The sequence below is a fragment of the Eumetopias jubatus genome, unplaced genomic scaffold (assembly GCF_037043125.1).
Source record: "Eumetopias jubatus isolate StellerSeaLion01/CBP00866 unplaced genomic scaffold, mEumJub1_p1.0 scaffold_2, whole genome shotgun sequence".
Taxonomy (NCBI): Eukaryota; Metazoa; Chordata; class Mammalia; order Carnivora; family Otariidae; genus Eumetopias; species Eumetopias jubatus.
This window is the reverse complement of record NW_028274808.1, coordinates 182,845,116-182,917,204: the sequence shown is the minus strand read 5'-3', so window position 1 is coordinate 182,917,204 and position 72,089 is coordinate 182,845,116. Positions and strand designations below refer to the sequence as shown.

Genomic DNA, 72,089 nt, shown 5'->3' with positions numbered 1-72,089 from the left:
ATTCCTTCTGCAGGCTCTAGCGGAGAACCTGTTTCCTTGCCTCCTCTAGCTTCTAGAAGCCGCCCACCTCCCCGAATAGATGTGAAGTCACACAGCTATGCAAGTGGCAGAAACCAGGGCCTAAAGAATGACTCCATATGTCCCACCCTTTCACCACTGCACCCTAATGCCCTCACGGAGACCGAAGGGCCCAGATAACCCTTTATTTGAAAAGCGCCTTCACTTCCCCAAGCCCTGAGCCATGTTGCCCAGTGGAATATTTTACGGGAGAAGCAGACTGAGTACAGCTGGGGGCATCGTTATGGAGGCGTGCTTAGATAGCCTAGCGTTTTCATTCCCAAAGTGCTTATCTTGTCCTCATAAAGGTCCCCAACCCATTCCCACTGGCTCTTTTAAAGAATGCTATCTGGCATAACTCAACTGACATTTACAGGGGAGTCAGCATGGAAAGACAAGAAAACTAGCTCTGAAAGAGGGAAACCGGATCCTAGACCTAGACATGAGAACTTGGACTAGTTGCTTCTCAAACTTCGTCAAGGTTGGGTTTGCTTCACTGCAAATGGAGACCTTTCCCGCTCTATTTGATACAGAGTTCCTAGTCATTTACAAATAAACCACAGTAATAATCTTTTGGGTACCTGATCAATAGCTAGGGGCTATGTTCTTTTCAATACATTACATACTTTTATACTTAATACACATGTATGAAGTAGATGCTAATACTACCCCATTTTAGATGACAAAACAAAAAGGGTAAGCAATTTCCTCAGTGGACCCAGGATTGAATGCAAGTCAGTCTGACCAACAAGAGCCCATGAAGTTAGGTTACCGGAAATAGGGCCATGACTGAAACATTTCCTTGAAGGATCTTGGATCTGTCTTTTTCCATTACAAGTTCAAAAGATTTCATTTTATGCTTTTTAAAATTTTTTTTTCAAGTAGGCTTCATGCCCATGGGGCTCAACCTCATGACTCCAAGATCAAGAGTTACATGCTCTACCAACTGAGCCAGCCTGTAGTCCCTAAAAGATTTCATGTTAAATACAACTCCCAACTGTGCCTTTACCATAGGCCTTGGTGGGTTTAGGTCTATAGATCAGAAAGCACAAGACCCAGGAAGACCTGTGCCTGTGCACCTCAGTCAGGATAGGCTAAGGGACACTCTAAGGACACACAGTCCCCAAACCTCAAGAGGCTTCTAAACGTTTATTTCTTGTTCATCTCCAGCCGAGGTCATGTGGGAACTGCTCTGTGTCACCTCGCTCTGGAAAGTTGCTATGGCCAAGGGAGAGAGAGCGTGGAAAATGCACAGTGACTGTGCTGCAACAGCCTCCACTCAGATGTGCCCTCCCCCGGCACTTCACTTCATCCCACCAGCTGAAGCAAGTCACATGACCATACCTCACTTCAAAGGTGGAAATGGACCACAGGCCTGGAACCAAAAATATGTGGAGGACTGCACTTATATCACCGCAGGGATCTTACAGTTTACAAAGCATCTGTCACAATGACTACCCAACTTAATTCTCACAATATCCAAGATAGCAATTAGTTAAATGTGATAATTTAATTGTAAGGCACCAACAAAACACCAAAAACAAGACAAAACCAGAAGGAAGGCAGTATCAACAGTTTGGACAACTCTGCCCACTATTCTAAATGAGAGTGCCTTGAGTCAATGGAATAGGAAGTGTCAATCTACCATTTGCTTATCTCAAGAGCTGCCTGCCTCTTGAAGTGTGTGTGTGTCTTCTATAATGAGTTGGATTCTCCCTTGATATTTTTTTTTGTAAATGGCCTCTGAATGAAGGCCAATTTTATCAATTCTCAGCTTAAAAATTGTGATCTTCCAATATTGAAGGGAAAAATGGCTATTTCTCGCCCCCCCCCCTTAAAATAGCCCAGCATGCTCCTCTTCTTGAGGAGATTTAATTTGATTTTAGCCTTAAGGACTGTCTATATTTAGAGTCCGACCCAGGGTGAAAGATGAGACTCCACGCTATCCCTCTCTAACAGATGAGGGAATGAACAGAGGCCTGACAATCAAGTAACAAGGACAATGAGCAAAGAAGTGGCTCAGGATCCCCACCTCCTCAAGGCAAGTCCCTGTGAAGGGATAAGTTGGATGAATCTCAAGAACTGGGTGGCCCTCCTGGTCTGGCCCCGGCTCAGAATTTCAGCTACTGCCTCCACAGTGGAGATTAAAAGTATGAGGCAGGAGGCTAAGAACAGTCTCCGTTTTTCTTAGTTAACCCCGAAAATAAGTGTTTTGGTTTCAAAGCTTGACAGCCGGGTGTCAGGCTTCAGGGGGAAGGAAAATAAGTAGAGATGGTTTATCAACCCCACTTTATTATGCCAATATAACTCAAGTGAGATTTGCTAAAGGACAGAAAATCGGCTGGCCCTAGTATGCTAATATGTCAGGGAGAGTTTACTAAACTTTCACTCATCTGATTACATCAATTAATATTTATCTTTTCTACATCTGTACAAATAATTCATTCGGCAGCACAATGATGGGACGGACCTCAATCCCTTCTCTTCATTAAAGATTAAGTGGTCAACTTCCATATCCAACAATTCTAGAGACAGGTAACCTGAAAGCTTCCTACAACAAAACACCTGGAAATGCAGAAAATAAATATAACAAGGTATTATAATTTATTTTATTTTAAGTAGGCTCCACGCCCAGCATGGAGCCCAATATGGGGCTTGAACTCAAAGACCCCGAGATCAAGACCTGAGCTGAGATCAGGAGCTGGACCTGAGATGAATAGGTGGACACCCGACTGACTGGGCACCCCCAAACAAGATATTTTAAAAAGCACAGCTGGGCATATCAGGAAATAGGGGAAATGCCTGGGGTGGGGATAGGAAGAAGGACCGAAAATGCCAATGATGATGTGGCTGGGTGTACTCTGACATTTGCCAAACTTGGCAAGACAGGGCCATGAGGGATGGGAGGAACGGTGGAGTAAAACTTCAATTTCTATGTAAAGCCTGGGCCTTCAAGAGACCATGGCCGAAGTGGCACAGAGATATGACAATGAAGGTCCGCTTCGCACTGGCTTGGAGTGGTGAGGTGGGTTATGGGGAGAACACGGCTGGAAGAGGTAAGTTAATGGGGCTTTGGGGTCTGCTCTTCCCACCCTCCACCTCCATTACCAAAGTTTAAAACCCAGCTCTCACTAGTCCTAGACCTTGGGCAGGTTACATAACCCCACAGGGCCTCATTTTCCTAGTCTGGGCTGTTGTGAAAAATAGATTTAAATTCAATGCACTTTAAGTGCTTAATTAGCACAAGACCTGTACATGAAAGTAGTGTTTAAAACATGGCAGGGCAAATCAAAATGCGTTTAAAATGTGTTTTTCTTCCAGAGATCAACAGATTTTTCTTTAAGAAAGTCAAGAAATGGTATGCATTGCCCAAAAGTTTAATGAAAAATAAACAAACTTGATCTTTAGTTATAAAGGGCCAAGATTTTACAGCCATTATCAGATCCAAATCATATAATTAGAAAAAAAAACTGTCTGAAAAAAAATTTTAAACTTACTCCATGGTTAAATCACTAAAATAATGCACACACCCAAGTTTTGCTCACTATTATCCACATTCTCTTAATGCCACTGGCATATTTCAAAAGCCACTTTTGTTTATTTGGGGAAAGCAGGAATCATGTGCAATTAAAAGCCACCATGTCTATAACTGCCATATGGGGGGGGGGGGGGAGTCATGACTTGGAATGAGGTGACAAAGTAACAAACTGAATGACCCCGAAGAGAATCTGGTTATCTCAAGGCCTTGGTTTTCTTTGAAAATGAGGGTTTAAAATCAAGGACTTCTGAGGTCCCTTCCACCACTTTCTTTGATTTTATGACAGCTACTGCAACAGAAACTAACCATCCATGTGGCCCTCCCATTCCACAGAAACAAAACACACAGTATCATTTTAAGAGTCAAAGAGTCAAATTCTTGTTTTGAATTTTAAAGTGCCACATGTCTGCTAAGGTTAAAACTCCTCTTTCAAAAATCGAAAAGGCTGAATCATCAGAGGATAAAACCCAACACCAATGCAAACCAAAGTGGATTTTCAACCTAGTAGAAAATTTGAATTGACAAAGCATGCAAAAATTAGCTCAAATAGCTGCAGCCTTCCTCTATGAGTATCCAGGCAAATGCTTAGTGGTTTAAGTGTTTATTGTTTATGCTGCACGAAGCAATGAGGCTGGAAGCGTGAATGTGATATGCCCAGAAACCAGAATCTTCACTCAACAGGAAAGCGGTCTTCTTCAAGGAAAAATAACACAACTAAAAAATTACAAATTCTTAATCAGAATTGTTTAATTGTTTCCACAGGATTTGGGGAGCGGGCAGGGAAGGGCTGAAGCATGGGGGTAAATCACCAACTGTCACAAAGTTCGCACATTTCCAATTTCTTACAGTCACTGGATTTATATACATTTGTTGGTGATGTTTCTTTCTCCATGTACACAGTGAAAGACATTGTCCAAAATAAATTTTGATATAAAGTGGAACTTAGAAAGAAAAATCACTTAAGAAATCAAATCTTATATAATGGAAATACTTTAAACCGTAGCTGAATTCATACATTTGACTGTGGATCCCAAATGCTTATCTAAACAGAGGCAACGCAATTAAACTGCCTTCACTCAAAATGGTGTCAGAAGGCAACTACCCTATTTACTAGCCACTGATAAGTTATGACAACACTATTTCATAGCCTGTCACTGCATTGCTTTTAACCCCCCGGCTCTAGAATTCAGGATTTCCTCAACACTAAGGACTTATCTCAAATATTTTAGTGCCGAACAGTAAAAAAAAAAAAAAAAATCAAGGTGGAAATGCCATATTCAAAAACTGGGTAATGACTTGGAAATAAAAGAGGGATGGGCCCTGGGAAGTGATGAACTGCCACTTATCTGTTTCCCTAAGCTTTCTATTTTTTTAAATAAAGAGCGAAACTTTGAACACTAACTTAAAAAGATAAATCTAGCGGGCCTAGAAATTCTGTGGGAAATCTGATGGCCATGGAAAACTTTTAGGTCACTAGTAGTCTTTGTATTGTTCAGATATAACTTAGTAATAATATGAACATATGATCGATGGTGTTTATTTTTGCTAACAAGTTCAGCAAAAACACCTAATATTCCTTTTCATAAAGTAAATGAATTTTGAAAAAATTCTCTACATCTACCCACATGAAAGCTATCAGTATTACTTTTTAATATGAAATACGTAACAAACTAATTTCCTTACGCCGTTTAAGTTTTATTTTTCCCTTCTTCCTTTATGAGACTGAAAAAAATGCTACAGAAGAAAAATAATTGTTTACGCCAAATAGTTCAAAAACTCTTCTGTTAAGTCTGAACACCAGCTCCCCTGCCTGCCTAGTGGTGCCAAAACCTTTGTCGTGAGACTAAAAAGGAAGGCCAAAATGAGTAAAGCCTTCCCCTGGAAACTGAAAACTAGGTGTTTAGAGAGTGCATGATGCCGAGAGTTCACCTTGTAGACCAATACTTCGGTCATTTATTTGTAATCAAATAATGACTTCAAGAGATTAAAGCACATTTATCTTATAAACACTGTCACAGATGCTACACTCTGTCAATTCATAAATACAATGTGGATTATCCATAAAAAGCTCATGATTCCTTTCAATACCTCCTTTCTGGATACTTCCCTGCAAGCATCCTGTAGCATGTAATCAAGCAGGGAAAGCATTCAGGTTACTCAGATCTGCTTGACTTGCTCACAGCAGTATCGATGTTTATACGGGGAAATCTCTTTCCAAGTGACTTTGAAAGAATCCTAAGAGTCAGGGAATAAGCAAGACAGATCTCTGGAAAGAGGTCACAATAATTATTTCAAGTTCTATATAAAGAATGGAGCTCTACTAAGGTCCCACAAAATACCTATTTATAATCGTATTTTTGACAGTGGAACAGGAAATGCTGTCAATTATGGGCATCCACTGGACCAGATGTTATTTATCATTTCATTTAGTGAACCAAACCATTTGAAGGGCAAAGTATTATAACCAAGCCTCCCCTTACAAATGAGGAGGCAGCTTAGGTAAGTCACAAATCCATAATCTCACTGCCTGATAAGGGCAGAGATGGGTTTTAAAACCTGACTAGAAAAAAAATAATAAATAAAAATAAAATCTGATGCTCTGTTTACAAAAGTTTATTACATCACATTCTTGCCCCATTCCATTGCATACCCTTGAACAATCTGGTTTTTAGCCTAATGGGTAAAAAACAGTAGGGAGTCTTAAGTTCTACCACTACCAGTAAGAAGGGAACAATGATATAAAAAACCAAACACATGAAAGCCACAGCAGTTGTATTTTTAAAATATCTGCCGAAAAGCTACTGCATACCAGGCCTAGGGTTAGGTACCAGGGACAGAGAGACATGCGACACAGCCCCAGCTCTTCAGGAACTCACAGCCCAACAGAGTAGAACAGCCTCAAATACTGACTCAAAGTACAGAAGTGGGAAGGATGACCTATCCTCACCATGGCTCCAAGTCATGCGGAAAGCAGTTTAGCGTGAATGAAAGCAGGAGGAAATAAACGTGATTCACTTTGGCTTGGAAATATTTCTAATCCCAAAACTGAACAAGTGACTTCTGGATTGTTTACTTCAGGCTTCACTTCAGATTATGTTCACTGAGCCATTCTAAAAACACAACCAAGAAAGGGCTGCACTGAAAATCCACACAATAATAAACATGGAGGTCACCAATTAAAACAGGTGTCCTCCTCAGATCCCCCCCCTTTTCAAGATTTTACTTATTTGAGAGAGAAAGAGCATCAACAAGGGGAGAGGCAAAGGGAGAAGCAGACTCCCCACTGAGCAGGGAACCCGATGTGGGGCTCAACCCCAGGACCCTGGGATCAAAACCTTGAGCCGAAGGCAGACGCTTAGCAGACTGCGCCACCCAGGCGCCCCATCCTCCTCAGACCCGTAGAGTACCACCTAAGAAAGAGGAGGACCAGGGATACAGTCAAGTTCCCTTTCCATTTTCTTATGGATTAAACCAAAATGGAAAACGTCTAGTTTTCTACCTTGGTCACAAATGTGCCTAACAGGTAATGTGGGAAATGTTCTGAACTTATGGTAAGCACCACAATCTAAGGACCATGCAACGGATCAAGGACTCCAAACAGGCTTTATATATCCCAGCTCCCTGCTATACAGGCTCAGGGAAAACACATTTAGTACAGGAGGCCCTCAAGCAAAATGAGGAATAGCCAGTTTTGCTGGTAAGTGGCCACATGACCTTGGACCTCAGTTCTCCTTAAAAAAAATTAATTAATTAAAAAAATGGAAATAACACAATATACCACAGAGTTATAAGGTTTAAGTTCAGATAAAGGACTCTTAAGAGTTCCTCTCCTATAAACTACTTTAGAAGTTGCTATTGATTGCTTTCTCTTTTCCTCCACCGTGCCGGATCATTTCTACTGCCTTCAGTCTACCTTACTGTTTTTTAGTGAAAACATGACAACTATCCAAGAGCCATCAATTCGTGTCAAAGTCCTCTAAACTAAAAGATACCCAATATTACATTTCTCCATACTAATAAAACAAAAATGGGGAAATGTGCTCTTACCCATCAAACAAAATATCTTGTACCAAAACTGACATGAGGAGGTCCTGATCATAGTAACGCTACTTTAAGAGGACAACTCTAAAGCAGTCAGCCACAAGGTCCTCTGTTTCTCTAAGGTAATTAAATCTTCCAGAAGGTAAGTCAAGTGCAGACATTCAAAGCCTAAAAAATACCTTTAACATCAGTCCAGCCCCTCTTAAATGTAAAAAGGTAAATAATAAAGCATACACTATATTACATTACAAAAACATTTTCATTAATATAATTAATTTTGGGAAGAAATGATTACACAGAACAGCCAAGTACAGAGCTTTAACAATTTTTAAGTTATTTTACAAAATAGTCCTGTATGTTTTTGTACCAAGGAGAACTGAGACTGTACAACTAAGAGCAAATATACTAAAGCAATGTCTACATACACTATCACAATTCAGAGATGAAATTCCAATCACTTCTGTTACAATTTACTGCATGAGTTTATTATTCCTTAAAAATTAAAATGTTTCCCTTTTAAAGAATGTTCGCACTGGTAGGTAAATCCTCCCTGTGAATCAAAGACTAGGTTCTTTGTCAAGACACTGAACAGAACTAGTGCCATAAAGCTGAAATATTCCCCACCATCTAACCTTAGTAATTCCACTTCTTTATATAATCTAAAATAAAACAACACACACCTCTGTAAGCATTAAAATCAATTCCCATTCATTAAGGGCTTTAAAATAAGTCACTCCCTAAAATTGAGAGCATGTCTCATTTCACTCTGATCATGTCTCAAATTTGGCTAAGACAAAATTTCGACTGCCTAACAATTCATATGAAAAACAAATATATGAGCTGAAATGAAGATACTTCTCAGCAAAGACATCACAACTAGTACTGTGTATACAATGTTCACCAATGCTACTAACCAAACATCACGGAAGCGCAAGGCATGAGGAAAACTCAGGGATACTAGATGAGTTTATAGGGACAGCTAGCAGTGATTCTTTTTATTCTTTTTAAAAGATTTATTTATCTGAGAGAGTGCACGCACACAGCGCACACAGAACTCTGAGGGACAGAGAGAGCGGAAGAATTCCAAGCAGATGCCGTGTGCCGCACAAAGATCGACAGGGGGCTCAATCTCACAACCCTAAGACCATGACCTGAGTCAAAACCAGGAATTGGGACACTTAACCAACTGGGCCACCCAGACGCCCCTCAATGGTTCTTTTTAATGACAAGATCTTAAAGACTTTACCACTTTTTTCCATGCCTTCATTAGACATACTCAAGCTGGGCAGCCTTCTCCCTGTTCATCACTCCCGAGCTATAGACCACAGGAGAGGAACCTGTTAAATTCACACAGTACTCCTCTCCCTCAAGCCTCAACTTGATTCCCTGGCACTCTCCGTAAGACGCCATTTGAATTGAGGTCCCGTAACTGTCCTAATCTAAGGAAATTTTTGCCCTTATCTAAGGAAATTTTCTCATTTCCAAGGCTAACATCACCAAGCTTGGCCTCAACCCCAGTCTCTTCTAAGACATTGGGTGAAATTTTGCCTAAAAACATGTTAAGGTGGTCCCCTTCTTTACAAAAGTATCCCTTCTCCTCCTTGATCTCCATCCTAACCGTGTAACTTCTTGTAAAAAGTAGCCTTTGCAAGTTTTTTCCACTTCAAAACCCTTTCACTCAACAACAAAAAACTAAGGTATTTAAATGTGGTTTTCCCAAGTTCATGACGTGAGTTCTGCACTGGGCTCCATTTACTGCAACCTACTATAATTACAAATGAAGACTCTACATGAAATAGCGTATTTTAAAACAGAATAAAAGAGGCCCACATATTAACAACAAAAATCTAAGAAACGTGCCAAATCTCACCAACTCCCAAGCTGGGCTACACTCAGCACACCACTTCTAACAGAGGTGGCTGCAGAAAACTGCTTTTGCCAAGTTAGGCTCAAATACCCCCGAAATGAGAAATTACCAAGTCCAAGCCAGAGAATTCAGTTAAGCAAAACAGGAAAGTTACCATCATCTAGCCAGTGTATACCAACAGAAGTAATTAGAAGTCACCGCAGCAACAAGTTCTCAATAAACACCTTAGTCTTGGCAATGCAAGATACCATCTGACCACCTGTGCAACAGTGTGTCTACAGGGCCATTTTGTCCATAGGTCCGGTACTAGCTAGGGCACCACTGAAACTGCCTGGGAACACCATTCCTCCCAGACTTTCTCTAACATAAAAAGAAACTGTAAAATTCAAATCACTGTGTAAATATGTACATACCAAATCTACTTTACTTTTAAATTCAATACTGATAAGAACTGCATCTGAAACAACGTGTAGGTTAGTTTCACACTACAAGAATTCTAGAACTATTAGAAAACATGTATTTGAGATATTCCTATCCCAATTACCTAGGAAGCAATTGTTCTTATGTAATTTTTTAAATGTTACTTAATGAGTGATATAGAGATGCATTTAAAAGCGCGGGGTGAGGTCTCTAGAGATGTACACTGTCCACGGTCTGCGAGGGTTTTTCCCCAGCCCTGAGCCACATCCAAAACTATCACATAATAATTGGACGCCTTAAATTTATGCTAAGATTAACATGAGCCAAAAGTACGCTGTGGTTGTCTGAAAGGTTAATGTAATCATAAGCTGCATTAACAGAAGTGATGGCGTGTCTGGTCCCGAGAGATACAAGTTCCACCACGCTCCGCCCAGTTTAGACCGCAGCACTGACTACAATCCAGAGAATATCTAGCAGAGGTTAATCAGGGATGTTCAGGGTATCTAGAAACTGTATCGAAGAGAAGGGTGAGGGGAAAACAGGCTATTCAGCCTAAATCAGAGTAAAGGAAGAGGACAGTTAAGTATCTAAATAGCATCGTGCAGTAAAACAAACATCTTTATTTAACTAACTTTGCTCTAGAAGCAAGAATTAGAAACAATTAGAAATTTTAGCTCAGCATTTCTAGCAGAACTATTAGGATGTCTTTGAAAGTAATGGTTTTCTTTAAAGTATCTGAGCCATTAAAATTATTCAGAAGAGAATCTCAAGGTGTTTGTGTTACCTTCTAAACCTGAAATTCTAGGACTAAGTCATACGCTTTTTGTTCTGTGCGACCGTGGCTTAGTGGCTTGACTGTAGGGTATATTCTACCCTGCCCTAGTCCCCCAAGGTGTGTTCATTTCCTCAACCTGTAGTCAAAGGCTTTTCTTTCTTATGCTACGTTCACAACAAAAAAGCAGCTCTATTTTGAGAGGTGAGGAGACCTCCTCAGAAAAATCTTCAAATAAGATTTTCTGAATATTATGGAAAAAATTGTAATATAATTTTCTCGTTCCACAGTACCACTGAGGATTCATCTGCTAGTTTTACCCACCTATGTAAACAAGGGAAACTGTGACCACTTTTTTATTCTGCTGCCGAACCTATAATGAAGGGGTTAGAGGGCACAAATTTTAAAAGCCATACCTTTGCCAGTAACATCAATGCTTAGGATTCAAAGCTTTGGTCAGATATGGCCAGCCTTGCAAAACTGAAGGTGGCGGGGGGCGGGGGAAGGGGACGTAATGAGAGGGAATGAAAGAGCTCAGCTCGCTCCACTGTTTCCATGGCCACTCCCAGTGCACACTCATCACTTACAAGATGGAAAGAGTACTCACTGTTCCTAGAAACTCTGCCAAATGCCAAACTTCCTTCTTTACAGCAGAGTTCTGCAACTTAAGTTTCTCCTTAAGAAAACCTAATGGTCTAATTTAGAATTTTAAAAAGCACCAGATTAAACAACACATATACTACACCGAGATCTATTTAAAACTAGAAAGATGGTCAGATTATAAAAATATGCAACTGTAAAAAAAATGCAACATAATACTTTGGCAAAAGCTGCCTGCTTAGGGGAAATAGTCTGACCAAGTGCCTAGACGTTCTTAACAATAATCTAAAAAAATTCTAACAGATAATTTGCCAATACTTAAAAGTAGGATAAATTTTAACCAATTTAAATTCAACCTAAAATATTATTTCACCATGTAAATTATTAGGGGAATTAGGCACTTAGAGAACTCTATTAACTCTTAAGCCACCAGCATCATTTAGTAACAGCTACCTATATACTAAAAAAGCATACAGCCTGAAAAACTCTTAATTTGCCCAACTAACTCCCTTAAACCACGTAAGATATATGCTACAAAATATATTTAAATTCCAAGTGAACACACCTCTAAATTTCCTTTAACATTTAAATATTTGCAGGGGGAGGGGGAGAGAGTAGAAGAAGGGAGTCCAGAAATTAAACAGTATTTACTCTTTTAAGTGAAAGAAACTGATTACAGGCCCCTTGAGGGGTCATACCAAACACCTCATCTGCTGTTAAAAAGGGGTTTTTAACTTGTCTACTACCTGTTACAGGAAACGGAAAGTCAAGTTCACATTTTAACACACTTTGCTAATCACTCTGTACACTGCATAAAATATCCAAAAATCTAAAATTTTAGTAAAACCAATACCTACAATATAACATCATTCCCTACTATTTATTTAATACAAATAAACATTTGTTTCAGAAGTATATAGGGTGTTTAGAAGGTTTCTCTAAGTATAATAAAAAGATGTGGTAACAAATCAGACTTATGAAATGAATTTAAGACAAAGAGAAAGCTATTCTTTCATTATTCTGGCCTTGGAGATCCAATTTTGAATGAAAACTATATACTTTTATCCCATTAGATCACACCCTGATTAACCTAACGAAGTGCCATGCTATCTTCTTAAAAATACTGCTTTAATGACTATTTTATCTAAGGAGTAGTAGCCTTTGTGGAAAGATGCAATCATAGTATACTTACATTAAAAAAAAAAAAAAAAAAGCCCCACACTTGAGAAGAGAAGAAGCCATACTGAGACTAGAACAAAGATATCAAAGTGCTTTGGCTGAAATTAGTATAAATAGACTTTATTGAAGTCAGTGCCTCTGTACTGAGACAGAAGATTGTGTCTACATAAGCACAAGTTGTAACATTTCACAACTTCTAAAAGGAATGTCAACAATTACAACGATCATGCATACCATGGTCGATAATCACATTTTAGAAGCATTTTCAACCATTTCTAAAGAAATGCTTATAACATTGTTATATATAGAACTACTTTCAATAAACTGCAAAACATTGATCGACTTTTCCAGTATGAGCTACAGTGTCAACACAAAAGGGAGGCATAAATGTTTAATTTATGAAATCAGAATGGAATATTTACTGTAAAGAAAAATTAAAAAGCTTTCAAATAAAGGCCATTATTGAACCAACGTGAAGAGCACAACTTGAACTTTTGAGTTCATTCATCTTTTAAAGCTGTCCTCTGAATAACTTCAGTTCTAAGCACTGAATTCAGTACTGTGAATATTCCTTGGATTGAAGTTTGGCAATGATGCGGTCCAACTGTCTCTTTGCTTCACACTGTGGGAAATTGCTCATGTCATAATATTGAGGGGCAATTTTCACCAACCTGTCCAGAAGGGGGGGGAAAAATTACCAAATTAACATTTAATTAAAGACTGGAGTTGCTAATAGGATAGGAATTACTCATTAATATACTGATGAACAAAGGCAAATCTACAAATCCATATCAACGTTACAATTGCAAACACCTACTCCATACAAACACGACTTTTAGAAGTGCATTACTTTCGTTACGCTGTAAATTTTCTGATGTTGGACTTTCCATAACTTAAAAAAAAAAAAAAACTCAAGACAAATCCTTTTAAAAACACTTTTTTACATTAATAGAAAGATATTAAAGTAAGGTTATTAATTTTTTCACTCTAGAACACTATTTTGACCAACCTCTCCAAGGTTATAGTAATACAGGTTCTATATGAGAAATATCTTTGTATTCAAATGATTGTATCTTCTCATTTTCGAAGTTTAGTAACCATAAATATAGATCTAAACCCGAAAGAATTCACTTGACTGAATCTTTAATGTTTAGCCATACAATTTTTTCTCAATAAAGCATTTAAGATAAAATGGTAATGTCCTACACCAGTGTCGAAAGTCATAAATTTGTGTAGGAAAGAAGCCTCACAATATCTAGCAAGTGACATCAACCAAAGTAAGTGCTTTCAGTCCTACCATCCTTGGCTGACGTCTCCTATCCTAAGTTACAGAATGGATTCTGGCAGGCCAGCCAGCCAACCAACCAACCAACACAAAAAAAACCAGACATACAAAAGGGGAGGGATGGTAATTTTGCCTAAAATAACAATCATTTCCAACAACAATTTGTAAATCAAATATGCTAAGGTCCAACAAGATGTGTAGTTTTTATGTTTGCTTAACTCCTTCTAAAGCATCAACATATAAACAGTTCAGAGCTAATGATAAAAGACTGTTTCTAGTACAGTACTAGGAGACTTGAGTTGATCACAACAAGAGAACAGCTCCAAAGACACTCCTGATGCTAGTCAACTCTAATTTTATATTTGGCTTCAAATCCTGCCCAGGCCCATACCAACAATCCCACCGTCCTCTTAGCAAAGCAAAGATTCTAAGAGACCAACCATACCATCAGGTCAAAGCCCTATACCTAAACAGGGCAGCACATATCCTGAGCTGATGAGAAAGAACATTAAGTTCCAGGACAGGACTAGCGCAACAAAGTCAGATTCCACTCGGAACGAAAATGTTAACAAAATCTGTTAGAACGAAGGGTGGTGCTTACCATTCTGGCTTGATATCTGTACACGTCCGGATGTAATTCTTCGTCGTAAGAACAAACTCATTATAAAGCACCCATTCAGGCTTGTGGTCCAGAACAGTAGAGGGGTGCAGCTGAACCACCTGGTTATCTTTCACAGTTAAGTAATGCCCTGTCCGTTCTAAATGCGCCACCTGAAATTGAAACCCAGTCAATTAATACAATGCTTGTGATGTGCTCATTATAAAGCACAAGTGGTGTAAAGCTACCTATATAATTAGAACGGGCAGACCTCAGCTTTTGCTTTTTATCCGATGGCCTCACTTATTTATCACTGCCTGATAAAAGCAAGGATCAGCAAACTACTGCAGGCCAAATCCAACTCACTGCCTGCATCGGTTAAGGCCTGTTGGCCTAAAGTGGTCCATACATCTCTAAAGAATGGGGGTGGGGGTGGGGGGAGAGACCAAAAAAAAAAGTTTGGTGACAAGTAAAACTCATGTAATTCAAATTTCAGGGTCCATAAGTCAAGTTTCACTGAACACAGAGCTGCACATTTGCACTGCGTGGGCAGGCAGAGCTAAGCAGTTTCAACAGTGACATAAGGGGCCCATAAAACATGTATATACACTATCTGGTCCTTTCTGCCTTAAAACTATCTAGAGTGGGTTCTTTAGTGCCAGGTGGCAACCGTGTATCAGATGAACAATTACTAGAACATTCATGATTAAGATGGAAAAATAAAGCAAAAGGTAGTCAGTCTACAGGGAAAAGAGAACAAGAACAAGAACGGAGCGGACAAAGGTGCACGTGCTTCTTGCCTCCATTTCTTCTATGTATAATCAAACACATCAACTGGTGGAACTTACCTAATATGTAATTAGCAAACACTGAAACAGATGATGATATGCCTTTTCCAATTCTAGAACTACAGTAATATGAAGAATGTGTATGAATGATAGAAATGAATAATTATTAATAAATAACAGAAAATGAGCTCAATTTCCTTCAGTAATACTAAGCACCTACTAGGTGCCAGGTACTTACTGCATGCCCTGTTTCTAACAAAGTTTAATCTTCAGAGAAGCAGAAATCTATAATGTTTGAATATGGCTTTGTCAATCTTTTTTGAATTACAAGCAAATTTAAGAATATGTCAAAAAGAAGCCACTGTGTACTAGTACATATTAAACAAATATTAAGAATACAAGTGTCTACAGAATGAATTTTCATACCTTGCTCTATTATTTTCCTAACTCTAATGAGCATGGGAGCTTATAGAAGATGTCACAATAAAAATTCTTACTGTTAGTATGATTTCAACTACAGACTATGCACCCATCAATTCTTATTTTGATTTTGTGCATTTGGGTCAATTCTATTTATTTAGCTCATTTGGCCTTAAGGCAGGCCACATCTTGCTTAATAGACAGAGCCAAAATAGAGAATGAAAAAACAAGCAGGCGACAGAAGAGATCATTAAAATCAATCCAATCCCAAGTAATGGATTGATCTGTTTTCAATTTTACCACCAGAGAATGAGTTTTTGAACATAGTTTAAAATCCCTTAAAATAAATGTTCACTACGTTTATCTGACAAGCTATACATCAGTTAGTATAGTCCCCACCATAACACACTTAAAACTAAATGAAACATTTTAAATTACTTTCCATCATTATCACTTAAAAGACATTTTTGGCTTTTGCAGCACCTAAGTTTCTTAGTTACAAGTATCACTGATCACTCTACAGCACTGTGAATGAAATACAGGGGTCTGAATATTTGATCTTGGAGTCTTTAGTTTCCACATAAAGAGAAATGTGAACTGCACTTCTGGATCCACCCAGGCAACTGCCTTGCTTCAGCACAGTTTATAATTATACATCTTCCACTCACAATCTAGATTCACAGACTTTTCAATACATTTATCAAAAGCCAAGAACTGATATTTACATGGAAGAAATAGCTGTTAATCCCACCTGAAAATGGCCAACATATCATCTGGTATAAAAAAGACTCTATTAATTAAGAGTTAATTCCAAATTGATTTCTACATAACTGGATTACTAACTTTGTCATTTAATGAGTTAATCTGTTACTCATTAGACAGATAAAATTTCTTAGAATATTAGTTCATTCGAGAATCTGGACATAACATTTAAAATCAATATTCAGAGGCATTCTTTAACTTGTTTAAGTAGATTCAAAGGGCTGTTACAGAAAGCAAACAATATTATGTAAACATCTAATTATACATGCATTATCCACATACCTGCATAAAATACCCAGTAACCAAAGCTTTTCTTATATTAATATAATAGTCCCTGCTTGTAAAGTCAGTACTTCGACGAGGCAAATTAAATCTGTCCATAATTCGTGATAGCTGCTGGCGTACATTATCTGCTGACATCAGGGACCTGTAGTTAATGAAGTTGTCATAACACCACTGAACCGATTCATGATCTACAAAGTTGGAGGGAGGGGAAAAAAAGAGGGGACATGAATCATCTACATAGGTCTATTATCTAATTAAAAACGAAAATCATTATTAAGAATAAACTAAGTAATCCAGAAAGGAGAATTACCCACATCGGTGTTATAAAATCACAATGTTATCAACTTTCCTAAAAATCTACAGTAAAGTTCAAAATCAGAAATAGCACTTAGGTTTCTGGTTACCAGATTCTGTGATTTTTAAATAAACTACTTTTAACGAACTGAAGTTAGGTTACCCATGAACATCCACCTGGTTGTTTCTAATATAGTCCAACAGACAGGGGTGGGTTGAGGGAATGTGATAAAATGCCATGTCCTCCTCATTTTCAAAGAAAGGACAGCCTTAGATTAAGATTACCAAATACAATTTAAAAGTTATAAAACAGAACTCAAATGACTCCTGCGTAATTTTTATTTAACTACTCCTGAGCTAGACCACCAAACCTAGAGCTAAGCGTTTTAAAAGTTTCACTGCAACCCCTTTGCCTCTTAACGGTGGCAGACAGGATTTAACATACAAGTGGTAAGTGCACTCCTTAATCCCACCACCTGGTTTTCCAAGCCCTCCTCTACCACCTCCCCCAGGGCCACCACCTGCTCCCTCCAGGGTTTGTCCCTATCTTATTTTTTCCCTTTGTTTTGTTCCGTCCTTGCCGTTGCAAATAGCAAGCTTTCCTTCTTTTTTATGGCTGAGTAATATTCCATCATATACATACACACCCCACCTCATCTTTATCCATTTATCAATCGATGAACACTGGGGCTGCTTCCACGTATGGTCTATTGTAAAATACTGCTGCTATAAACACAGGGATGCGGGTATCCCCTTGAACAGTGATGAGAACTACTATACTCAACATCTGAAACTAATATAACACTGTATGTCAACTAACTGGAATTAAAATAAAAACTGGGGTTAAAAAACTAAAGAGCTAGACTATAAAAGGAAAAAAATAAAAAAATAATACAAGTGATATAGTTTATAAGGATGTCTGGAATTCCCACTCATGTTTAATAAACAAGTCTTACCATTATTAATAAACAAAACACTTCAAATAATTTCACTGCATGTATTTATTATCCAAAGGGATATTTCTCCACTGATGAATCCTTGACAAGCTTCCAACCAACCCACTGTTTGCTCATTTAAGCAAAGAGCTCATACTGCAGCATAAAATATTATACAGTGACGTTTTTATGTCCCGGAGAATCACAATGGAAAACTTGATCATTTACTTCATAGGCCTTTTGATAAATAAACCTAAGAGGGTTATTGTGAAATGGGGGGTGGGGGGGGGGGTCTTTAAATCAGAACTATATTGGTCCTTCTGCAGTTTCTGTAACATACACTAATCTTTGGCATCTTCGTTCTAGGATTCTACCAATTATAACATACAACATTTTCTTAACTGCTTTTCAAAGGACCAACAAATATATTAATAAAGGTTTGCCCATTACAAAATGCAGCCACATTTCAGAAAGGGTGGGTGGGTAGGTGAGGTAGTAAAATGGATCTTTAAATTAAAGAACTGATGTGTTCAAGTCCATTAATTAACCCATCTAGAATGAGAAGAAGTATCCATCTGCACTTACTGACATTTAAAACAAAGCACCAAATATCTTCCGGAGATAACACAAAGAGAAGTTATGCTTTAGAGGCATCCTCGCTTATGCTGGTGCAATGTACGGAGCTGAAAGGCAATGGAAATGTCCACACTGAGACAGTAAGAAAGGGGGCCCTTTGAAAAGGGCAGCTGATTTGCAGACTCTGATCTGAAGTATAGCTTTTCTGAAGTTCTAAATTTCAGAATTCATACCCTACAGAGTAACAAAATGGCAATTTTAAGATGTCAAGATAAACACTATCTGGTAGTACTACCGTATTTTCTAAATTTGTGAGAAATAATTTGATAAATGGGAGAAATAAAACCTAAAAATGGAAATATTTTCTTAAAATGCTAGCTATAAATTTCTTAACCAATACAGTAAACCTACTTTTAAGATCTAAAGTAAAACCATTTCAGAGTGAAATCAGACCTACACACAAAGAAATCAAGGTGTTGCAAATAACGTAAATCCAGTGTTTCTCAAAAGTGTTATTTCAGGGACGCCTGGGTGGCTCAGCTGGTTAAACAAGTGATTCTCGATTTTCAGTTCAGGTCTTCATCTCAGGGTCCTGAGATGGAGCCCCATGATGGGCTCCGAGCTCACCAGGGAGCGTGCTTAAGATTCTCCCTCTCCCTCTACCTCTCTCCTTCCTCTGCTCATGTGCACGCACGAGTGCGCTCTCTCTCTCTAAAATAAACAAAACTTTTTTTAAGACTATTATTTCAACATACAATATCAAGATGAATTTTAGCTTTTCTATGTAATCAACCATTGTTCTAATCAAATAGTTCCTCCTGACCAGTATCTGAAACACAGTTGCTATTTTTCAAACATACTTAATGTTTCAATTAATAACATAACTTAGCATCATTTAAAAATCATTAGTGAAAACATTCCAAATTCAATAAAGGGATATGAGAAATATCCAAATAGTACGTAGAGATCTGGAAGTCTGATGCTTTTTGAATAGCTCCCTTTATTTGGAAAGATGACAGGCAGTAATTAATAGGCTAAATCCTTTGACTAATGGGGACACTTCCATCAAACGATTCTGTTTGCTTTGACCTTATTTATCACATGTATACAGAGTAAAAGGTCTAAAACCACCCAACAGCTTACCATCCCTATGGCAGTGAGAAACATGCAGTAGACAAGAAACAAGCATCTAGAGAATGGATGCTACCACTCTAACACATGACACTCCTGCTAATCCTATTAAGAAGCGGTAGGATAAAACTTTTATAGATACCTACTGCTCAATATTTTCATAGAAAGCTCCCAACTACCAAAATGTACATAAAGAATAAGCATTTAATTTTATCATGTGAAACAGTAAACTCCTCGAATTTCAAAGACTGAATTGTTACATTCACACTTAAAATCCAAATACACAATTCTATCAAACCTAAACTTTATTCTCGAAGCAACATACGAAATCTATATACAGACCGCTGTAGCAATTATCAGAACTTAAATAACAAAATAACACAATCTCCTAATTTAAAAGAACATTAAAATAGCTTGTGAGACATACATGGTAAAAATCCATGCTGCTCCTCTAGAAATCTTTTAATTTCCACTTAAAACAGTACTTTAATGATAATCAAAGGATTTTGAGAACCAAGATGGACATGAATCTCTCCTTCTCAAGACCTTCCCCTTTGTAGCCAGTTCTCAATGTCAGTTAATAGGTTATGTGTCTGGTGGTCACCCAGTCCACCACCACGACAGTTTCGCACACACAGGAATATAGTGTATTTCTTGGACTGACCTAACCCATCGAGAATAGGCTTTAACATTATGCATTATCAATACATTGGACACAAGAGGGATAAAATAAATGTTCTGAAGTAAACTGTGTACTGGCCTTCATTTTTTATTTTAAACTGGTATTTATCAATTCTCTTCAACTCACAGCAAAGTTCAAGTGTAAGACACAGACGTGCCGCACTTTGGCAGCTATGCTCTTTGTTCCACTTACTGGCTCTGCAGCACTTTTGGACTCTTGAGATAAATAAACTCACCCCCACCCCAAAAGAGATGAGCCAAAATGAACAGATTATTTAAGGAGTGTAAATAGATTTTTAGGAGATAACAAAAATGAGTTACAAATAAACCAAGAGGTGAAAACTTTGAATTTGAGCCCCCGCATTTCCCTGTTCTCAAATGGAAAATGTAAATATTCTCTGAAAACATGATTTAAAGCTAGAACAGGGCGCCTGGGTGGCTCAGTCGGTTAAGTGTCCGCCTTCGGCTCAGGTCATGATCCCGGGGTCCTGTGAAGGAGCCCCACACTGGGTTCCCTGCTCGGCAGGGAGTCTGCTTCTCCCTCTCCCCGCCCCCCAATTCGTGCTCTGTCTCACTCTCTCAAATAAATAAAATAAAATAAAAGCTAGAACAGTATTTCATCATGTGGCCAAAGCATACATAAATCACTGAACCATCTTTTTATTGGTGGGCATTAAGGTAGTTTCCCCCTACCCCCCCTTTTTTTACTATATGTAATTCTGGGATGAAATCTTTAATGATATTTGTGTCCACAGGATACTGAAAGATAATTTCATAGATTATTTCTGGGTCAAAGGGTATGAAACTTCTTAAGGTCTCAGTGACATAAAATCTACTACTTTTCATAAAGACCACATCAATTTATATTTCCACCTCTGGTGTAGGATTATTTCACTAAACCCACTTCTATGGAGCTAAGAACTATTTTTCTATAACCTTTGCCAGTTTTATAGGTGAGAAAATGGAACCTCACAATAACAATGCTCTTGAACTACAGGCAGAGTTGACTTTCCTCATGTTTATGGACCACTTGTAACCTGAAAATGGTCATTCACATCTGCAGTCCATTTTTCTATTTTGTTAGTTTTATATTTATATGAGCTATTTATTAGTAAAATTATTAAGCAGTAAAGAGTCTATAAATGATAAAAAACTATTCACATAAAATGAATGAAAATAAACAGGAAAAGAAAGTATATAAAAATGTGTAGGTTAGTGGTAAATATAGTACGAGTATTTTATTTTTATTGCTCTGTATTTTCGAGCTTTCTATAATCGGTATTTTCCCCGATTATAAAAGTAAACAACTTTGGAAAAAACAGACAATTTCTATTTTAAATGCTAGTCAGGAGTTTTTTCTAAAGTACCTCTGGGTTTCTAATGTAAAGTTGTCACAGATAATAAATGAAAGTGAGATGAAGAAACATCTTATATGCTGCAAGTGACATTTAGACAAAAGAGTGCCTTCAATCTAATTTACACTTACTTTGTTTAAAAGCGTGGTAGACATTCAGCAGTGTCAGATGATCTCCATCTATGTGGGCAAATCTCATCTTGGCTTCATCTGCGGCTTTCTTGGCCTCCGTGGGGCGAACAAAACACTGTGGGACTAAACAAGGTTGGTATGGGCCCAACACAAACGCCCATATCGATGAGTCACGCATTCACAGATAGAGGAACAAGGCCTAGCTAGGTCAGTTCACAGAGCATAGGGCAGGGCAGGATGGCCTCCAACTGCATCTTGGACTGTTTACTACCTTGATTTGGTACATCAACACCTAACCACATCTGTAAGACAAGAGGGTTTCAAAGCTACAGAGTACCTGATTATTTTAACTAGATCTAAAAGTAGGCATCAAACAGCTATTCTGAAGGCCATCAAGATACTAGAAATAGGAAGCTCAACTTATTTCAAAAACCAGTGCCGATAGCTCTACCAATAACCATAATTATGGTGTCAATAGCCTTTAAGCTAAATATAATTTTTCAAAAGGCCATCCACTGAATTCACTGAATGGCTATGGAAGTTATGAAGCCATATTTGCCCACTGCAGGGCTAAAAACTTTCTAACCAGTCTATTGCCACATTTCTACTGTAATTTTTTTCCCTAGTGCTATGGCTATTACCAACTGGTGGGTATCACTATTAGCACCGGTGAGCAGAAGCATATGTAAACATAAAAAATATCATGAAATCTTGGGTTTTGATGATAGCAGTAGTGGTGGAAGGTTAAACCGCCTTTGAATTAAGAAAATTCAAAAAGGCTGGGGATATTCAGCCTAGTTTTCCAGCATTTTAATAAAAAGATTAGAAAATGACGTCCCAAGTTTAAAAAAAAACTGTTATTTGAATCAAAACCTCAATATAAAAAGCAAAATCCAATATTTAAAAAGTTGACAATTAGTCTGAAACAGTCATTATTTCAAGAGTCACCAAAATATGTAACTACAGTAATTTGTTTAGAGCCTCAATGTTAATTCACATAAAACTTTAAGTTGTTACAAAGCGTGCACTACATTTTTAAAATACAACTTTCCTTAATTCACTTTAGCAATTCCATAGTCATAAAAGCAGTATGAAAGTAAAAATACTTAACAGCTTGGGACTTTGTCAACACATTTTTAAAGCTCTTAAAACCTTGTCAATATAAAAAAGTATAAATGATCAGTCCAGATAGAAGATAATGGGAATAATCAACAACAAGATCAAATACAGTATCAAATTACTTTCCCATACAGTTTCCCCTTTAAAAAGATACCAAAGAAGCCAAATAGAGACAATGACACATGATCACAATAAATATTAATTAAATGTCTTGCTTAAATGTAACTGAAGCAAGGTAATTCATAGAAGTACAGAAACCTCTCAAAGATGTGAAAGTGAATGTGAACTAGCTCCCAGAATTAACAATGGGAATAAGTAGCACTCTAGAAGGCCCTTGATTTGCACTATTTATATCAGGACCTGAAAACTTCAAAAACTATTTAAATGAAAAACAAAGCAGTATAAGCTCAGCAAACTGTTGTTGTTCCATGACTTCTTCCTCACCTTTTAACATTTCCCCCCCACAAGTGCCATGCTTAATAACCACTACACATAAATGTCCATTGTCTTGATGTGCTAATAAACCCGTGTTGTGCAGAGCTCCTTATTACAAGTAAGAGATATAGTTGGAAGATTTCAACTGCGTCACAATGACCAGTTTTTTAAAGAGCTAGTAATCTAGACTCAAACGATGGTAATTATATAGTATGCCTGATAAGAGAAACAGGAAGAATAAAAACTGAGCAGATAACAAATAAATACACAAACAATCTGTTAATTCTTGCCGCACACTTTCTCTGCAAACTAAAATCTTGGGTAAATACCAACTGGGAGCATCTAACAAAAACATGTAAGAAAGGCAGACAACAACCTACCACCACCTCCGCAAGTGAGACTACAATTTTATTAAAATGATTCGATACTGCCCTGCCCATCTGCTCTGAGTCTGATCAGTCATAACTCTGCAAAAAAACATTTTTAGCTAGTTCTTAAATAAAAAATTCAAACCATTAAAACATACCATACATCTAAACTAAGCCAAAATTTTATATTTAGAAAATTTTTCAATTTATCCTTTAATTCCAAATAAGATTTTCAATTATTTGAGGCATGAAGTTATAATTAAGACTAATAAACCACTCTGAAACTGAAGTCATTCTCCCCAGTACTGGAACTAGTAGTATAAAGTACTTTGATCATCAGTAAAAACATGAAATGTCTTCTATTTTTAGCTGTTAGAATCAGTGTATGGTTGTAAATCTTATTTCTTCTTTTTGGAAAATCTAATTTCCAAGTTACAATTCATTTGTGGATTACGCTTTACTGCTATACTAAAAACAGCATGATTTGTTCAGCTTAATGCTCCAATTTCCAAAATTAGCAATATTAGGTATATTTCTTTTATCAAGTGTTTTCTGCCATTGTAAAAAATTATCATCTGGTTAGATTTTAAGCCTAAAAGTACACATTACTACTTCTATTTATTTGATACTAAGTTTGAAATTCAGGTTTGCTTGACTGCCACTAGAATACGTATTTATACATATAGGAAAACTCAATTTAAATGATAGTTTGGGTTTGTCCCAGGCTCACTTAATAGTGCCAAGTACTAGAACAAAGTTCTTCTTGTACTTTGAGTAATAAACCGCAAAACTGATGAACCTACCAAAGAACTCAGTTACAATTGTGTTCAGACTTATTCTTTTTCTTATTGCAATTTTTATTCGCACTCAAGAGAGCCAATGTTTTAACTATATTTTGTGCACAATTACTTTACTTTTGTAAATATTATGTCTTTATAAATCTATTTACAAGATATTTAGGAAACAAAATGAGTTCCTTGAAAAAAACCATCTATAAAATCCACTATCATACTAAATATTAAAAAACAAAACCAAATGTGAAGTCCACCCAAACTGTGAAGAGCTGGGCTTTTTTTAGTTCCTTTCCCTCTATTACCTGACAACATAGCAGTAATAGATAGGACCTCATTAGAACAGTTGTAGTCACAACTTGCAATAACCATTTTAGCGAGCTGTGGATCTAGAGGAAACTCTGCCATCATGGATCCCAATTCAGTCAGATCTCCATCATCATTTAAAGCAGCCAGGTAATTCAAAAGTTCTAAGGCTCTCATCAGAGTTTCAGGAGCTGGGGGAAAAGGCAATCTATTAGACAAACTGCTTTAATAAGCAAAAATGTGATAAAGTACAAACTATTAGAAGCAATCTCATTTTTCATTCTACAGTGAACCAAACTCAAAATGCAAACTGTCATCAAATTCAGTTAGAGATCTAGCAAACAATGAATCACATAAACTTGCAAAATTTTCCTGCACAGTAGTTAAAAACTGTCATTTTCCTACATAAATTAAGTAACTGCTAACAAAAAAAAAAAAAAAAAACAGAAATTTCTAATTTTCCTGCCCAGTCAGTAATTCCCAGAATAATTTATTCTGAGGAAACAAATTAAAAAGAACTTTCTCAGATAGTTGTCACGCTTTTAGTTTTAATGCTAACATATGAGACTTTTCTTGATGCATACCAGAAGAAAAAAATAAGGGGTGTGTAATGAATAAGATGCAGAGACGGTGAATTCTGGTTAAAAGGTTTGCTAAAATATGCTTTGAGAATTCATACCTGGTGGATCCATAAAGTCAAAATGCACCAAATCATCAATACCAAGCTTCTTCAATTGTAACACAACTGATCCTAAATTAGAACGCAAAATCTCAGGATAGGTGTTATCCTAGCAAAAAAACAAAAATGTTTATTCTGTTAAACATGCCTTAATCCTCTTCCTCCAGAAAACAAAACTTATCTGTTCTCTGCCTCTTTAGCTATTTACCTTGGCATTACTTCTAAACCACCAATCTACATGAGAAAAATACTGGTGGAATATACCAGAAAGGAATCAGACACTCTGTGTGAACTATCTTTATAGGGCTCAAAGTGTTACTGCCACTGTTCATTTCAACTTAGAAGGGTAACAGAGAGCTGTACTGGTAGATTACACCATAAATCTCACTCGGGGAAAAACTAAGGAGCTTATGGTGCCAAAAGGCAAGATGAAGTAAATAAAGCAATTTTCTTGTAACAAATTCAACTTAACCTTCCAAACACATAGGAAAGAGACGGCAAAATCCCTTACCTGCATTTCTGTTTTATAAGCTTTCTCTGTATAAAGTCTGAAGCATTTCCCAGGTCTGGTACGTCCAGCTCGACCAGCCCTCTGTTGAGCTGAAGCTTTACTAATGGCTGTCACCAAAAGAGACTCAACTCTGATTCGAGGATTGTACACCTATTGGAATGAAAGTAATTTAAGAATTTTCTCTTCAGTTAACCACAAAACTATAACAGAAGTACATAAAGTCCATAGTTAATCTCAAAATAAAGTAGTACTGATGAAGGCTGTAAATCACAGAGACAGAAACTGAGAACTGATCATCTTATGCCTTAACTTTCTTTCAGATATTCTGACTATCATTCTGAAGACTCAAGCTAACATGGAAAGGTTCTTACCTATTACACACAAAGCTTCTAAAACCTTTACTCTTCCTAACTGAAAATAATTTCAGTTCTACCAATTTTACTTTGCTTTCATAGAGTGGACAGTTTTGAAGGCTTTCGCCTGAGAAGAACCTGTCAATTTCAACACCCAATGTTCAGAGTGAACATCAAGAAAAATATTTTGAACTTAGTCCAGAAGTCAGTTACACACTGCCAGTTTAAAGAGAAAAATTTCCATCAGAAACATGAATACCACATGCAAAATATTCTCCCAATTACACAAAATGTAACCAAATGTAATGAAAGATCTGTGAATTATACAACATCCCCAGGATTTCCTGAGTAGTCACTTACTCTGACCAAACTGCTTGGTATTCAGCACTATTCAACTAGAGGTTAACGTTAACATCTTTTCAGGCACTATACCCAACACATAACAAACTCTAAATTTCCTTGTGTAAGTGACCAATCTACAGCAATGACAATTCTATCGCTCTTATTACTACCCCCTTACTCCTTAAATGAACACAGAAACCAAAACACTTGCCACTGCTACAGAGAAACAAACAAAAAAACCCAACAACAAAAACCAATTAACCTTAAGAGGGGGGGAAAAAAAAAAAGCCTAGGATTAAACATCATGCATGGGCTTAATACATGAGAGCCAGCTAAGAATAGAAAGGGTTCCTATCACCAAAGTCTGACAACAAAACACAAGACAACAGAAAAATAATTCTAAAAGTAAACTGCAGTCACTAAATGAATAGGCAGTAAGTACTCTTAAGCTAACACCAACTTAATAAAGTATACAAACTAAAGTACTAAAGCATATACCTTTTGTTTTGCAAATCCAGGATCGATCACAAATACCACACCATCTATTGTCAAAGATGTCTCTGCAATGTTAGTTGACACAACTACCTGTTAAGAAATAAACAGTATATAAATATTATAAATCAAGTAAAATTGAAAACAGTAAAAGTAGCCATGAACTTTCAAAAATGAATTTCAATCCTGTAAGTAAACTAAAAATAAGGTTTTATCCTCAATGGCCAATGCAATATAAATTAATATTTAAGATCTTAAATCAAAATTTCATTTAGTCTATCATAGCAAATTCCTTTTTCAAAGAAAGCTATTACTCCAGGTTATCACTCAATCACGTTTTGATTACTTAAATATAAGGACAGCATCAAAAGAAAAATATCAATGAAACAGTGTAAGCTTAACTTACAGAATATCTCCCTGACAGAACACTACTTTGGTTATTACCCCCAAAGTCTACACAACATGTGTATCTTTCAATATTTTCTGGCAATGTTTAAAAAGGAAACTTTGTATCACCAAAACTCAACATTTTAAACAAAATGGCCCAGGAGGGCATGGGCAGAGAAAATCTCAAGTTATAATCCAAGAACTGGCAGATCATCAGAATCGAATGCAGATATTTTAGAAAGTGTACGGTCTCAAAGATGTCATGATATACAAAGCAACTGTTAATCATTTGAATCTTTTACGGCTAGTGAAAAAATGTTTACAGCATTTACATACTAATACAACTGCTGGTTTATGTTAAGTGTACGATATTATTTTAGATTTTAGGAAACTGGTTGGGGTTTGAGAATGACATGTCACATAATTTTTCTTATTAAACAATAAGAAAAGGGGATTCTCATTAGTATATTTTCCCCTGAACATCTGATTTTCAGGAACAGAAAACTGCCATTAAGTGAAAATGCCTGTATATGCAAGCAGATGACACAGAAAATGAATCAGATACAGGGCCTACTCTTACAGCATGTAAAGGAAAATCAGACATGGACAGTGTAAATGACACCAAAGACTCACTCTGAGACTTAAAAAGGGCTTACTTCCACAACAAAGACCAAGGAAACTTACCGAAAAAAAAGGCACTCAAATGAGTTGGCAAGGGTAAGGTGGGATCTCCCACGAGAGAGAAGGGTTAAGAACACTAACAGCAGAAGGTTCCACTTAAACTGGGGCATGTAAGCAAAAATGCGCACAGGCACATCTAAGAAATGAAAAGGACATATACTGCCAAAACTTACTAGAGAGCCACTGACACGGTAATATTTCAGAATCATTCACATATCTAAAACCAAAATCCTTCCTTTTTGTATTGGGCAGTTGCAAAGACTGCGGACTAGCAAATGGTAAGAAACAGATCGTTTGATGTTACTGAAATACATGTTTCAGTACATTTAGATGACACGCACATGGTTCAATAATTAGAACCAATGCAAACATAAACAAGGCATGTAAGGTTGACAGTTGAATTTGAATAAATATCCTGAGTTTAATATTCTTCTACAAAGCAAGTGTGCTGTGCTGGAGGGAGCAATGAATTCAGGAGTAGGGGAGAGCCAGGAAGCAAACCTAAGTAGCTAAGTTATAGTGGAAAGGTTTTAAGACTCCCAAACCTCAATTTCCTTTTATAACTCCTGCATATTAATCTAGCAAGGACAAAGCTGTTAATAAATAAAATTAGACAATAAATGTAGAAAGTCCTTATAAACCTATTACAGAGCCAGCTACACGCTTATGATTATATAAGAAGTCTTACGGTTTTCTGGAATTCTGGGGTAAAACTGTTACAGTTCTGGATATATATTTAGAGCAGTGGAGGAAATAAATACATTTCACATGTTTCTTCTAGAACAGAATACAATTAGTGTGATAAAAATTTCTTGATGTGATCAATTCTTTAGAGTTATTTAAAAATCACTTTACAAAATAATTTCACTTGGTATGCATGCGTCTTTGGGTGTGTGTGTGACAAATTATGTAACACTTAAAAGGAAGTGTGGATTTGTGATTCCACAAGTGTTTAAGAATCACCGGATTATGCCAACCTGGCAAACCCCATGTCATTATCAAACTCTAAAACAGTAGTGTTAAAAAAAGACCTTAGAGAAGTATGACTTTCAAGCTTTATTCCAAAATTAAAAGTAAATTGGTTAAAAAGCACTAAGGTAATAAAAACTTTTCTGAATAGGACTTGTCTACCATACTGATTTAACAATTATTAGAGTGTCTATGAGAAAAAGGGCAGGGTTCCGAAACCATGGGAGGTAAGGTTTGGGGACAAAAAAGGGAAAAACTCATGTAACAAACTGTATGACTTTCAGGGTGCTTCTTCAAATGACTCTATTACTAGAGCTGGAGAACTAGCTAAGGCTAAAGAAAACACACATACATAATGCACAAGAACTTAAATAAATGAGATGATAAAAGTTACCTAGCTCCCTTGGAACCTCAGATAAGTATGTTCTAGATGTTAAGTGTCACATGATCTAATTAGGAAATGGTGAGAACACAAAGTGATCCTGACTTTGTCAAGGGACCTCATATGACCAATGGGAATATACATATAAATGGTACAAGCTTTCTAGACTGTAACATGGCAATAAGTGTTCAAAGGGCCTTAAAAGTGTTCAAACCTCATTGACGAAGCAATTATTTCAGGTAAATAAACCCCTAAATATAGAATATTTAGGGGTTTATTTACCTGAAATAGAAAACCCTGTGGAAAAAAGTTTGACATCCCACTGCCAATTTTATGTGTTTAAGTGTGTTAAGATTAAACTTCCATCTAGATTTATCCCCTTCCCCCTCAATAACATGCCTTGCAATGAAATCTACTTTGATTTATTTCAATAATTCCACTTCAAAGTGTTCTAGAACTGAGAGTACTTGCGTTGCTCTACTTCAATTCTATTTGGACACAATAATGCATTTAGGTTCAACTAGTTTGGATTTTTAGTCCCCAGGGAACTCTGTGGGGGGCACCAATTCAGTAAGGACATTAACTTCTTTATCTGTCCACGTCCCAGCAGTACCACACTAAGTTATCTTCAGATAGTGGATCATTAAGCCTCTCTTTAAAACTACAGAACCGTCTCCACAAGGGCCATTTCTCTCTTTTACTGAGCAGTGTATGCTTTGAGCCATGTTAACTAGTAAACTGTAAGATAAGCTACAGAAAAATCATCTATTTGTATGGACAAAATTAATGAAAACTAAATAAAATCAAAGAATAGTTGCTGGATTTTAACAAGACCAAATCTACAAAACAGCAATTTTAAGACTTACTCAAAAGATGCACACAAGTAATTTATTGATGAATAAACTTTAATGCTTATACAATACTGTATCTTGAACTTAAACTCAAATATCAGAATAAATGTCAAGCATGATCAAAACAAATAAAATGATCTACCCTCACAAAAATACATGCATTCTCAACCTTTCTCGATCATTAGCAGTAGTGCTATGTTAGAAGCCCACATAAAAAGAACTCAGTAACTATTTGTAAAAGGAATGCTAGGTTAAGTCCCCCATGCCCATAAAACTTTACCTTTAATATAGCCTACATTTAATATTACAAGGCTGTTTTGTTAGTTTTACCACAATCATAAACTATTTTCACAAATTAATACAATGAGTAAGATAAATAAGGCACTACCTACCTCACAGAAGGAATCTAAATATAAATACAGAATTACACTTATTTTGGCAGAATTTAAAAAACTCTTATTAAATATTCTTTGTTCCAAACATTTTGACTTCTTACATTCTACTCTATGCTAGCTATTATCCTTATAATTAGAACAAATTTAACAAAAAAATGAATCAAATTGTATTTGGTTTTACACAACTGGAAACAAGACCATAAATCCCTAAACATTCCTTCGTACTTTTAAATCAATTGTGAATATCAACCAGTAACAGTTTAACAGTCGTGAATGAAAGTTCCATTCTACTAACTGGCAGAATAACGAATTCAGAACAGAAGCAGCAAGCCTTGGCCCCTAGTTCTTTATTTTATTATACAAACAGGATTATTATCAAAGTTGTGGCATTTTTTTTAAGACAATAATAGGAAAATAGCAACCAACTGCCAGTTCTTCCTGTTCCCATATGCAACCACTTTCCCTCACATAACCTGTGTGCATTTTAATGAGGAATTGTGCATCTTAATGAGGAATGAACCCTTCCTCCATCCCCACAGTGCCACCAATCCGGACGGCTCTGCCTAACCCAGCCAGAGCCATGGCTCTGCCAGTCACCCGCTCCTCTCAAGCGCCAGTCAGCGCCTGGCCAGAATGTGTTTCTGCTCTCTCTGGTTCTCAGCCGACACTCCTACCTTCTTCCAGGCAGCTTCCCTGTCCAGCACCAAAAACATGATTGGATGAGTGAATCCTCCTGTGAACTAGGCTTCTATAAAAATGTTCATTTTTCCTTAAACATGCCAGGCTTCAAAGCTTCCCCTACCCCACCCCCCATAATGAGATTGACACACCAACTGCCAAGAAGTCCTCCCTCCCTCTCCTGGGATCATAGGTGTGTGGGGGGGGGCAGGGAGGTGGATGGGTGTGTGTGTGAGACAGTGTTCTCAGCCTCTAAGATGAAGTTGACTCATGCCTAGAGAGAACATGATTTCCCAGCAAGAGGTCCTGTAGTTAGCTGAATGAAAACCATCAGTGGATGAAGCAGCACTGTGGTCCTTGGTCTGACTCCGAACTGAAAGCCCACGATGGGATCCCAAGGTGAGCCCCTGCCCTGGGGACCTCCAGTGGTCCCCTCATCATCCATGGCCATCACCACACATACATCCAACTACTGCTGAGTCACTCTTTTCAGTGAGACAAAATTCTCCTCAATATCCTTAGGATTTATAAGAACACAAAAAGCAGTACAGTTAAATTCTACTTCAAGGGCTTAAGTTGTAGATCCCACAAAATGTAGTATGTACCGGACTGGCACCAGACTGAACCTAAATTTCCAATAAACTAATAATTTAACAGAGCAAAGAACTCAGATGTGAAATAATTTCAACAGGTTCAGGCCCATACTTCTCAGAAGAGACACATAAATATGGCAAATCTTGCTTAATACCAATTTTACTCAGTGGTAAAAAAAATCTTAAAATTAAAACAAACGCAGATATACAAAGTGTACATGATTTAAAGAAAAATTATCTGCCTGCAGTCTACTCTTTATTATAGAAATGTTTAAGAAAACAGCTACTTTATTTACATACATCGACTGATACAGAATTAAGCTAAGAACTTTACAGAGAATAAGTACTTCTTTTCAGTCAACATATCAACTTCAAATTTATCTACTAAAGCTCATCACTTAAAATGTAAGTTTTCCCCAAAGTTGAGAAAGCACATAAAGTAACAGGAAAAAATGTTTTAACATATTCTACAGATAGAACTATGACAAAAAGAATTGGAAAGTTCAACATAAGGAAGCTATGATCAGACTGTTTTTTAAAAGTCATATTCACTACTCATCGATGAGAAACTCAGAAACTGATTTTTTTTCCTATCAATCTCTTGTTAGTTTACATTCCACTAAGCTGGTGTTGTATATCCTTTTGGTAAGTTCCTTCAGTTTGAAAAATGTATTTGGTTCATTTAACTTTTACACAGCCATGTAAAGAAATAATTAGCCCTGATATATTTAAGTATCTTTATAATGTGTAATTTTTCAATAATCATGATAAACATTAGCAAAAAGACTGAATAAAAGCAGAAAAAAGGTGAGAATCTGTTAGTCCTGAATATAGAAATAAGAAAGCAGTGAATTCCAAATCTGACTGACAAGTAAATCATACCTAAGTAATATTTCAAGTAAGAGTTTTTTTCGACATGAATATACTCAAGGAATTTATAGCAGTTACCATGAGGGACTAGTTTATTCTAGATATATTAGGACCCTGTATATACAAAGCTTAATCCTTGATAATAATCTCCCAAAAGTGATGAGGTAAATAATACCCACTTTAAAAAAATGAAAACTTTAAAACCAGAGATTAAGAATCTTGCCAAAATTCATATTCAGTTACTATTTAACCTAATAAATGATTAACTCCACTATATTAATGTTTTTCAAACCTTTTCAAACAATATAATTTTAATTTCGAAGAACCATAGGCAGACATCCACAGAGAGAATCTGCATTCCTGCCCTAAAGAAACCCACATATTTATGCAATGCAGCATGAGTGCTATTACAGAGATGTGTGCAGTCAATATTTCATACCTATAGACATGACATTTGGTTAGGTCTCTAAGAAAATTGCAGGCAGAAGCCAAGGCACTGAAGAAAAAGTGCTTAGCTTTTGCCAAGTGACTTAATGGAGAGAAAGACACTTGATCATCTCCTGCTTTTCTTGACCCACCCTAACCAACCACCCATTTACTAAGGAGGTGCTTCCTGTGGAGATGGAAAACAGTACATGCTCTTACTCTAAGGTCAAAAGATAAGCAAAATTCCACCAAAATACACTTTTTTTCTATTTACTTTTGAAAAACAGATTATTTTGTAGTGTGCAACTCAGATCGCCACCACCCATAACTTAGTCATTAATAATTCAATATAGTTTCATATCTCTCAGACAGTTCTGTGTTAATGAAACGTTTATAGAGAATATTTCTATGCTAACCTTTCTTCCAATCGCTCCATTCTGCTTTTTTGGAGGCGGAGGCTCAAAAATGCGTTGTTGCTGCTGAGGAGGAAGTGTAGAGTATAATGGAATGATTTTAATGTCACCAACTTCGGGGCCCAAATCATCAACCTCACGCTTTATTCTCTTACAGGCTTCATCAATTTCCTACAAAATAAAAGGCTGAGTGTAAAAACAAAACAAACACACACTGAAACATTTAAGTATTTATCATAATCCTAGTCCCATGAAGCTTACTTTGAATTTGGTAAATCAAAACTAAGTTAGTACACTTCATCGGGATTTCCAAAACTAATGAAGAAAAATTTTGATTTCGATACTCAGACAACTATCTATTGGCATTCCACACTCTTTTTCTTCTAGACAGACATCCTAATTAATTCTCAACAAATTGTACTAAAATTAAAATTTCTCACCCAGGAATATTTAACTGCACTCATAACCTTTTAAATTTTCACAATCTAAAAGAAACTGATGTGCTAGATATTTTAAATAAGCCAATTAGGCTTTAATGTCACGTATCACTAATGTAATTATATGGAAGATTTGCTTCATTGTACCTAATGAGAACAAACACCTTTACAGTATCAACATAGGTATTTAAGAAGTAGGCTAACCCAAATAACTTACAGCATCTTCAAAACTTTCCCAACCACAGAAAATAATTCCAACACATTTGCATTCATCTCTAGGTTTTAAAGAGAGAACTCACAATAAATATTCAGAGTATGGGAGACCGAGAAAGAGAGGTGGGTGGAGGCTCCATGAGTGGCAAAGGGACTTAAAAGGGGGGGGGGGGCAACAAACTTAAATTTTCATGAAGCATTAATTCAGTTAAATTCAGAAGTATGTTAAATGATTTGGCAGCTTGTCCAAGGCACGACCCAATCAAAAGCTATCCTTATCAACAAATTATCTCTTACTCAAAAATCAAAATGATTAAAGAAAAACTTATTCAAAGATCAGAATGATTAAAGAAAAAAAAGGGAAAAAAATCTATCAGGTAAATGTAGTCTGTATTTTTATTATATTAAACTAAAATTACTTTCCTTGAAATGATTTTAAATCAAAGGCAATTGTTTCCATGTTAAAAAATACAAAGTCTTTGGATACTTAAGAACAAAAACTTTTTTCACCCTCTCCTTCAAATGTAGTAGTTCTCCTAGAAAACGGATTAAGGGTCTTGAAAATTATCATGCAGTCTACGGCCATACCACCCTGAACGCGCCCGATCTCGTCTGATCTCGGAAGCTAAGCAGGGTCGGGCCTGGTTAGTACTTGGATGGGAAAATTATCATGCAGAAAATTACTATTAAGGATTTGATGTTCACAGTTCCCTTTGAGATCTGAAGTTTCTAAAAGAAAATGAAGGAATGCTATTGATAGACAAAATGTAACAAAACAAGTATTTTTAGGAGAAAAAAGCATTTAAATGCTGTATCTAGATTAGAATGCCCCCTGCTGGTATGCAAATACAAAATTAGATCTCTTCCAAATCAAAAAGATTGGAATATAAACTCCAAATTAGACTTTTCTAAAATAAAAAGATAAACACAGGAAAACTGATGCCAATATTCAGAATATTTTTTTAATTTAGCTGACTTAACCATATATTTGACCAGAAAACAAAAGGTCCAAAGTCACCAAACATCCACATTTCATATACTAGAAAAAGAAGTGCCCCAAATGGTACATTGCAGATTCCAGAATTTTAGCAAGATAATTCCAACTTTATGCTTGGGACTAGACTTTCCAATCTGCCAAATAAGTATAAAGCTAAAACAAAATCACTACTGCACGGGATATAAACACATCTCTAAAGATGGGGGGGGAATCCCACACCACTTGTTTTTTTACACAAGCAAGGTTCTAAACATTTAGTTTTAAAACTGCAACAAATTTTTCCCTAAAGTTTACCAAATTTCCATAGTCAACAATGTTAAGTTCAGAGGAGCACAAAGCTCATTGACATTCAGCAGCACAAAGTAACCATCTGCTTAGGGTTGCTTAGTTATGAGCAATATTGACTATTGAGACAGAAGCTCAGGAGTTTTTAAGACTTTCAGCTCCAAAAGTATTAATATACATGAGTAAATAAATATGGAGTACTAATTTGAGGAGGCTGAACTCAATGCATATGGAAAAGACATTTTACTCAGCAAAATTAAAGAATGTGCTGCTTAAAGAATGGTTTTAACATCTTCATGTACCCTTGACAACAATTGATATTTCAGTTATAATGATTCTTAATCTAATTCAGAAGTGTAGCTCCCCTAAGGACTTCTACTAGGCAACAATTTTAATCACAAGTCCAGATTCTATGCATTAACATATTATAACATAAAAAATATTCTAGAATTCAAATCTTTTCCAACTTTTCAATTAAGATTGATTTCCTACTCCCAAATTCACCCACAGATTACTACAGATGCATTATTGTTTAAGTAGTCAAAATGGTAAAATGCTCTTAAGAATCATTCTAAAATTTCATGAGAAAACTAAATTTTACAGATGCTATTCAACTTTATGAAAACAAGACTACTGAATTCTGAGATCTACCATTTAACTGACCATGTAAAAATAACACAGGTTCACAGACATGAAAAACAGTATTTTATATTAAGTCAGCTCTACTAAACACAATCAGTGAAACAAAAATAAATTAGGTACTCTGCTCCTTTAACCCTAAAGATCTTCAAATTCAAGACTAGTCCCCTAAAGGTGATTTAAAAATATAAGAGGACACATGCAAACCTAGTTCACAATTACAGTTAGTAACTATTGGAAAACATACACTCTAGCACACATTTGAAAACCATGGGGCTTGTTCCCTTCCTTTCCCCAACTATGGGATAGCTGCCAAAATACCAAATACAAGAAGTTAAATCACAGAAAAGCCTTTCAGGTCCTTACCATGAGACCATCTGATGATAAAATTCTAGTATCATTAGTTATCTGAACATAATGGCTATTTTTAAGTCATTTACAAAAATACACTACGCAGCACTCTGGATGAAGCAAGAAACTGGAGACCAGGCACAAAAGGGCAAGAATACCTCGACTGCCGAAAGACTGCCTTAGTGCATAAATACCGTCTACATGCTGCCCAAAACGCATGTGGTACTCTTGCTTACAAAGTATTTAAAAATTCTTCCATTCAAAATGCATAAAAGGGAAGACTAGTACCAACATAGGTCTATCTGTAAAACTGAATTTGCAACACACTTTATTTCCCAAAAGAACAAGTGTGATGCTGTACTGGGAATGATTTTCCACCCAGGGGACACGTGGCAATGTCTGCAGACATTTTTCGTTGTTACCACTGGGGAAGCAAACATTACGCTCTAATGGGTAAAGACCAAAGATGCCACGATGCACAGGTTACCCCACAACAAGAAAACTGATCAGCCTACCATGTAGATAGTGCTGTGGCCGAAAAACCCTGTTCTACAGTAAAGGAACGATGGCCAATGGGAGTACAAATCATAGATCACATAAATACTGAAGAAATGCAAGGATAAAAAAATTATTCAATATTTATAGCTCTTAAAACAACAGCATTTGCCAGAATATTATGTGTTGTCAAGCATTCCTGTAGAAATTGAATACAAATAAAATAAGTCACATTCCAATGGACGCAGGCAGTCACACAGAAGACTTCTGATTTTGCTATCTGGGAGAACAAGGGCAATTCCCCCACGACAGTGTTTACAGTTGTGTCATTAATGTACTACAAGAATTATACTGGTTTAAACATTCTCCGGGATAATGACCTTTAAACCTAGGGAAATACAAAAATGGCCTGTAGACTTCATTGAAGATGCAGATTCCTGTATCACACCTCAGATTTCACCTATTTCGGCAAGTCTGGTGGAACAGGGCCAAGAACTTGCTTTAACAAACTCTCCTCCCCTCAGTCCACTGGCCACACTTCAGAAAAAAGGTTCTGGGGCAGGGCTCAGACCTTTTACTGTAAAGGGCCAAAACAATTTAGGCTTTGCATCCATGGATCATCTCTGCTGCACATTCTTTGTTCTTAAACTGTTTAAAAATGTAAAAACAATTCTTAACTCGTGGGCCATACAAAAACAAACAGGAAGAGGGTTGGCACATGTAGTTATTTAAATGTAAATTAATTAAAATGCTGTAAAATTAAAATTTAATCCCTCCTCTCACAGCCACACTTCAAATACTCAAAAGCCGTAACATTCCTGGTGACTACCATACTAAACAGCACAGACACAGAACTTGTCCAGCACTGAAGAAAGATCTAACGCGGGGCGCCTGGGTGGCTCAGTAGTTGAGCGTCTGCCTTCAGCTCAGGTCATGACCCCAGGGTCCTGGGATTGAGCCCCGTATCGGGCTCCTTGCTCAGGGAGGAGTCTGCTTCTCCCTCTCCCACTCCCCCTGCTTGTGTTCCCTCTCTCTGCCAAAAAATAAATAAAATCTTAAAAAAAAAAAAAAGGAAGGAAGAAAGGTCTAATGGGACAGTGCTACTCTAGAACCTCACACTCAAACCTGGAGCGCTTCAGCATTACTTAGAAGCTTGTTAGGAATACAGAATCTCAGGCTCCACCAGATCTGTTGAATCAGAATCTGCAAATTTTCTAACTGATCTGCATGTATGTTAGTTTGAGAAGCACATTCTAGGAAATTCATAAAATCTATTGAAACAAAGGACAAGCTCTTAAGAAAACTTCCAGTAAAAAAGGCTCTCTGAAACTGTTTTATCCAGACAGCTTTTTCCTGAACTTTAGCTTGAGAATTTCATAGCACACCTATAAACCTACTGTGTGAAACAAGTTTTAAAAAATGTAGCACCTGAGAATAAAATGTGTATCTTAAAATGAGTTAAATTCTAACTAAGAAATTTCAGTGATTCCTTCTAATCCTCAGTAAACACATGGAAAACAAAACCAAAACACAAACATTTGTTTTGATGTTGAATGGGCACCCAAGTGACTCAAGTTCACTCACAAGCTAACTGACTAGGACAATCTGATCTTCACAGCAGCTGCGTGGTTAAATTTTTGCTTCAGCAGAACTGCAAATTACCACACCACTTCTTACCATCCAGGTCTCTCCAAAGCTGAGACTGCAATTGCTAAATCTTGAAATTCTAAAAGCATTTAACATTCTTACAATAATTAACAAACACCAACACAGTATAAAAGGGTATTTATAGAGTACACAAAGGGGTTATATATTTCATACTTAAATACAATCAAGTTCAAGAAAAACTTTAAAACTTGGGATAAGAAACACATGGTTAATATATGCCAAGTTCTTAGGTTTAAAAAGCTGTTGTATAACTTAATATGCTAAAGGCTAAATAATGAAGAAAATAATGACTATACCTCTTGACCAGTTAAGAAAAGTAGAAGATCTCCCTCTTCCTCTTCACACATATGAATTTGGATTACTGTTCGAATGGCTGCTTCAAGATAATCTCTCTCTGGTTCAGGAGTATAAAAGATCTCAACAGGATGTGTACGCCCAGGAATAGTTAAGAGAGGACAGTTATCAAAGTAAATCTGGAATTTCCCTGCATCTAGAGTAGCGCTCATAACTATAACCTGGAAAAAGAAAAAAAAAAAAAAACAGTAAATTATTTAAAGCTGTCTTCAAGGATCTTACATGGTCTTAAGGAAAAAAGACAAGTAATGTTTACTGTTCTATATATAGTATTAAAAAAAACTACAAAAATCTTCATACAAATAAACTGATTAAAAAAAAATCAATGCAGGGGCACCTGGGTGGCTCAGTCAGTTAAGTGACTGACTCTTGATCACAGCTCAGGTCATGATCTCAGGATTCTGAGATCACAACCACGCCCCCACACACACACCGCCCCGCCGCCCCCTCTGCCCCTCTCCCTACTCATACTCCTTTCTCTAATAATAAATAAATCTTTAAAAATGTATCAAATACAGAAATGCTGAGCTATAGAGTTACTGACATTTTAAAAAATCAGAAATAAACCCAATATCCAATAAACTACAATATATCTTCATGAAACAATACCTTAAATCCAAAGTTCATAAAATGTTCATAACATTTTTGTTTACATAAAGTTTACGTAATATGTAAAGGGGACTGATACAAAACATTATTAATAAATAGTATGATTACTACCATGTTTATTAAGACAGACCATGACAACCTTGTACACAGGAAAAAAAAAGGAAATGTGAAAAAGACAAAAAAAAAAAAAACACTGGCACAGATATAAATTTTCTCCCTTCTTCCAAAGTATTTTTAATAAGCATGACTTCTTTAGAAAAATTCCCACACAGGGATTTTCTACATTGTTGTAAAAAGCCACAGCCACAAAAGGCTGTTCAGGGGCAGGGCTACAAGACAGTGCAGTCACCCTCCCTCCATGTAATCACACAGTACAGCACCCATTAAAAATTTACTTAAAAAGAAGGCACCCCTAACCACTCTGGAAAACAGTATGGAAGTTCCTCAAACAGTTGAAAATAGAGCTACCATACGATCCAGCAATAGCACTACTGGGTATTTACCACAAAGATACAAATGTAGGGATCCGAAGGGGTACGTGCACCCCAATGTTTATAGCAGCAACGTCCACAATAGCCAAACTGTGGAAAGAGCCAAGATGTCCATCGACAGATGAATGGATAAAGAAGATGTGGTATATATACACAATGGAATATTATGCAGCCATCAAAAGGAATGAGATCTTGCCATCTGCAGCGACATGGATGGACCTGGGGGGTGTTATGCTGAGTGAAATAAGTCAATCAGAGAAAGACATGTATCATACGACCTCGCTGATATGAGGAATTCTTAATCTCAGGAAACAAACTGAGGGTTGCTGGAGTGGTGGGGGGGGTGGGAGGGATGGGGTGGCTGGGTGATAGACATTGGGGAGGGTATGTGCTATGGTGAGCGCTGTGAATTGTGCAAGACTGTTGAATCACAGATCTGTACTTCTGAAACAAATAATGCAACATATGTTAAGAAAAAAGAAGAAGAAGATAGCAGGAGGGGAAGAATGAAGGGGAGTATGTCGGAGGGGGAGACGAACCATGAGAGACGATGCACTCTGAAAAACAAACTGAGGGTTCTAGAGGGGAGGAGGATGGGGGGATGGGTTAGCCTGGTGATGGGTATTAAAGAGGGCACATTCTGCGTGGAGCACTGGGTGTTATGCACAAACAATGAATCATGGAACACTACATCAAGAACTAATGATGTAATGTATGGTGATTAACAATAAAAAATTTTGGGCGCCTGGGTGGCTCGGTCGTTAAGCGTCTGCCTTCGGCTCAGGTCATGATTCCAGGGTCCTGGGATCGAGCCCCACATCGGGCTCCTTGCTCAGCGGGAAGCCTGCTTCTCCCTCTCCCACTCCCCCTGCTTGTGTTCCCTCTCTCGCTGTGTCTCTCTCTGTCAAATAAATAAATAAAACCTTTAAAAAAAAATAAAAATAAAAAAATAAAAAATTTTTTAAAAAGGCACCCCATAAAACATTCTACTACAGAGTAATTTCTACTTCGACTTTCTTTCCTAAAAGCGTGAAGAGCCCACACCTGATTTCACTTATATGTGAAATCTAAAGAACACAAAGTATAAACAGGCCCATAAATACAAAGAACAAACTGGTGGTTGCCAGAAGAGCGGGGTGGAGGGATGGGCAAAATGAATGAAGTGGAGTAGGAGTTTCAAACTTCCAGCTATGGAATGAGTAAGTCACAGGAATGAAAGGTACAGCATAGGAAATACAGTCAATGGTATCGTAATAGCGTTCTACAGTCACTCTAGATGGTAGCTACACACTTGAGGTGACACAGCGTAACATACAGAGTTGTCATTACCAATCACTATGTTGAACATCAGAAACTAACATAACCTGTCAACTACAATTAAAATCAAACAAAAACTTCAATCGTTCATAAGGTTTAATCAATAAACTTAATTTACAAGCAAAAACATACTAAGATAATTTTTTAAGACCCAGAATCTTTCTGCCCGGCGTACAATCCCTATAACACATACACTAACAACCGAATAATGAGTCTAAGCTCCAATAAATGGTACACACACACACAGCAAAAAGAGGCACTTCATAAACTCTAGGAGGCAAAAAGGTCAGAAAATTCAGTCCGTTTTAGGCCCTTATCAACAGAGTAACACTGGCCAGGGTAGCAGCAGTATAACAGACAGAAAAAAAACCCCAAGCAAACTAGGTTAAGTGAACACATTTCTGAGGAGTGGCTTGCTTGTTCTGGGTATAGCTGTTCCTACTACCCAACATGACTGAGTTATAATGGGTGTGTTTATGTTGGGACAGGACAAAGACTTGAGGTTTCTGTATTTAATGAAGGGTAGGGTGAGCAGCAGGGTTATAAAACCACCACGTCATTAGATCACAAGAAAACACAGGTGGGTTAAAAATGGAAAAGATCTGACTTAAAAATACATTACTAAAAAGTGAAATCATACCAAGAACACATAGGAAGACGCAGCTACGTACATTAGAAACCAAGAAAAATAACAATGTAGGTACTTACTGGTTCCTTATTTTACACTTGATATTTTATAGTTGATTAGAGTGATTGGCATGTATTCCGTTTTTTATATATACCTTTTTTTATGAAACAAATGAGTAAAAAAATTTCTTCACCTTTAAGTCTGATCTCTGTCTTACAACTTCCTTCAGAACACCCATGAGGATATCTGTAGCCAAAGTCCTTTCATGAGCCTCATCAAGAATTATTACACCGTAACGCTCAAGGAGGGGATCATTCATAGCTTCACGAAGTAACATCCCATCAGTCATATACCTATATCCACAAAACACAAGTTGGACAAGGTTCATTTATTTAGAACATTTTAAAACTAAACTTCATGACATGCAAAGACATCAGGAAAATCAAAATTAAATTTTCCCCAAAACACATGTACTATTGTTTCATAATCAATTGCAAAATTAAACATGAAGAAAAACTTCTAAGAGTATCAAACAAGTTACACACTATCAAATCTTGTCAAGTGAGACTGTAATACTGAAATGCATTAAGAAAACAAGATTAAATCTGCTTATGGAATATAATGATCACGTGGTTTCATACAAATGCCAAAGCAAAATGCATCACTTAAATGAGTTTCTTAAAAACAAAATATAAAACGGAAATGTTTAACCTGCAAAACAAAACTAAGATGCCACTTTGTTTTATAACCACACATCACTAAAATTAGTTACCACATGCAAAAGTACATTTCTTTAAAGCCTTAGTAATTCTCCACTTAAGCTAACAATAGCCTTCCTTGGTTCAAAAGGGCTGAGAGAGCACAAAAGTCTACCATCTCTGTTTGCCCCAGTCCCATCCATTCAATGACATGATGGCAAAGAAGCACAAAAAGGAATACATTCATGAAATAAGCAGCATTAGCACTAGAAATGGTGATAAATATACATAAAAGAGAAAAGGCAAAGGACACCCACTAAATGAAGGAAGCAGAGAGGGAAACCAGGTTTAGAGATGGCTCAAGATGAAACAGCTAATCCAGCACTCAGATGCAGGGTGATTTGCAAACGGTGTTACAGGCCAACCATCTCCTAGCCATGCTATTCTGGCTGCTACTGTCACTAACACAAAACAACTATCCCCAGAGTTTGGCACAAGGACAAAACAAAGTCGGCCTGCAGAGGCTAAAGTCACAGTTCACTCAATTCATGGTTTTATTTACAAATTTAAAAGCAGTATAAAAATGAGAAGTCATCATTTCTAACTTCACTATTTTGGGTTTTTATTTTTCACACGAGTCTAACCGAATCTTTCATGGGCCAACTTGTTATTTTTAGCTAATGGAATTGTTGGAGCAGTGAAGTTCACCAAATTGACAACGTACAGAAGTGAATCATTCTCCTTATTTCACTTTAACTTCTAAATTTAGTAAGACTTTTGGCAAACAAACCCATCCTTACTCTATATATTTTAGGCTTCTTTCCTCTTTGGCCATATTTTTTAAAGTAAACTACATTTCTGCAGTTGACACAGAATTACCTGAAGATTATTTTATATTAAGACCATGAAAAAAAAATGCCAATTAAACTATGACTCAATGGCTTAAGGACAGTGCAGCACAGCACATGAATCAGCTACACTATAGCCTCTAGCTGCTTTGAAGTTTCTCTGATCTGAGGACATTTAGTAATTTCTCCTGACTTCAGCTGTTAATTACTGACATGAGATAGGCAATCCTTTTGCACATTATCTCAGTAGCAAAACATAATACAGTTTCATCTGCTTGTGAGTAACTTCCTCAGATTCCACAAAGCTTTTGTCTGTTCTTTCAAAGGGGAAAAAAAAATTAACTGGTCACTCTCCAAACAATAAATATTTGCTTAAATACCATCAAACGTACACCATGCTGCTCAGTATCCAAGCTTACTCATTTCAACATGGAATCCCAGTGTAATCTTCTTGAAGACATTTTAATTAGCCAAGAAACCCAGTACACATAGTTCCAACAATAGCACATTACTTATTTAAAGTGAAATATGGACAGCTAGATCAAGTTCAAGCATTTCCAGGTAACACACCCCACCAAATCGCTACAAGTTTTAAGACCCTCAGATTGTAAAAATGTACCTCAATCTCACGTACTAAAAAGGTGAAGTCACAGAACTGACAGAAGTATCAGGCTTTAACTTGAAAACTCCTTGAAACTCATTTTAAAAAAAAAAAAAAGCCACCCTCTTTATTTTGATCTTTTTCCTCTTACATGCCTCAAGCTTCACAAAACCACAACAGTGTAGAGGCATTTAAAAGCACAGCTAACCCAAATACTCATTCTTTTATATTTTTCTGAAGGGAAGTGCTGCAAATGGCAGAACACAGATATTGCACGTTAATGGAACTACTATTTGCCTTGTTTTATTAGAAAGTATGCATAATATATGTACTAAGTTAAATGGTCAACTAAACCCTCTGACTTCCAGACTCCAGAGACAGACGCCGAACAGTTGTCTCAGTATTTGATCATCACCCTGTGATCTAATTCTATGAGATGCCACTGTTACCTCTCCTGCATCACAGGAATGTGGAAGCTTGTTGTATGTGCAATAGAGAGCTTCGGGAAAAATTACATTTGTAGGGGCACCTGGGTGGCTCAATCAGTTAAGCGTCCGACTCTTGGTTTCAGCTCAGGTAGTGATCTCAGGGTTATGAGATGGAGCCCCAAGTTGAGTTGGGCTCTGCACTCAGCAGGAGTCTGCTTGAGACTCTCTCTTCCTCTGTCCTCCACCCACTTGCGTGTGCACACTCTCTAAAATATTTTAATTAAATATGAAAGGTCTCTTAAAAATATAACCAATATTGCTGCTTTTCCAGGGTAGAAAATTCACTATTAGTAGTTAACTTTCCCAGGGTCTCAAAACCAGTTAAATAGCTTTAGACTAAGTTATCAGTGTACTGATCCCCAATCCTGGGCCCCTCCTATACAAACACACTCTCCTCAAAGTCCGAGGAAATGTATGTATAAATACAATAGCAAAAAGTTACCTGGCGTGGGGTTGGGGGTTGGAAACATACAGAAAAAATAGTTGTAAGCTCATTTGTGATCTACTGAAAAGAGGTAATATTAAAACAGTGTAAGTACTACTGCTCTTTTCTTTGTCCTCTGAAATGACTGCAGGGGATGCTCTTAATCAGCCAAACTTTATTTTTGCCCTGATTTAATTGACCACCAAACCTTAGGTGGCCTTTAATTTTTTTTGGATTTATTTATTTGAGAGAGAGAGAGAGAGGAGAGCACACACATGCACACGCACACACAAGAGCCAGAGGGGCAGAGGAAGAAAAAATCTCAAGCAGACTCCACACTGAGCATGAAGCCAGAGTGTGGCTTGATCTCACAACCCTGAGATCATGACCTGAGCCGAAACCAGGATTTGGAGGCTTCACCAACTGAGCCACCCCGGTGCCCCAGGTGGCCTTTTAAATCAGGGAAACAGAACTAGACTTCCCAAGTACATCTGGATCTTCTACATAGATATTTTTTAAAAACTCAACAACCCAGTACCAGATGCAAGTCACATAAGTGTCCCCCCAAAACAAGTACGTCCTTTTCCTCCTCCCATCTCACTGTAACACTGAGCAATGCTCTAAGTGTGTACCAAAACTGAACAGATTTCTGCTATCCAACATCTTTCTCATGAGTCACCTCAAAATTCTAATTTTGTCTCTATTAGTGTATCTTAACATCTGAAAAACATACATTTTTGTTTTATTGGAAAACTACAGTTTGTTAGGCCTTCAGAGTTTTGGGACAATTCTTTGCTGTGTGTTACCAACAATCTTTATGGCATGCTTTCAATACGAGACTTCAGGTAGTCTTTTCCATTGTTATTGTATTTATACACAGTAAATTTTTCTTTCTATTTGTGCCGTATGTCTGAAGTTTTGAAGTTCTAAATAAAAAGTGTGCCAGTACGAACGCAAGCAGTTGATTTTAGGAATATTGGACTTTTCTTAAAGTACATTCAGAGGCTCGAAGTATAGACATGTTCACTGGCAAAAAATAGAGGGGATGAGGCTCTGGATTAAGACCCAAGTTCAACAGGTCAAATGTCAAAATAATAAAGACCAATCAACTGACCTGGCCTATATCAAGAACAGACGGGAGGCTGGGAGCAAGACCACACACCTATCCCTCCCCAGGTTTCCCTCCCCTCCTCTGGGTTTGTCCTTCCATCTAGACTCCTCCGGCCTGCTGTCACTGTTGTTTACTTATGCTGTAAAGAGGAAAACAGAAGGAAGGGTCCTACACTTTGCCTAATTAAGCCACTACCAGAATTACTGGCAACTTTAGCACAGTATTTGAGGTGATTTTCTTTGTATTTAGAATGACTTGATTCTGAGTCTTTCTGTTGTTTTGTACAGAACAGCACTTTATCTGTGTACCAACAGAATTATTCCCCTGTATCCTTTATGGTTTTTCCTTGTTTTTGTTTCCTTTTTAAATTATGCATGGAATTTTGTATGTGTGTGAAATTAAGGTCTTTATTAATCCTGAGAAAAAAGAAAAGCCACCCAATGACTTGCTGTACTACTAGTTTATATATGAAGCCCTCGGCTTAAAAAAAAAAAAAAAAAGTAACCAAACACAAAGCACAGAAAAAAGCAGAACCAGGGGACTGGTGATCCTATAAAAGCCATAGCCATTTTCAAGTTTTACTACCTTCCGTAGTACTAATGGAATATTTAACCAGACTAAAGGCAACAAACAGGGTGGCACAGTAATAAAACTGTGACCACCCAATTTTGAAGTTTCAACAATAGTTTCAAAAACTGCACAGGAGAGTCAAACTCTGCATTTGACTGCAAACCCTATTATCCAGTGTTCTTCTGTTCTGAAACAAAAACTTGCTTAGAGTCATCTGTATTACCTGTGAACTGGTTAGAAATACAAAACTTGGGTCTCACCCCTGAACTGCTTAATCAGAAATTGTGAAGATGAGGCATAGCAATCTGTTCGAACAAGCTTTCATGTGTTTCTGAGGCTTGCTAAAGTATGAGAAGCACCAGTCTAAATCAAGTTAAACAAGAGGCAGGTTAAATACATGCCTAAAGCAGCAAAAGATCCCTGAAGAGTAAGTCAGAAACAGTTCATATTTTCAACCATGACTGTTTAATTAATAAAATAAACAAAAAAAAATTCAGTGTGCTGAGTAGTATAAACTTAGCTTGAGTATTTTTCTGCAATGCACACATGCAAATGGCATACTACAACTACTAGCCAACTGCCAAACCTGATCCCTAGCCAATTTCACCAATTCCAATAAACATTACAGACTGCAAAGGTATTGTTTAGTTTTGTGTTTACATATATTTACAATTTCTTGAAAAATTTCTCAAGTTGTCTGGTTCAAAGAAAAAAATCATAAAGAAAAAAGATGCACAGAATGGTGAAAATGTTTCCCAAAATGTACACCAGAAATTTTTAATAAACTGTTATCAGATTATTCATAACTTTAATGAATGTCAATAACTAATGCTCAAGTTATAAGTAACGAAAAATTATGTCTATGTGGGGAAACAATCCCCAATAACTTACTGTTATGTTCTCTGGTGTAGGAATATGTTAAGAGAGACATAGAGTGTGAACCTTCCTAAATCCCTACCTCAAACCTTATTATCGCCCTAAAAAAAAAGTTCTAAATTGACCAAAGATGTGTAAAACAGAAACAAAATACTAGAACATAGAACACATGGATTCAAATAATTGTTCAATTCACTGAACACAACTTCAATTAATTCAATTAATTAAAAACACCTGTATAAAATTCAGGTTTCTACATGGCATGAAGTGTGATAAACAAAGCAAAGAAACATGGCAAAGTGAGCAAAAACTGGAACTTAAATCCAGAAGGCCAATTTTGTTAAGAAAATTGCAACTGATATCCAGAATGCCAATTCTGTTAAAAGCTCCTACAATCAATATAAAAAACCACAGAAAGATGGACAAACACCAAGTTTCATTAATCCTATAATACTGTAAATTTTTTCAAATTTACCTTCTCTGTGATTGGGATGCATTTTAAAATAGCACCTTACAAATGACAGTCAAGCAGGTAGCAATACTTCTGGGAAGATGAGAAAAGCAATAGTCTGAGATCCAAAAAGAAACACAAATGGCTCATAAATACATGTAAAGATGCTCCATTTCATACAAAAGAAATGCAAATTAAAACCATAATAATATTCCATTTTTCACTTACAATACTGACAAAGAATAAAAACGTTCCACAATACAATGTTGGCAAGGATACAGAAACAGATACTCATTTGCTCATTCCTTACTGGTCAGAATAGATAATTCTCTACGAAAGGCAATCTGGCACTAATAAAATTCAAACATACCCTGTAACCCAACCAATTTCATTTGTAGGGAATTCTTTCAGATATATACGTTGTGCATGTATGAAAAAATGTGTGTACAAGGTTTTGTTAGGGTACTAAGGGCAAGTTTTTGGTTTTTTTTAATTTTATTTATTAGAGAGAGAGAGAGAAAGCACAAGCAGGGGGAAGGGATAAAGAAAGAGGGGAGTAAGAAGCAGACTCCCCGCTGAGCATGGAGCCAGCCATGGAGCTCCATCCCAGTACCCGAGAGCACTACCCAAGCCGAAGGCAGACACTCAACTGACTGAGCCACCCAGGCACCCCAGCAAGTGTTTTTAATAGCAAAAACTGCAATTCTGAGTGCCTATGAATAGAATAAAACAAACTATAGTCATTAAAAAAAAATAAGGCAACTTTGTATTTACTGCTCCAGAACAATATAAGTGAAATCAGCAGCCATGTCTTGAACCAACCCTGCTATAACAATTAAGTTAACCTATTCCGAAAATCCTAGATAGGTAGTACTCTTGCAATACTGTTAGGATCTGGTTACCTTTCAAAGTATAGGCTTTATTCTGGCATAACTGCACATGCAGCTAAATCAAAACTGTGTTTCTATGGGGCGCCTAGGCGGCTCAGTCGTTAAGCGTCTGCCTTTGGCTCAGGTCATGATCCCAAGGTCCTGGGATCGAGCCCCACATCGGGCTCCCTGCTCCGCGGGGAAGCCTGCTTCCCCCTCTCCCACTCCACCTGCTTGTGTTCCTTCTCTAGCTGTCAAATAAATAAATAAAATCTTTAAAAAAAAAAAAAACTGTTTCTAAAGAATCCAAAACTTGACTCAGCATGACCCAAAGAAATTCTTGGTAACTGCTTCAAAGCTTATTATAAATGATTGGGACTGTTTAATCTGAGTAATTAGATTTACTGCTTTCCAAATTACCTAGCAACACTTTACAAATACTTACACATAAAAGAATTACATGGAGATGAGGAATAACACCACATACAGTGGTTAAGGATACACCCCTATTGCAAGACAAACCTAGGTTCAAGCCCGTCTTCTTGGCATCTGATCTTGAACAAGATCAACTTCTCTAATACGCCATTTGTAAAATGAGAATACGGTGGCTTTTGTTTAAATTAAAAGAATGTATTTAGAGCACCTAGTATACCAATTGTTGGGCACTTGTTAAGTACTCTATATAAAATTCTACGCTATGCTCTTAACTAACCTTTACCTAATAAATCCTTGGGATGGTAACCTTACCCTCTGTAAAACATACTGTGGTATAGCCACATTTCTGTCCCTACCAGCTGGATCAACACAATTATATCCGACATGAAATGGTAAGGTCTTAGTGTAGAAAAGAGAGTTATACAGATGATTCCTGTTAAATGCTTCAGAAAAGCTCGAAGAAGATGAGTCACACACAGTATCAAATGTGTGACGTAACTATAAATAAGTGAAAGAGGTCTGGAATTCCAGAATTCAAGATTCAATTCTCTCAAATTCCAGAAAGGTAGCACATACGTATTTTCCAAGTGAAGTTTAAATACCACTGTAAGATCGAGACATTTTAACTGCCTAACTGAACTCCAAACAAAGGGCCCATATTCAAGAAAATGGTGCTCATCCTACATTAAAAGACTGATGAATGAATGTACAGGTTTTAAATTAAAATTTTAAAAAAGTTTAAGGTTTGTATAAATTTTTACTATTTACTACTAAAACTGTTAGATTAACCCACTACAATCCAATCAAGTCACGAGTGCCTCTATTAAAGAAAAACTACACATATTAAAATGGCTGCACAAACAGTATGTAGTATTCTTTAAGTTACAATGGAGCAAGACTTCTGAAATAGACCATAACCAAAATATATATATATATATTTATTCACTTTTTTCCCCTGTACCATATAACCTATTTTTGTTTAAAGCCCCTATCAGTAGATGGGGTGCCTGGCTGGCTTAGTAGGTAGAGCATACAACACTTGATCTCAGGGTTCTGAGTTTGAGCCCCACGTTGGGTGCAGAAATTATTTTTTTAAGATTTTATTTATTTGACAGAGAGAGAGGGGACACAAACAGGGGGAGTGGGAGAGGGAGAAGCGGGCTTCCCGCGGAGCAGGGAGCCCTACGCGGGGCTCCATCCCAGGACCCTGGGATCATGACCTGAGCCAAAGGCAGACGCTTAAGGACTGAGCCACCCTGGCACCCCGGGTGTAGAAATTACTTAAAAATAAAATCTCTAAAAAAAATAAAAGCAGCCCCTACCAGTGGAATACTTTTTGAACGACAACAGTAAAAGAAACAGAAGAATGACAAAGTTAAAACAGCTTGCACTTACCAGGAACTATATTAGAAGAACAAAACTATATATAGTATAGTGACTTTATAAAATACAGCTCTTTTCACTACTATAAATACAGTGAAGCCTGAACACCCACACCCTACCCATACTTCACAATGCCAATATTATAAAATGGTCAATTACCAACTTTTAAACAAGCTCACAGAGAATGCTATTATACTTTTCAGTAACTACTGATAGTCATCAAATTACCTTCCTCCAACAATTTCTTCCAATATCAGTTATTTCTATATGCCACAGGTACAAAAATAAAGCATAAGTCAGTTTAAAATGAAGTTATTTATCTCTTTTAGGTGATCTGGCTATTTTTGGATTCATCACTAACTTAAAAGTCTTCAGTGTCCACAATGCTAGCACTTTATTTCTCTTTTTATATACTTTTACGAAGTTATGTCAAAAAAAAAGAAAATTTACAAACCTGATCCATGTGAACACAATAGTTAAAAAAAAAAAAAAAGATATTTGGTTGTTCAATATTAGTATCTCCTAAAGGACAGCTTACATATAATCCCCTAGCACAGTCCAAGTTTAGATTACTGTAGAACTTTAACATCTATTTATATATCCAGTCAAGAGAAGAGTAAACTACTTCCTTCTTTGGGTATAAACGGGTCGCTTAACTTGCTACAGTAAATTGATTCAATTTGTTAAATGATACCCTATTTCCAGAGAATAATAATTATGTTCTTGCTTTAGGATTCAAAACAATTTATATTATCGTTTTTCCATACTCAACATGTGATGCCACAGCACTACTAGCAGAGGTACTTCATTATACATATTCCTTTCAAAGATATTATCTTTGCAAGGCTCAATTTTTGATAGTCGCTCTAATAAAAAGTAAATATAAGGCAAATATCAGTGTAGAACAGTAAATAAAGATGGCAATGTCCAAACCAACTCCAAAGTTTAAAAACTGATACCACACTAGAAGATAACAGTGGTTTAAGAATGAAATAAAAATATTTTTCTTCCAATGAATGTGTGGTATTTGTTTAAAGGGCTAATTTAGGACATAAATACTTAACGATGTTTTTAGGACTGAACCAATAAATAAATGGAATTCTGAGTCATTTCTTCTGACCTAGGGTACCAGGAAAAATTACTGAAACATTAAGCATGAAGCTGTGAACCAAGGTAGCGCAGGAATTTCTACTCTACTTAAAACCTAGCTCACCGAGTTAATCTGCAAGTCCCTCCACCCTTCTCAGCTCAGATCAAATACCTTCTCCTCTGTGAAATCATCTATATAATTCATGTGACTGAATCAAACTACGTTCTTAATTGCTTCACAGCTTAAGTCCCCAACCAAGTCAGAAAAGAACTAGTGACACTAACACAGTTCCTTTGTATACTTAATGTTCCTTTCACTTCTAAAGGGATAAGCCCACCTTTATACAGAGTCAAGTTCAACTTGATACATTCGAACAATACTAATACTACAATCACAACAACCTATACATAGTATTGGTTACAAAGAACATACTAGATGTGAACAGTCACATGGAAAGGTACCACACAGTGTTTTGAATGATTTGGAATCTACAATGTTTCAATGCATTTATAATACCAAAAAATGGACAGAAAGAAAGCAAACAGAAAACCGCAAACCCCACTTATAACCTGTAGAGACAGCCTCATAGTTCTGAGATCAGCATTCAAAGCATACAGCTTTATTTCGGCAAACAGCTAAAATATATGTGGTATGTTTCAGTTAGCTATGTAATCAAGCAAAAGAAATGCCTAAGAAATTAACAGAAGGCAACTAAATCACTTTTTCAAAACAGACTGCCCATTCCTCAAGTTTTCACAAGTTTTGAAGGAAACGCCTGTCAACCTCACAACAGAATTTACAGAAAGCTAGTATAAATGCATACATTTGATTTAATTTTTAAGATGTTAAGCACTATAAACAAAGAGCCTCCTAATAACTAAACCCTTGCCAAGTACTGAAGTATAAACACAAAGATCAAATGTAATATATGCATACCTTTAGGAAATCAAGTTAGCTTTTATGAATGAATAAAAACCAAAGAATTCTAACACTAAGTGACAATGATGAGTTTTCAGTCTGACAGGAAATGCTTAAGTGGTAAATAACCACATTTATTCTTTATTACCACCCCTTTTCTAAAGATTTAATAATAAGACTACCTTTATCTAATCCCAGTGCTATACTTGAATTAGAACAAAGCCTACTATACAACAGATGTTCAATAAATTACTTTATAATTAATGTTTATGTAATTAATGGTCTTTAAAGTACCAGGCCTATTTCACAGCTTACCTCCAGCCCTAAAAGAATATTTGGATTCATTCATTCATTTCATAGTGACAAGTAATGTCCAAGTTTTAATTCAAGTTAAAACCCCCAAATTGTAATTCATGTGCTGCATTAAAAGGAACTTTATTAAAGTTTTTGTTCTTTTTAATTAACTGGGTTAACTGGTTAATAAGATCCAATAATTTCTCAAACTGGAAATCTACCACCACTATCAGCAGCAGCAAAAGTAGAAATGTTGACTTAGCACTTGCAGGGCGATAGGAATTACTTTAAGGGCTGTACACAAATAAACGTATTTCATCTCAGAACAACCATATGAGGTAGTTATTATCAGCTCTATCTTCTGAAAAAGCAATAAACACGGCGGTTAATTAACATTGCCAAGATCACAGCTATTAAGCGGCAAAACTGGGACACAACTTCCAGCCCTGTAATCTTAGTCTGTGGTTTAGGATGTATTTCCTTTTGATTCTCTTCTCAACTCATATACTTTTTAACAATGTCGCCTTATTGGAAACCCACTGTGGCATCTCTTTAAGTAGTCCTTATGCAGTTGGTGCTTCTAACTCACACCCCAAACAACCTGCTATGGGAACGTGCTACAGCAAGGCCTGGTAAATCCTCCCCAGTGTCAACCTTAAAGGTCCTGTACCAGCCAAGTCTTTATTGTAGCAGTGTTCATACTGGAATCTCATATTTACTATATATTTTTAGATTTTCTTTCATCTTCTTGTCTAGGTTTCCTTTTGGAGATTAAAAGATGTGGAAAGTTTCCGATTCATATTATGTAGAATAGCACTTCTTTGGCTCGTTAACTCAAAACTTTTCTCCCTCAAGCTTTACAAGGGGTTTATCACACTTTTAGACCCAAGTTCTGTTCATTTCTCCGTATCACCTGATTATAGATTTAAACTATGTCTTGTCCTTAATTTCTCTTGATTTTTCCAGCTGCCTGTCCTGAAGCTATACACACACACACACACACACACGATAAACAACTCAGGATGGTGCAGGTCTTAAAAACCAAACATGCGTCCTTGAAGAAAAGAGCTACACCTTCTGCTTCATAAACATTACCCCAGATTGATTCCTTAGCCTGTGACAGATCCCGAAATGGAAATGAATCTGACACCCAAAAGCAAAAGATTCAGAATAGAAGGGAAATTACAAATTATATACACCAAATCACCCTATCATCATACCCTCTCCACCAAGAAATCAGGAAAAATGTGTTTTCATGAAAAAGCTACCCATTTTTCACATTTATGTTGAAGATTCACCCACCGTCTACAGTGTAGTGACAAATTTCACACTCCTCTGTTGCCTTTTCCATCTCAGGTTTTTTTTTTTTTTTTTTGAAGTTCCATGCACAAGGCAAATATACAGATATAGACGCAAACTCTGTTTCCCAAAGAGTTTACACTCCAACTAGGCAAGAGAAAGAAACCAATCTTTAATTATCTCTACTGTCCATAAACCAGTCCTGTATCATCTCGAGGAATCAGGCATGGAAATGCTGAATTACATAAATCATTTGGATACTTTAAAGAATACACAAACTTCAGTATCTTCTCAAGTAAAAAGTCTGTTTTTACCCCCTTCGGGAAAGTTTTTAAAAACGCTGTTCCATGGGCGCCTGGGTGGCTCAGTCGGTTAAGTGTCTGCCTTCGGCTCAGGTCATGATCCCAGGGTCCTGGGCTAGAGCCCTCCATCGGGCTCCCTGCTCAGCGAGTGGGCTTCTCCCTCTCCCTTTGCCCCTCCCTCTGCTCATGTGCACGCTCTAATCTGAGAGAGAGAGAATGAGAGAAAGAGAGCCCATGAGAGGGTGGGGAGCATCAGAGGGAGAAGCAGACTCCCCGCCAAGCACGGAGCCCAATGAGGGACTCGATCCCAAGACTCCAGGATCATGACCTGAGCCGAAGGCAGTCGCTTAACCAACTGAGCCACCCAGGCGCCCCTCAAATAAATAAAATCTTAAAAAAAGTTAAAAAAAAAAAAATGCTGTTCCATCTGCCAAGAAAGCTCTGCTCCCTATACCCCAACCCCTACCCTGGCGAACCATTACTTTCAACTCATGCCTTTATTCCATCTTCTCTTTTCAATTTGAATTGTCAGATCATGCCTTCATAAAAACCTCAGTATTCTCTTTCAGAAACCTAATCACAATATGAAATTGTATTTACCTTATGCAGACAAGAACCAGATCTGCTTTTTAGTACTGTATCTAGCTAGCACTGTCCAACACAAAGAAGGTACTCAATTAACTATACGACTAACTAAACATTACTTATGTACATCACTGGGTTCCCTTAATATCAAAATATCTCAGAATTTTGCAGCTTGGGGGAGAGGGTACAAAAAGGAAATAACTAAATTAGGTACAAAATTGCCAACTTCAAATATTGTATCTACCTGAAGGTTCAAGACTATCAAACTGTTTTATTCCATAAAAAAATTATCAGCCCCCTCAAAATAAATGAACAGATTTCTTAAAATTTGTCACAACTCCAAAGTGCTTCTTAAAATCCACTGCAAGAGTATATCATCCCTTCTTCCTTAAAGTGAATTAAGGTATTTGTCACTGACAAGTCACAAACTTGGCAACATCTTGCACAGACTGGTGTGCTCTTCTTTAGCTATCTCACTTGTTTTTTTTTGGGGGGGGGGTTGTTCATAATTTCCAAGCCAAAATGGAACATTAAGCATACTGCAAAAGGAATATTTCAGAAAAGTGATGGAAGCAGGCAAAAATTACAACAAATGAAAAAACGATTTACACCTGTGGCGGCTTGAAAACTACTTGTCTACTGGGACTGGACAGGTTTTTAAAGTTAGTCTAACAGAGAGTGCACTAATTTATACTAGATCCAATTCTCTGAAAATAGCACAATATTAGATCTAGAATCTAGAATTTATGGATCTATGTCCCAAACACCAGAAAAAGTACCTTTGGACTCTTAATGTGAATAGAGATGATTTAAAGATACACTAATTTAACTAAAAGTACTCTCAAACAAATTTAATTAGTAAAAAAGTATTTGTTTACTGTCAACAACGAAATCAGGAGGAGTATGGTTGAATTGAGTCCCTCAGGCAGAATCCTCAGAAGTTAGTCCTCTTTACCATTCTTCTATGGTGAAAATTAGAAGCCTTTTTTTCTGGCTAAATAATGGATTCCTAGGCATTTTTATATCCACATCTGACCCCTGAACAACACAGGTATGAACTGCACAGATCCACTCATACACAGATTTTTTTCAATAAATACAGTATAGAACTGTAAATTATTTTCTTATGATTTTTCCCATACCTTACTCCAAGAATATGGTAATGATATATACATAACATACAAAATACATGTTAACTGTTTGTTATTGGTGAAGTGAATAGCAGGCCATTAGTAGGTAACTTGTGGGGAAGTCAGGTTAAACACAGATTTGTGCAGTGGAGGGGGTTTTGCTTCTAACCCCTGTGGCTCAAAGGTCAATTGTGTATGAGAATAGCTAAAGGAGACTGATAGCTGTCTTAAGCATTCACTCTTCCTACCCAATTAACTACGCAACTGATCCTCCTTAAGATTAGGTTCTAGCTGTTTTTAACATCTGGGGTTCTCAAGAAATGAGCTGATAGATGACTATACAAAATACATCTAGGGATTCATACAACACTCCATTTGGTGAAGCATTCCTACTGTCAAAACTATCATTCGTTCCATGCTATTAAACAGGATTTAATATCACTGAAAGACAACATTAGGTTAGCTTCTAGTTCTTCAGATTCTAGAAGATATCCCAGTAAGTTTGCCCTGTCCAGAGTAAGTATGCTTTTTTTGTTTAAAGTTTAGTTATAGCCTCTGGGAACCATTTCATAAGAAAACATCACAATGCCAAAAATACTTTCATTCTGATCTATCGAAACTATTTATACGTTGTCATTCCCTATTAACTGAACCAAAATCTTTCACAAGCATACATCTTTTGAAAGCCTGCCACTTCCTAACACTAACACACACACACTCTGACCCACTATTACATGTAACTTTCCTCTCTCAATTTCCAAATTCCGTTTTCCCTGCTCAACTGTGGCTTGCCAAGAAACATTCAATACTTAGTGAACCAAATGTCAAAATAATTATTTCTCCTAAAGATGAGTAAAATCTGCCCTTTACTGTCCTCAAGTCCTTGACATTATCTGCATTTTAAATTAGTATGAAATCTTAAGTTATGATTTTATGTAATTCTATCATCAATTATATCAGTTACAAGTGAACAATAATGATTATCACTAAACTAAAAAGATGTACTCGATGAAGCTTAAGATATAAACCAAAAACATGCCTTAAAGTCAAAGACAAGCTGATTTAAATAATTGTCCAGCTGCTATAAAAAATACTGAATTCTTTAACCTGAAGTTCTAATAATACCTATCAAAGAAACTAGAAAAAATTGACATGAAACTTGAAGAATGATTGGATATTTTGGTTAAGGAAATTTTTCAAGTTATGAATACCATACCTATATAAGAAACTATCTTTGACCTATGTACACTGAAATATTTAGAGATGAAAGTATATAATGTCTAAGATTTGCTTCAAATTATATGGGACAGGGAAAGGTTGGGATATGGATTAAACAAGACTGGCCATGGTTGAAGATGCATGATAAGCACGTGGGAGTTCATTATACTATTGTACTTCTGCATACATTTGAAAATTTCTGTAATATATTATTTTCCCCATAAGACTGTATGTATTTCTGCCATCAATGACTCATTTCAACTGCCCATGTAACATTTTGTTCCAAAATTGTCTTTTAAAAACCTCAGGGAGATGACATCGTGACAAAGAAACCATTTTTTAAAAATGATTTAAATGTCATATATATATACAGAATAAACAGAAGCAATAAAAAGGGAAGATTTTTCAAAAGAACTACCGTCAGGCAACATGTCTCACAACTTATGCAGAATATAAGTGTAAGATGAAAAAAATTAGGACAGTTAAAGAAAATATTAGAAAGCTCAACGTGGTAGTCAACCATGCACCACAGCTATAAATGAAAAGGTAAAGGACTTTGAGGAGACTCTAAGAGTGTATTACACAACAAAAGATTCCTCCTTTTAGCTCATAACATATGTACAGTAATAGCTATATAACATTAAAAGCCCTATCCCCCAAATAATTTCTATCCCATCCCACACATCATTCTAAAAATAATTTTTACTAAGATGTATCACTTTTCTATCACATTTAAATGCTGCAACATTTCACCTAAGATACAGCACCAAATAACTAAAATCTGACCTTTGAAGCTCATTGTCTACTGAACAGCTATATATATTACTAGCAAGAAAGAGAATCCATCTTAAAAAGTCACTTGTAAGTCTAAGAAGGTCTTCTCTGGACTATTTTAAATTTGGATGATTTGAGACTCCCCTAGCAAAGCCCTCTATCTAGTGGCAGAAAACTAGAAGTAGAGAAATAAAGTATGCATTTTTAAAGATAGTACTTACTTAAGAATGGTTTTTGCACTACTGCAGTCTTCAAATCGAATGGAGTAACCAACTTCCTGGCCCAACATTACATCCATTTCATCAGCAACTCTCTGAGCCACACTCATTGCAGCCACTCTCCTGGGTTGGGTACAGGCAACTCCTCTCTTGGGTCCTGGTAATGATCGCATGTACTCCACACACCACTGTGGAATCTATCAAATAATTTCACATTTAAATTAATTCTAGTCTAGCTGCATATCAGGTATATTTAACATGCAGTATTTTATTGCATTCCAATAATTTAAAACAAAAATCAATTAGGCACACCACAAAGTATTAAGACTCAAACTTATAGCATATCATGAACTCTCCAAGCCAAGGAGGGGTCATACGGATATGACTCCTGAGCAGGCTAGGCCCACTGAGGCTGTGCGAATATGCTCTACAGCATCAACTGTGCCATCCTTAAACATTTCTCTATACGCTGGAAAAAACCCAACTTATGAAAAATTCTACTTTATAACATGTGAGTTTCCACAAATTTTCTCAGAAATTATTAAATTCTTATACAATTTGAATTACAAAATGCAGGTGAAAATAGAAGTCACAACCCCTTGTGGTTACAGAGATATGTCTTTTTAAGTCAATTCAAATTTGGTTTGTAAGCTAGCAAAATCTAACCCCTATTCTTCTGCCTTCGGGAGAGGTATGAACAACAGAACACCTTAGGTGCCATCTTAAAAGTCAATTTCAGTAATTGTCAATCTGATATTCAATGGCACCTAAAGACACAAGAAAAAATACCAACAAGCACAGGTTGGTTGGCTGCCATGACGACAGCGCATTTCCTCCTTGTTCCATTATCAACAGAAGCTAATAGAACCTCTAATTTCATGGCTCTTCACTCACTTACCTGGGTAAGAACCATGGGAACAATCTCTAAGTAATCACTACATTTAGGAATCCACTGCATTAAAGTATGATGGGTCTCCATCAAAGCGTCCAAAAGTCTGTCAAACTCAAATACTACAGAAAATGTGGGTGGCAGGGGTTTCAGTACCAGATTTGTACAAAGGCACTTTCAAGAACACTGGTTGCCATACCATTAATACGTTTTAGTTAGGTTACTTCCGCAATTTGAGGATAATTGTCTTCACTTACAAATATCTAAAAGGGGAGAGATGACTATGTCACTTCTCTAAGAATGTAACAATGTGTATCTTTAAAGGACTTAAAATGAACAGAAATAAATACTACCCGAAGAGAGAAGGGTCTCTCTAGGTCTGTAAACCCACAAACCAAAGTTTAAGTGGTTTTCCAGGAAAGTTTTATCTATTTATCTCCATTTCAACAAGTCTCTTACAAAGGCAAAATGTACTTTAAAAGACCAAACAAAATGAAATTCAAAGAAACATTTACCATTCAGTTAAAGCTATTTAAAACTATTTTGGAATTCTCAAGGCAAGAATATTCAAAGTTTTTTTAATTTACTCCAGTGAAATAGACAACTTACTCCCACTTTAAAAGCAAGACATAAACATCTTTGGCTAATTCAGTTTTTGAACTTTTGATCGCAGAACTTCTTGAACTCTTAAAATAACCAAGGATGCCACAAATGACTAATAGACTTACTGTATGAGAAAATTAAAACCGAAAAACTTTCAGAATATTTATTAATTCCTAACAATAAAAACCCATTCTATGCTAACATGAACATTTTCTATGAAAAAATAATTACATCTTCCAAACAAAAAAAAGAAAAAGAAAAAATTAGCAGGAAGAGTACATTGTTTTGCATTTTTGTATATCTCTAATGTCTAGCTTAATAGAAGATTGTTGGATTCACTTATTGGCTTCAATTTTGAATGTGTTGCACTATTTTTGTTTTGTTCAAAGTTCACAAAGAAAATCCCAGGACCTCTGAAAGTGTTTCAGGAACCTTCAAGGGTTCCCGGACAATATTTGGAAAACGGCGCAGTCAATGCATCTACTCACATTTCTAAGAACAGCATTAAGAAGGGAAGCAGGAACTGAAATATGCAGTGTACTAGCCTATTCAAGCCAGGGATCATTCCTTCCTTTCAGCTTCTTCTCTTCCTCCACTAGAGGCTACCTCCCTAAAAACTGATCCTCAGCCCTCTAGTCTTATTTATTCTCGACTTCTACTATTCCCTGTAATACACTGACAATCCTGTTTCCCATCCTAACCTAGTGGTCATTTCCACTTGAGGAATGAATATTTTATTGATACTCCAAATTCAACAAGTTCAAAATCAAAACCATTTCACACCTTCCTCCAATACTTATTAATCCCTCCCATGTCCCACCAGTAATGTTAACATCCTAACTCCAATCTACTGTTTATTCTCCATTCTACTACCTTATATGGAGTCAAATTTTTGTTATGACTGCCTACGTAGTCTGTCATCATTATCACTAGACAGAGGACATTTTTGTAAAAATCCCTATCAAAAAGCTCTGATGGCTCCGGATCTACAGCCTGATACACTGAGGCACAGCCTGCTGTTCCAGTCTCACCTGTCCCATCTCCCTCTTCATACACCCTATATGCTGGCCAGAGCATACAAAGCTTTCTCTTCTCTTGGGGCGCCTGGGTGGCTCAGTCATTAAGCGTCTGCCTTCGGCTCAGGTCATGATCCCCGAGTCCTGGGATCAAGCCCCACATTGGGATCCCTGTTCATCAGGAAGCCTGCTTCTCCCTCTCCCACTCACCCCTGCTTGTGTTCCCTCTCTCATTGTGTCTCTCTGTCAGATACGTAAATAAAATCTTAAAAAAAAAAAAAAGCAGCAGCTTTCTCTTCTCTGAACTTGTGCCTCTGTTCACCCTGAACTGGCTTTAGTTTCTTATATATGGATATAGTATGAACATACCAAGTTGCAATGTAAAATGACTTTTACTGTGAGTCTCAGTCAAAAGTCAATACTTGAGATTTTGTTTGGAGGGTCTCATTTTCTGACAGGCACAAAAAGATAACCAAAAATGGCTTACTCTTAATGGTTCTGAGTCAAAAATTTTAATAGGAGCATGCCAAAAAAACATTTGGGTAAGAAATTCACTATTTAAGCTGTTCAGCTTCCCTTTGAACTCCCCAATTGCCCTGCAATCCTAAGAACACAAAAACAAACAACAAAAAACACCACAAATATTCATCCAAATAATCACAAACGTCTCATTTTGAATTGACTTGACGTTCTAAATTAACTGCTACTAAAGAAACTCATCTCTGGAACAAGGTTAACCACGTGGGTAAGACCAAAGAATAGCAGAATGAAATAACTCTAACTTTGGCTATAAAACAAAGAGACAGGGCTTTAGATACTGAGCCCACCTAAATCTACTATGTAACCACAGGCAACCCACTAAACCTCTAATATTCTTATGAATCTAAGGCTCATTTTGCTCATCTGTAAAATGGTGATTAACAACTTCCTTGTAGTGTTCTTGAAACAAATACAAAGGACATGGGGCCTAGCTTTATCCAATTGCTAATTAAATACTACGCAAAGCAGATAAACCAGTTGAAATCTTTAAAATACTAAATCTTTAAAATAAGTTTAAAATTACATCTTTTCATACATTATTTAAATTTCCACACAGTGATAAAAATAAACCTATCAGTTTCAGTTCCTAAGATCAACACTAAGTTTTTTTTCACTTATAAAGAACAACCATATTCACTAATGCTCAGTCTTTAAAAGCTTTCTACTCTGGTTGCCATTGTAGCCTTCAAAATGTCTCCATGATATACCCAAATTGATCGGTTTGCGGCATATGAAACTTAAAAAAAAATGGTGACTTGTATATGCAGTATGCTCAATTATAAACACGTATCACAAGAACATAAATATGGAAAACAGGCCAGGAAGAAACACAATATAATAATAATGACCTCTACAGGGTAAGAGGAGTTATTAAATTCATTTCGACACTTCCTGGATTTTCCAGATTTTCTACAATGGCCAGGGACTACTACTTTTGTAATCTCTTAGAAATTCTTAACTGGTGGTCAGGCTCCAACATACAAAAATATGGTTAACACCTCACTGGTAACAGGAAATGCAAATTAAAAATTACACCAAAATACCATTTTTCACGTATCAGATTCATAAAAATTCAAATTCCATAGTATACTCTATTGGATCTACTCGCTCGTGAAAAACAACCATTAGAAGCAGCCTGGAGGTCTGTAAGATGGGTCCAGTGAACAATGGTTCATCCATTTTTGAAAAATATCCTAGATATATTACTAACAAGACACTAGTGCTTTTACTGCTGTGTGTCTTGGGGGCTGTGTAACTAGATGGATGTGGAGGTCACGGGCAAAGATACTTTATTTAGCTCTTCCATTTTTTTAAAAAGATGGATAATATTCACATGGTTCAAAACAAAGAAACAAACAAGAATAACAAAAACAAAACTGCCCCAATGGTTCAAATCTCTACACTCAAGCAATAGGAAAACAAAACTTGTACCACCAAATTTGTACCACCGCAGAGTCCAAGTGGCCGGAAAGCATCATTCTGCCGTACTTAAGGTTAACAAAACAGCACTGCTATTTTCCTCTAGACTCAGGAAAACAGGCACTCCCTACAAGATCCCCACGCTGTCCGTCACTAAAAAGTGCTAAGCGTCTAAGGACCTATTCTTCCGGATGTTTCTGCCAGACAGACAAGGTGAAGGACCACGAGGATCAAGTAAGCAACATTTAGTAAACGTGAACATTAATACAGGAGGCACCACGGTATACAGCAGTAACTCACCTGTGTCGTTTTACCAGACCCAGTCTCACCAACCAGGACAAAGGACTGATGTCTAACCAGGATGTCGGTGAACCTATCCTTGTACTCCCAGACGGGGAGCTGAAGCCGTTTCTTTAGAATATCATAGTATCGAGGAGTATGGGGTAGGTTGGTAAACGGATTAATGCACTGTGGAAGTGATGTATGTCCTGCATGTCCGGTGTGTGTTGAATGAGCAGAATGTGTCGAATGTGTCGAATGTGCAGAGTGGGTTGAGTGAGCTGAATGGGAAGCTTTTAAAGGTGGTAATCCAGCACTGATAAGCATAGCATTAGTCGAAGCTCGCAATTCCTTCTCCTTTTCTTTCTCCCTCTCCCGCTCTCTATCTCCTCTATCACGTTCTCGGTCTCGATCTTTAGACCGATCTTCACGATCCCGGTCACGATCTCGATCCTTCCTAAAAATAAAAATTTAGAATTCAGATTCTGAATTTTACGCAAAATGTTCTTGGCAGTGTTACAATCACAAAGAACAGAAACGTCCAACAGCCAAATGAATAAACCAATGCAAAACTCAATAAGGAAAAAGACCTTATCAAGAATTCTCCATGCCTCACCCATAAACATCTTTCCCTCTTTGATGAGACCTCAAAATCTGGTAAGGGGCAGTCTCTTTCCATACCTTTAACCACCAGTTGAGAGAACACAAGTCTGAGAACTCAGACTAGAGATTGAGTAAAGTAAAATCCCTTCCTACTTAGAAGTTAAAGACTGAGGGCAAGGTGGGGAAAAGGTAGGAGTAAATAAAGCAAAAAGAGGATGGCATCACAATTTTCCCCAGATTCTCCTAGTTAACATGAAAAGGTATGTTCAAAATTCAAAACTGCTTCTGGACACAAAGACAATTCTATTTCACTAGCGGTAATACAAATACAAATTAAAAGACTGTAGGTGAGTTTGCTTTCAAGTTACACTTTACAGCACTTTCCCAATTTTCTTTAATAAGCATATATTTGTCCTACTGAAAAACTAAAATTAAAACATTTTCATTCTTTTGTTTACATCTACGCAGTACCTTTAAGAGCAACTGCAAAACTTTGTAAACCTATGTATACTTTGGACATCCATCAAGTGAAATAAAACCATTAAAAACAAGCTCCACTGAACAACAGTAAGTTGTTTTAAGAATGTTAAAATTATGCAGATGGCCACTATACTAAATCTAGGTCAACTTTAAGTACTCAATTTTACTATCTACTTCCAGTTACCAGACATGATTCCCAAAACAATAATTTTTAAATAATCTCTGCTTATTTATTCTACTAATCCAGTTTACTTCAGACCAAATCCCATAGCAAACTTGCCACAAGGTATCTGGACCCAGACTTGAAATAGTGAGGCAACATAGAGCTGTAAGGCAAGCCACTAAACACGTCATTATTCCTTACCCATAAGACACAAAAGACATACAAATTTCCCATGTACCAATTATCAGTAGCGAGTAGGAAAGACCATTCATTCTCCATAATGGCACATCAGCAGGACAACAGAAAACCCTTTGTAGAATACAGCTAAAATTCTAGAGCCAGCAGGAATTAGGATGGTTCCAATTACAGAAATGGTAAGCAGACCAATTGTATTTTATTTTGTCCTTCCTAAAACATAATTGTATTCCATAGGAATTTAAAGAAAAGCTTTATTATGTGTATAAACATATACACACACCTTTCATATATATACTTTCACATAGCAATGTATATACTTTTCATATAAACATAAAACACATATATGAAAAATGATCCTTTCTCCCATCCCACCGTTCACCTTCTACAGAATCACAGGACATTCAAGCTAGGATTGAAGTCTTTCATCCTAACTCGCCCAAGAAAGTCAAAGGGAAAAAAAAACCCGAAGGATAACCTAATAAACATAAAAAATCAAGTCTCAGAACTCATAGCTTCCTGGCCTACCTTTGAAATATGCCATCAACCCTCTTTTCTTTGCTTTTCTCATTCTGCCTCTGGTCTAAGGTGCTAACTATTTATATTGCCCCAAAAATGAATGAGAAAGTTTCTAACAGGGTACACAGAAATGTGCCCAGCGAAGTGAGAAGCATTGTAGCCATGAATGGTTCAAAGACCATGCATCTTAAAGGTCACAGAACATAAAAGAACCCTTAAAGAACATCTGGTCTAAATGCAAAGGATTCATGTCTCTAGTACTCTAGAAGAGTGGGGTGGGACAGAAGACCATTATATGATCACCAAGAGACAACAGGACAAAAACAGAAGTTTAATGAACTTCTATACTCCTAGCACCAGGCACTTAACATATATGAACCTAACCTTTCCAGAGTTATAAAATATGGGGGATGGAGAGTGATCGACAAAGTAAATTGTAACACCTTGCTTTGTTACCGTAATATCTATACAAAGATGTTTTTCAAGGGCCTACTTCACCAGCAACTTCATTACCAAGAACAACTACAGCACAGGGAGCATAAGATACATTCTAAGGACACAAAAATTTAACTGCCGACCAAAAAAATGGGGGCAAAGAGAGTAAAAAAGGAGCACTGAGATCACAGTGAGGTATAAGCCTCAATTTCCTATCTGCAAAGAGACAAGTATTAATAAAATAGTCTGAGATTAAAATAAGGCAACAGGAAGGATGCAGAAAGCAAATCCAATCATGTTGAAATGTTGCCCAAGATTTAAACTATCTACTGTCAACGGAGGAGGGAGGATAAAAAACAGCTGAGGGATCTCTCAAACTCATTACTTCATAAATAATGTGTAGACTACCATGTATATGTTTTCTTTTCTTTCTTTTTTTTAGTTTATTTAAGAGAGAGACAGACAGAGGGACAACCAGACTCTGGCTGAGCGCAGACCCCGACTCTGGACTGGATCCCACAACCCTGACATCATCACCTGAGGCAAAAATCAAGAGTCAGGGGCTTAACCCACTGAACCACCCAGGCAACCCCGCCTGTTTTCTGCTTTTAAACAGACACTTTCATTATACAGGAGTTTTACTGTTAAAAAACTGAGTAAAAAGCAGTGCTTTATTGATCACACAGCCACAATCCTGGCAGGTAGACACAACTATGACAGAGTTGTTAAGCACATGTTTCTTAACTGTCTCAGCTCAATCCTGGCTCAGCACTTAGGCTAACTATATGACCACAGTTATTTCTTTCCTCATCTATAAAATGTGGCTATTCATAGATCTTGCGCAGTATTTCAAGAATTAAATGAGTTAATGTATGTAATGTGCTTAAAGCTGTGCCTGGAACAGTGTAAAGGCCTGATAAATATTGCTTATCACTGAAGGTTTTTTTGTTTGTTTGTTTATTTTATAATGCCATCTTAAAATTCTACATGGAATAATAGGCACTACAGTACTGCTAATGAAGATGTAAAAACCGGTTATCGAAATCAGAATATTTTAAATATGCATTGCTTTTTATCTGGCAATCTCACTTCAGGAACTTCAAAGGATATTAAGTATGCAAATATGTATACATGAGGATGTTCTCCATCCCTTTCACTTGTAAAACAATAAAGAGTGGGAAACTACCTAAACACCAAAGAACAGGAAACTGGGTAGGTAAGTTATGATACCCCTTTTGAGTGGAGTATTACACAGTTAATGAAAAGGATAATGCATATCTATTCTAGTTTATGATACATTTCTCAGTAAATAAAAATCAAAACACAAAACAACCCATATTGAAACATCTCATTGATACTAAACATTACAGTTTATATTTGTGAATAAACATGCAAAGACTAAAAACAATGTTCATCAAGTGGTTAAAGATGAGAATGAAGATTTCAGGGAAATTTTTGCTTTTTATTTTTTTATGTATGGACATTTCTTGTCTTCCCTGGGGCAAGTTACTTAACCTCACCTATATCACAGGACTGTAGTGAAAATGTCGTTATACATATCTAGCACCCAGAATAGTTTTGGGAGCACAGTATGTATTCTACATATGCTATATTTGTTTCACTTTCCCACACTTAAGGAGAAAAGCTCTTATTAGGAAGTAATCTCCAGAACAAACATCAAAATGGAAAGTGTCCTTACGTTCGCAAAGTGGTATGATGAAAAAAGTAGTAAGGTCAGTATGTACAGAAACCTTCAACTTCTCTACCTGACCTCCAAATAAAAATACAGCAAGAATAAGTAACGCCATATACAGTTTGGGAACTTGAATCTAAATGAAATCTCCCACCAAATTACCTTCCTTCTCAGTATTGGGGAATGGGCCAGCCATGCTCAGCAATGGGGTTCACAGGACTGGCAAGCTTCTCTCCCTTAGATAAAACCACTTGTTAATAACTATCAGGGCTTAAAAACAAACAAACAAAAAAACCCCAACTTCAAGATTGCATGGCAGTCAACAAAAGTGACTTTCGAAATTATGGAACGGAGGGGGAAAAAAAACCCCAAACACTATTAAGAATTGTAACCCACTGCTAAAGAATTAGTTGTATGAGAAGTGATACAGAAATGTGTATACAAACTTCCCTCCAGAATTATCTCAGAACTTGGGCTCTATTCCAAAGATGAACTCTCCTTTACCAACAGGTAGGTATCATATAATACCAAGAGAATCATAAGGTCACCATCGTAGACCTAAAAAAAAAAAAAAATCCACATTTTTTACTAAGGCTATCTGTTTTGCAAGAGAAAGGGAGCAACGCCATATATATATTTGTCATGGGGCCACTAATCCCAAAGCATTTAATGGTGCACATACATACAAATATGAATAAATCAATTCATTGCATCCTAGTGTCTTTTGTTCAATGTGACTCTTGTGAGAGATATCAGTTGCATCTTAGCCAGATGACAGGCCAATTTATTTTTACCTCACAGGAACCAAGAACCAAGTGTTCCCTACTTTACCAACCCATTACAAATGTCATTAAAATAGGCTGCATTGACTTAACTACAGCCATATTCTGTGTTGTAATGGAAAAAAGCAAAAGGCTAAAAGTGAGAATAAAAGATCAAGGTTCTAGATCCAGCTGCAAACTGTGTAAGGTTGCACAAGCCACCTTAACAACTCTCCATCTCCATTTGTTATCCCTTGAGTGGAGCTGATGATACTCTTCAAAGTAACTTCCAGCTCTAAGGAGTCTTTAACCAAAAGTGCTAAAGTTTTGCTGGGGGCCGGGGGTGGGGGGGAATATCCTAAAGAGAAAAAACTAATATCCTAAAGAGAAAGAAAACGTCTAACATTGTAAACTAAAAATTTTACAAGATTAAAATGTTATATATTCTGCTTTCCACATTGAATACACCCTACCCGGACTCATACTCCACAGACACTAAACAGATACCTGGAAAACAACAGAAATGAAGAACTTTGGGCGAACAAAAATTCACAGAACTTACATAGATAACTTGACACAGTGATTCCTTCCATTCCTTATACACACAAAATAATGAAATTATGAAAAGTATTTGGATATGCATACTTCTGTTTTCTAGCCTGAATTACCCAAATAAATCTCTGAATTTCAGGAATGAAAACACACAATAGACAAGTGATTTTGATGAAATTGCTAAATCAACTGTTAAATTCCTCTGTAGCTTTCAGGAAATGCTAAGGGAAAGCATTCTGAAACACCAGGAGTCTAACTCTTTCAACTCCCAAACAACCTCCCCCCGGGCGACATTTTGCCAAAAATACTAAAAACATTTTCTGAAAAGTGCGTGTTTCCAAAGCTACTTATGAAAGAGGGGGCTATAAAACAAGAACTTCTGGGGCGGGGGGAGGAATGTCTTCTAAATCCCATCCCAGGACTGCCCAATAACCACTATTTTAGCCAAAGCAGGAAATAAAGGAGATGGCGGGAGCGTAGGCAGAGAGCGGAAGTTTGCCTAGTATCTACTTTGAAGTGTTTGAATGGACTGAGGCACAAGCTCTCCCGCCAAACTACAAATGCAGCGGCTCCAAACTACCAGCCCTCCAGCCCATCAGGTATACTCCACGTTTTCCTTTCTCCCGGCAGGCCCTCTACTTTACTCTCCCTTCCCCCGAGAACTCGTCTGCACGCCTCACTCAACTCCCGCCACCCCCAACGCAACCTACACAAGAATCCACGCGCTTTCCTCACTTTCTGCCCTCCGCCTTTCTCCCTGCGGGGCACCCAGCCGTCCCCCAAGGCCCTCTTCGCGGTCGCTCTGCCTAAGGAGTACCTGGTGCCCTTGGAAGCGAATACTCCCGCCGCGCCCTCCCCCACCTTCTTCCCCCGGCTCCAGACCTCACCCGGGAACCCAGGCCACGAGGTCCGCGGCTCCCTCCCGCGTGCTCCCCTCGAAGTGACTCCGGCTTGGCTTGGCTCGGCTCGGCGGCGCCCTCGTGGCCACGCAGGCCTCTCCACCCTCCCGATTGGGCCGGGCGGCGGCCGCGCCACACATCTCCCCGCGCCCTTGCCCAGCCGAACACCGGGAGTGGCGCCGCTTTCCCCGACCCGCCACTGGTGAGCGAAGCCTAGACGGAAACAAAGGGTCGGGCTCCAGGGCCGACGTGGCTAGGCCGATCCTGGACCGCTCTCCTCCGCGACCCCAACAAAGCCCGAGCCGCTGCCTCGCGCCCCCGGCCTGGCTTACCCATCGGTCCCCGCACGCTTCTTGCCGGAGGGGTAATCCTCCCCCAAGTCCAACCGGTGCCGCTTGGACATCTTCGGACTCTTCGAACGGGCGGTTATGAAGGAAGAAGAAAAAAAAGAAGCCGGCGGCTGTATCGGTACAGTCGAGGGCAGCTACTTAACTCTGGAGGACCCCCACCCCTCCCGCTACAACAGCCTACACCGTGCAGCCGGAACCAGGAGCTAAAATGGCGGCGGCGACGAGGGCTGGGCCTGCGCGCGCGCTTCCGCAGCGTGTTGTGCGTGCCGTGCGTGCATGCGTGCGTGGAGCGCGCGCACGCACTGGAGGCGGGAACTCCAGCCCCGCCCGCCCGCCACCTCGTTGGCCCTCCCTCCTTCCGCCTAGCCGCCCTCGTCCTTCCTACCTGCTGTCTGTGCTTTCTCTGTGGGTGCTCCGAGGGGTAATCTCCTGTGGCCTTCCTGCCCCTTTGACTAAAAAAAAAAAGAGAAGAAAGTCTATCCATCTTTATTATCCTCGCTTTAGGGGAATCTGACACCATGAGAGGTTGAGAAACTGCTTAAGATCATACAGCTAGCTGATAAGGGGCGGAGTCAGAATTGGAATCCAATATTTTCTAACTCCCAATCTTGGACTTGCAGCCACTGACCAGACCCTTTCAATTAGGTTAAGGAAACTGAGGTGAGAAAATATCAAGACTTGTCATGATCCATTTGGCCCTTTTTTTAACCCAGCAGAGACAACATGCATTCAACCTGTAGATGTTTTTTACTGGAACAGAGAAAATTGGCAGTAAGGGCATAATTTGCTATTTTTTTTCCTCTATGATTCTACAGTATTAACCCTACTTCTGTCCTCAATCTTACATTAACGCTTCAAGGTAGGTGTTATTCTATAAGTGTGGACACTAAGGCTGAGGAGGATAAGTCACATAGTGATAATAGCTGTCCCTAAAGCCATAGCAAATTGTTGGGGTGAAATGACTCTTACGACTTTTGTGGATCTCTCCCACCAGGGCATATCAGTTTCCCAGCTTGAGGGCTACTATTAAGTACTTTAAAATTTTGGAGAAATAGTGAGGGAAAAGGTTGGAATTGTACCTGCAGAAGTGCCTCATTCATGCCTGGGTGGCTCATTGGGTTAATCGTCTGCCTTCAGTTCAGGTCTTTATCTCAGGGTCCTGGGATCCAGCCCCACATCAGGCTCCCTGCTCAGTGAGGAGTCAGCTTCTCCCTCTCCCCCTCACTCTGCTCATGCTCTCTCTCTCTCTTGCTCTCTCAAATAAAATAAATAAAATCTTAAAAAAAAAAGTGCCTCACCCTAAGAGGCACCAGCCTGTCATAAATGTACAAGGAGACTTGGTAAAGGAGGAACTGAAATCAAGATGATGATGCTTCTGCCTTGGGCCTAGGATATATCTAAAAACTATACTGTAATCATGTTGTAATCTGAATGAAGAAAAGCCATACTTACCAAAAGACAGTGGCCTTTCTGGAATCTATAATAAGGAGAACAAAGGGCCGGAATCTGCCAGGATGTTCATAGTGCTGGGGAGGGGCAGAGTTCTGTGCCTAGATGATCCACCGTAGAATAGAGAAGAGCCACCCACCAGATCCCTACAGCTTCCTGGAAATGCCAGAGAATATTTCCTTTACCCCATCTCTTTTTCCACTAGACAACCCTCTGATCTATTATTTGCTTATGGCATGAATTTGTTCACCTAGAGGGAATATCTTATGCACCTAACCAGCTCCAGGTGTCCAGCCAGAGATGTCTTCCAACCTCAATTAATTAATAATCATGATAATAGCAAACACATATAAAGAACTTACCGGGTACCAGACACTTTCTTATACATTTTAACCTACCTGACCCTTACAACAACTTTCAGC

General features: G+C 37.4%; 1 protein-coding gene across 1 annotated transcript; it reads right to left on the bottom strand.

Annotated features, from left to right (window-relative positions):
- Positions 1–12,573: 12,573 nt before the first annotated feature.
- On the bottom strand, positions 12,574–70,440 carry DHX15 (DEAH-box helicase 15). Its single transcript, XM_028087583.2, has 14 exons — positions 70,201–70,440; positions 63,590–64,025; positions 58,826–59,019; positions 42,434–42,593; positions 39,138–39,356; positions 33,760–33,927; positions 27,118–27,204; positions 25,925–26,074; positions 25,414–25,522; positions 24,734–24,925; positions 21,716–21,838; positions 16,610–16,800; positions 14,361–14,530; positions 12,574–13,145 (listed from the first exon to the last, which is right to left on the bottom strand). Exons 1-14 carry the CDS (start codon positions 70,269–70,271, stop codon positions 13,028–13,030), a joined length of 2,388 nt encoding a protein of 795 aa, XP_027943384.1. The 5' UTR covers positions 70,272–70,440; the 3' UTR covers positions 12,574–13,027.
- Between the last annotated feature and the right edge of the window lie 1,649 nt (positions 70,441–72,089).

What these genes read in the sequence shown, in the direction of transcription:
- DHX15 (XM_028087583.2), bottom strand. Translation starts at nt 70,271, where the DNA reads ATGTCCAAGCGGCACCGGTTGGACTTGGGGGAGGATTACCCCTCCGGC. An exon ending in GGTCTGGTAAAACGACACAG is followed by an intron (nt 59,020 to 63,589) that starts GTGAGTTACTGC and finishes ATTATTTGATAG; the next exon opens with ATTCCACAGTGGTGTGTGGA. An exon ending in TTTTCTTAACTGGTCAAGAG is followed by an intron (nt 33,928 to 39,137) that starts GTATAGTCATTA and finishes TTTATTTTGTAG; the next exon opens with GAAATTGATGAAGCCTGTAA.